The sequence below is a fragment of the Dendrobates tinctorius genome, unplaced genomic scaffold (genome assembly GCF_039654945.1).
Source record: "Dendrobates tinctorius isolate UK_male_01 unplaced genomic scaffold, ASM3965494v1 ptg000202l, whole genome shotgun sequence".
Classification (NCBI taxonomy): Eukaryota; Metazoa; Chordata; class Amphibia; order Anura; family Dendrobatidae; genus Dendrobates; species Dendrobates tinctorius.
In genome coordinates, this window is record NW_027361869.1 from 1184166 (window position 1) to 1256254 (window position 72089).

The following is a 72089-nucleotide window of genomic DNA, read 5'->3' on the forward strand; positions in this document are numbered from 1 at the left end:
GTACAGCGCTAACCACTGAGCCACCGTACAGCACTAACCACTGAGCCACCATACAGCACTAACCACTGAGCCACCATACAGCACTAACCACTGAGCCACCGTACAGCGCTAACCACTGAGCCACCGTACAGCACTAACCCCTGAGCCACCGTACAGCGCTAACCACTGAGCCACCGTACAGCGCTAACCACTGAGCCACCATACAGCACTAACCCCTGAGCCACCATACAGCGCTAACCACTGAGCCACCATACAGCGCTAACCACTGAGCCACCATACAGCACTAACCACTGAGTCACCATACAGCGCTAACCACTGAGCCACCATACAGCGCTAACCACTGAGCCACCATACAGCACTAACCACTGAGCCACCATACAGCACTAACCACTGAGCCACCATACAGCACTAACCACTGAGTCACCATACAGCGCTAACCACTGAGCCACCATACAGCGCTAACCACTGAGCCACCGTACAGAACTAACCACTGAGCCACCGTACAGCACTAACCACTGAGTCACCGCACAGCGCTAAACACTGAGCCACCATACAGCGCTAACCACTGAGCCACCGTACAGAACTAACCACTGAGCCACCGTACAGCACTAACCACTGAGCCACCGTACAGCACTAACCACTGAGCCACCGTACAGCACTAACCACTGAGCCACCATACAGCACTAACCACTGAGTCACCATACAGCGCTAACCACTGAGCCACCATACAGCGCTAACCACTGAGCCACCATACAGCGCTAACCACTGAGCCACCATACAGCGCTAACCACTGAGCCACCATACAGCACTAACCACTGAGCCACCATACAGCACTAACCCCTGAGCCACCATACAGCGCTAACCACTGAGCCACCATACAGCGCTAACCACTGAGCCACCATACAGCGCTAACCACTGAGCCACCATACAGCGCTAACCACTGAGTCACCATACAGCGCTAACCACTGAGCCACCATACAGCTCTAACCACTGAGCCACCATACAGCGCTAACCACTGAGCCACCATACAGCGCTAACCACTGAGCCACCATACAGCGCTAACCACTGAGCCACCGTACAGCGCTAACCACTGAGCCACCGTACAGCACTAACCACTGAGCCACCATACAGCGCTAACCACTGAGCCACCATACAGCGCTAACCACTGAGCCACCATACAGCGCTAACCACTGAGCCACCATACAGCGCTAACCACTAAGCCACCATACAGCGCTAACCACTGAGTCACCATACAGCGCTAACCCCTGAGTCACCATACAGCGCTAACCCCTGAGTCACCATACAGCGCTAACCACTGAGCCACCATACAGCACTAACCACTGAGCCACCATACAGCACTAACCACTGAGCCACCATACAGCACTAACCACTGAGTCACCATACAGCGCTAACCACTGAGCCACCATACAGCGCTAACCACTGAGCCACCATACAGCGCTAACCACTGAGTCACCATACAGCGCTAACCACTAAGCCACCATACAGCGCTAACCACTGAGTCACCATACAGCGCTAACCACTGAGTCACCATACAGCGCTAACCACTGAGTCACCATACAGCGCTAACCACTGAGTCACCATACAGCACTAACCACTGAGCCACCATACAGCACTAACCACTGAGCCACCATACAGCACTAACCACTGAGTCACCATACAGCGCTAACCACTGAGCCACCATACAGCGCTAACCACTGAGCCACCATACAGCGCTAACCACTGAGTCACCATACAGCACTAACCACTAAGCCACCATACAGCACTAACCACTGAGCCACCATGCACTAACCACTGAGCCACCACACAGCACTAACCACTGAGTCACCATACAGCGCTAACCACTGAGCCACCATACAGCGCTAACCACTGAGTCACCATACAGCACTAACCACTAAGCCACCATACAGCACTAACCACTGAGCCACCATACAGCGCTAACCACTGAGTCACCATACAGCGCTAACCCCTGAGCCACCATACAGCGCTAACCACTGAGCCACCATACAGCACTAACCACTGAGCCACCATACAGCGCTAACCCCTGAGCCACCATACAGCGCTAACCACTGAGCCACCATACAGCACTAACCACTGAGCCACCATACAGCGCTAACCCCTGAGCCACCATACAGCGCTAACCACTGAGCCACCATACAGCGCTAACCACTGAGCCACCATACAGCGCTAACCACTGAGCCACCATACAGCACTAACCACTGAGCCACCATACAGCGCTAACCACTGAGCCACCATACAGCGCTAACCACTGAGCCACCATACAGCACTAACCACTGAGCCACCATACAGCGCTAACCACTGAGCCACCATACAGCGCTAACCACTGAGCCACCATACAGCGCTAACCACTGAGTCACCATACAGCGCTAACCACTGAGCCACCATACAGCGCTAACCACTGAGCCACCATACAGCACTAACCACTGAGCCACCATACAGCACTAACCACTGAGCCACCATACAGCACTAACCACTGAGCCACCATACAGCGCTAACCACTGAGTCACACAGCGCTAACCACTGAGCCACCATACAGCACTAACCACTGAGCCACCATACAGCGCTAACCACTGAGCCACCATACAGCGCTAACCACTGAGCCACCGTACAGCGCTAACCACTGAGCCACCATACAGCACTAACCCCTGAGTCACCATACAGCGCTAACCACTGAGCCACCATACAGCGCTAACCACTGAGTCACCATACAGCGCTAACCACTGAGCCACCATACAGCACTAACCACTGAGCCACCATACAGCGCTAACCACTGTCACCATACAGTACTAACCACTGAGTCACCATACAGCGCTAACCACTGTCACCATACAGTACTAACCACTGAGCCACCATACAGCGCTAACCACTGAGCCACCATACAGCGCTAACCACTGAGCCACCATACAGCGCTAACCACTGAGCCACCATACAGCGCTAACCACTGTCACCATACAGTACTAACCACTGAGCCACCATACAGCACTAACCACTGTCACCATACAGCGCTAACCCCTGAGTCACCATACAGCGCTAACCACTGTCACCATACAGCGCTAACCCCTGAGTCACCATACAGCACTAACCACTGAGCCACCATACAGCACTAACCACTGAGCCACCATACAGCGCTAACCACTGAGCCACCATACAGCGCTAACCACTGAGCCACCATACAGCGCTAACCACTGAGCCACCATACAGCACTAACCACTGAGCCACCATACAGCACTAACCACTGAGTCACCATACAGCGCTAACCACTGAGCCACCATACAGCGCTAACCCCTGAGTCACCATACAGCACTAACCACTGAGCCACCATACAGCACTAACCACTGAGCCACCATACAGCGCTAACCACTGAGCCACCATACAGCGCTAACCACTGAGCCACCATACAGCACTAACCACTGAGCCACCATACAGCGCTAACCACTGAGCCACCATACAGCACTAACCACTGAGCCACCATACAGCACTAACCACTGAGCCACCATACAGCACTAACCACTGAGCCACCATACAGCACTAACCACTGAGCCACCATACAGCGCTAACCACTGAGCCACCATACAGCGCTAACCACTGAGCCACCATACAGCACTAACCACTGAGCCACCGTACAGCGCTAACCACTGAGCCACCATACAGCGCTAACCACTGTCACCATACAGCACTAACCACTGAGTCACCATACAGCGCTAACCACTGAGCCACCGTACAGCGCTAACCACTGAGCCACCATACAGCGCTAACCACTGTCACCATACAGCACTAACCACTGAGCCACCATACAGCGCTAACCACTGAGTCACCATACAGCGCTAACCACTGAGCCACCGTGCCCCCCATTAACGTCTATGGTAAGCGAGGAGTGTGTGACGGGCTACAGAGAATATTGGAAATATTTGACACCATAGAAAATCGTTGGATGTAACATTGGCCCAAGAGCGGGAATCCGGCGTCAGTGAAGTCGGTGAAAGGTGAAGACTGGATCTGGAGTCTTTACATAAACTTGATGGATTTGTCAATAAAGGAGTAAAAACTTATGAAATGTTGATAATCGTACGTCAGTAACAACAGAAACCTACAAGATCGAAAATCACCGAAGCAGCAAACGGTGCGAAGACCAAAGTTTGTCTCAGTCTCGAAAGTTTTGGCCAAAGGGATAAATATGTAGAAGTAGGCTCCATGCCCTCCGAATGGGAAGGAGAAAGAATACACTTCACACAAAGGTGCTAAGAGATACTGCGGAGGAAAAAACCCACGGGCCTGACATGGGACGTAGCGGCACGTCAATGGCAGCACGACAACATCAGTGCGCCACCAGATCCGAGCATGGCTTCTGCTTTATTCAGATATGCCAATACGCTTTGCCCTCCAGTTTTCAGAGCTGACATGAAGATGAACTCGGCCATTACGGAGCAGATATTGGGAGTGATCTGGAGGGTTATCGTGTACTTTCAGCCAAGGAAAAGTAGAAGAAAACATTTTATTTTATGATTTTTTATTAATAATTATGTTCGGTGTTGTGGCCTTCTGCTTCCAGCAGGTGTCACCCTTTTCGTTTTTAAAAGCAGATTTGCTCCTATTACCCAGCATTAGCTGAATAGAGAGGGCTGACGCCTGGAGAAAAGGTCACACAAGATGGCGGCGCAGGCTGTGCTGAGGAGCGCGGCTCCCGCCCGGCTCCTGTCAGGTGCGTGTGTTAGTTTCCCGCCCAAATCGACCGCCACTTTCCTAGCGCTCTCGGGCCGCTCTGGTGGCGCCAATATTACCTCAGCCCCTCAATCCCCGCGGTTTTGCGCGCTATAAGCGGCTAAATCGCTCAAGTGACTCTCTCCTCACCTCTGTCATTACAGGGTACGCTGCTCCGCCATGGAGAAGTGCTTGATAGATGTCAGTGATACTAGTGTTCATGTCTGGCAGCCATTACTGTGTAGTGTGTGGTGACTCTGGTAACAAACATGGCCGCTGGATAAAAATACATGAATATTTCTGTCATTTCCGCCAATATCCCCATTTCTTTAACTTTTTTCTGTCAGCAGAGCCTCACAGGGCCTGTCTTATATTTCTGTGTGTGACGAGTTGTCGTTTTTAATGACGCCGTTCACGGTCCCATGTACTGAAATACGTGAAAAACATTTCCAAGTGAGGTGAAATAAGTGCAATGCCACCATTTATTTTTGGGTTTTGATATGACATTTATTGTTTTGTTTTGTTTTTTTTCCTGGTCTGTATGATTACAGCGACACCAATCATTTTGGTATCATTTTGACAACTTTTAAAAACTTTACAAAAAAAAAATAGAAAAAATTTAGCTTTGTGTCGCCATTTTCGGAGACCTGATTTCTTTTTGAGGGGCTGTTTTCTTGAGTAGCAAGCTGCACTTATCTATATAACTTTGGGGTACATGATGTTTTGATCATTTTTTGCCACTTTTGACAGGACTGAGAATTGTGAGAGGAGGAAAAAACACATTCGGACATAATTTTTTTTTTTGTTTAAGCATTTACCCTACATGTTAGGGCAGTTTCACACGTCCTGATATTTCCGATACCGGAAAAAACGGTACCAGAGATGTCCGTGTGTAAATTTGTGACATTCGTGTGGCATCTGTGTGCTGTCCGTGTATTGAAAAAATTTGTTTCAATGTTAACCCTATGACTTTTAAAAACGCACACGGACGCCATCTGTGTGCGGTGCTTGTTTACACAGACCCATTGATTTGTATAGGTCCATGTGATCCGTGCTGTTGCACACGGTCCGTGAAAACACGCTGATATGTGCATAGACCCATTCATTAGAATGTGTCTACGTGTGTCAGTGTCTCCGGTACGTGAGAAAACTGTCACTACACTTACCGGAAACACTGACGTGTGAAACTGCCCTTAATTTTTGTTTACATCCATCTGCTTAGCTTCTGGATCTCATGCCAAATATTTTAATTTTAAATTATTGGGGAAAAGGATGATTCAAATTCTCTCTCTCTCTCTCTCTCTATATATATATATATATATATATATATATATATATACATACATACACACAGTGGGGAAAAAAAGTATTTAGTCAGTCAGCAATAGTGCAAGTTCCACCACTTAAAAAGATGAGAGGCGTCTGTAATTTACATCATAGGTAGACCTCAACTATGGGAGACAAACTGAGAAAAAAAAAAATCCAGAAAATCACATTGTCTGGTTTTTTTTTTTTCATTTTATTTGCATATTATGGTGGAAAATAAGTATTTGGTCAGAAACAAGCAATCAAGATTTCTGGCTCTCACAGACCTGTAACTTCTTCTTTAAGAGTCTCCTCTTTCCTCCACTCATTACCTGTAGTAATGGCACCTGTTTAAACTTGTTATCAGTATAAAAAGACACCTGTGAACACCCTCAAACAGTCTGACTCCAAACTCCACTATGGTGAAGACCAAAGAGCTGTCAAAGGACACCAGAAACAAAATTGTAGCCCTGCACCAGGCTGGGAAGACTGAATCTGCAATAGCCAACCAGCTTGGAGTGAAGAAATCAACTGTGGGAGCAATAATTAGAAAATGGAAGACATACAAGACCACTGATAATCTCCCTCGATCTGGTGCTCCACGCAAAATCCCACCCCGTGGGGTCAGAATGATCACAAGAACGGTGAGCAAAAATCCCAGAACCACGCGGGGGGACCTAGTGAATGAACTGCAGAGAGCTGGGACCAATGTAACAAGGCCTACCATAAGTAACACACTACGCCACCATGGACTCAGATCCTGCAGTGCCAGACGTGTCCCACTGCTTAAGCCTGTACATGTCCGGGCCCGTCTGAAGTTTGCTAGAGAGCATTTGGATGATCCAGAGGAGTTTTGGGAGAATGTCCTATGGTCTGATGAAACCAAACTGGAACTGTTTGGTAGAAGCACAACTTGTCGTGTTTGGAGGAAAAAGAATACTGAGTTGCATCCATCAAACACCATACCTACTGTAAAGCATGGTGGTGGAAACATCATGCTTTGGGGCTGTTTCTCTGCAAAGGGGCCAGGACGACTGATCCGGGTACATGAAAGAATGAATGGGGCCATGTATCGTGAGATTTTGAGTGCAAACCTCCTTCCATCAGCAAGGGCATTGAAGATGAAACGTGGCTGGGTCTTTCAACATGACAATGATCCAAAGCACACCGCCAGGGCAACGAAGGAGTGGCTTCGTAAGAAGCATTTCAAGGTCCTGGAGTGGCCTAGCCAGTCTCCAGATCTCAACCCTATCGAAAACCTTTGGAGGGAGTTGAAAGTCCGTGTTGCCAAGCGAAAAGCCAAAAACATCACTGCTCTAGAGGAGATCTGCATGGAGGAATGGGCCAACATACCAACAACAGTGTGTGGCAACCTTGTGAAGACTTACAGAAAACGTTTGACCTCTGTCATTGCCAACAAAGGATATATCACAAAGTATTGAGATGAAATTTTGTTTCTGACCAAATACTTATTTTCCACCATAATATGCAAATAAAATGAAAAAAAAAAACAGACAATGTGATTTTCTGGATTTTTTTTCCCTCAGTTTGTCTCCAATAGTTGAGGTCTACCTATGATGTAAATTACAGACGCCTCTCATCTTTTTAAGTGGTGGAACTTGCACTATTGCTGACTGACTAAATACTTTTTTTCCCCACTGTGTGTGTGTGTGTGTATATGTGTATATATATATATATATATATATATATGTGTATATGTGTGTATATATATATATATATATATATATATAATTTATTTTTTTTCCACTCACCTAAGGGACTTTGACCCGTGCTCTTTTGATTGCTTGTGCTATATTCTGCAGTATACAGTGAATTTACACATCCACAGGCCAGGCTGGACTTTACGAGGAGATCAAAGATGGCGGTGTCGACAGTATATAGTGAATTTCCACATCCGCAGAACTGGCTTTAGGATGAGATCAAAGATGGTGGTGTCGACACAGCCTTCACTAGTCTCCTGGCTGTTTTTGTAGCTCGTTAGCGCTCCGTGATTTTGTTGAACACGCAGGCAAACCATTTATATGCCGATGTCCGAGGTGGACAGCAGCATCTAAACAGTGACACCTGCAGTGATTAGGGACAGCTCCGATCGCTGCTGTTCAGAGGCAAAAAAATACAAAGTGAAAGTTTCCACAGTCAGTGATGGTTTGGGGAGCCATGTCATCTGCTGGTGTAGGTCCACTGTGTTTTATCAAGACCAAAGTCAGCGCAGCCGTCTACCAGGACATTTTAGAGCACTTCATGCTTCCCTGTGCTGACAAGCTGTTTGGAGATGGAAATGTCATTCTCCAGCCGGACTTGGCCCCTGTCCACACTGCCAAAAGTACCAATACCTGGTTTACAAACAACAGTATCACTGTGCTGGATTGGCAGCAAACTCACCTGACCTTAACCCCATAGAGAATCTATGGAGTATTGTCAAGAGGAAGATGAGAGACACCAGACCCAACAATGCAGACGAGCTGAAGGCTGCTATCAAAGCAACCTGGGCTTCCATAACCCCTCAGCAGTGCCACAGGCTGAACGCCCCCATGCCACGCCGCATTGATAAAACGAGCCCAAACAAGTACTGAGTGCATTTACTGAACATACATTTCAGTAGGCCAACATTTCGGATTTTAAAATCTATCAAGCTGGTGTTATAAAGTATTCTGATTTACTGAGATAATAACTTTTGGGTTTTCATTGGCTGTAAGCCATAATCATCAACATTAGCAGAAATAAACACTTGAAATAGATCACTCTGTGTGTAATGACTATATATGAGTTTCACTTTTTGTATGGAAAAACTGAAATAAACTTATTGATGATATTCTACTTTTGTGAGAAGCACCTGTACATATATACTGTGTGGGTAAACTTACTGAGATAATGACTTTCGGATTTTCATTGCCTGTAAGCCTTAGACTGTGTGCACACGCTGCGGATCCGCAGTGTACAGTAGCATAATATCCTATGCAAAAAAAAAAAACGCTGTGCAGACGCTGCGGAATTTTCCGCGGTTTCAAAGCCACAGAAAGAATTGACATGTCATTTCTTTCTGCGGATTCCGCTGCGGTTTGCCATCTCCTCCATTGTGGACATGCAAAACCGCAGGCTAATCAGCAGGTAAAACCGCAGGTGAATCTGCAGTGTGTGCACATACCCTTAAGGATATACTACGAGAACATACAAAATGTGATTTGTGAAGCATTCACTATGTGAAACATTTCTTTAGGTGATTTCGGAGAGACTTGTCTACAGTAATACAATTGAAGAGATGTTTGATTGCAGTCTTCATTCTACAGGCTCGTTCTACACCCGCAAAGGTGGGCTGGTATCATGGCAACACTACCAGAGCCGGAGACCATTCAGTAATGAGAAGATTTTGGTAGAACTGGATGAATCAACAGGTATGGCTCCCAAATTTACATGAAAATATCCATATTTATTTATTTCAGTCCCATTGCTCCCCCGGTGTATAACGCCTGGCCTGTTGCCCTCCCACAGTATATAATCTCCCACATCTCACCATGCCGTCTGCCTTTAATAACCTGTGGTGTAGAGCTTGCTAATATCAGCGCGGTCCTGTAATTTGAAAGAAGTCCGTCCACGACATTTCTTCCTTCTGAATTTTTTTTCCATAACATGTCAGTTATTGAGAACTGGAAGGAACCGCAGCAACTCTGCCACGAAGTGGAGACCTCTTAATTCTACAGAGCGGAGGGCAGAAAAGTCACCAACTGACCCCGTAACTGAAGAGTCCAGACCTTTTCTTGTATTCGCATCAGCACAAACACTACGGTTTTGCCGAGAGCTTCATGGCCGAGCAGATGCATTCAGAGCTTCATGACTGAGCAGATGCATGCAGCCATACATCACCAAGCACGATGCCGAGCATCAGATGGAGTAGTGTAGAGCTGCCACCACTGGACATTGGAGGAGACATGTTCCGTGCAGTGACTTCTCTATCCGCATCTGATGGAGGAGTCTGGGTTTGGTGATTCCAGGAGAATGTTACCCCCCCCCCCCCCCCCCCCCCCCCCGACTGCATTGTGCCCGCTGTACAGATAGTGGAAAAGGAATAACGGTCCCGTTACACTAAACGTCGCACCAGCGATCCCGACAACTATACGACCTGGTCAGGATCGCTGATGCGTCGCTACATGATCGCTGGTGAGCTGTCAAACAGGCAGATCTCACCAGCGATCAGGACCAACGAGGACGCTGGTATCCAGGGTAAATAGTGGGTAACTAAGCACGCACGTTGCTTAGTTACCCGCTGTTTACCCCTGGATACCAGCGTGCTCACGCTGGGAGCTGGTATCCAGGGTAAACAGCGGGTAACTAAGCGGCGCTCGCGCTTGTTACCCGCGTGTCGCTGGTGCTGATCGCTGGTGAGATCTGCCTGTTTGGCAGCTCACCAGCGATTATGTAGCGACACACCAGCAATCCTGACCAGGTCATATCGTTGTCGGGATCGCTGGTGCGTCGCTATGTGTGACGGGGGCTTTAGTTCCAGTGACATGAAATCTTAATGCTTCAACACAAACATTGTGGATAATTGTAGCCTCCAGCTTTGTGGGACCAGTTAGGTCGTTATAAAAGCTCCTGTAAGTGTCCCTAGCCATTATGTTTTATGCAGCCTATCTAAAGCAGAAAACTGAAACCAAACCCAGATCCTTTGGTTGGGCGTGCATGAGTGTGTGTATGTATATTTTTATTTTTTACATGACATAGTGTTGGTATCCATCAGAATATTATGGGTTGAGCCTTTTATCTATACACATTTTATACTTTGTAAGTAAAGTTACACCTTTTGTAAAATCCATTATAAAATTGCATAAATTGCGATCCCATCACATGCTGTTATCAACATTGCTCATATTGGCAAAAATAAGTAATCTACTTTGCAACAAAAGATTAAAAAACAAAAGTAATTGGTTGCTGCTTGGGTTGATTTGCTTTTTGATCAGAGGTCACAGCTGAAGTCTCAAAGTTTCTGATAAGGAACAGATAATGGAGCTTTGTTTGTCTCTCAGGGGTGGCAGTCATGAAAATGAAGAACCCTCCAGTGAACAGCCTCAGCCTGGACGTCCTGACAGAATTCTCTATAAGTCTGGAGAAATTGGAAATCGACCGTGGCTGCCGGGGGGTTATCCTAACTTCTGTAGGTGCTACAACTTGTACCACAGTACTGTAATGCCTGATGATAAATGCCATTAGGGGGGCTTTCTAGGACTTTAATATATTTAACCTATTTTTTTTATATCTCAGATCGATGGGGTGCTGACTCCCATCAACCCCAATGGCACAGCAGCTTTCTTCCAAAGTTGCAAATCTGGTTGGGCTATAATGTGAAATTGCAATAAATATATGTATATACCAATGGCGCTAAAGCGTACACCCACAGAACACAAAGCAGCAAGTAATAAGACAACACACCACTCAAGTTGTCCCCATAAAATAATAATAATAAATAAACCTGATAGAAACTTGCGCTAATTAAATGTGTCTTGGTTAAATAAAGATATCTTCTGAAGAAATCTATTACCTTTACTGAAGCTAAAAACTGGCGAGGCAGGGAAAAAGGTCTTCAGAATGCAGGGTGGATTTCCAGGTCCTTTCCCAATAATACTCCCCGACACAGGTATAGAAAGTTACTGGAGCTAAAGGATGCTACCTCCTAGCATGCCGCCGTCCCGGCCGGTGACTGGCGCGCAGCTGGAGGTGTATATCGGCAGGCTGTAAGAGTACCAGCCGCCGCTTGCAAAAGCAGGCCTGCAAGGTCCGAAAAAGCTGAAGGACCTTGCGTGACGTCACAGTCACGTGATAGATCACGTGACAGGCAAGAAAGCCCTATGGGGCGCTGATGGGGCCAGAAAGCAATGGCAAATCCTACGCGTTGCAGAATTCATGATTCCTTCTTCAGGGATGGCCCCCTAGAGCAAGAGGAACCCTTATATAGCCTCCAGTATATAGCAATGGAGCATTATACTATGCATTAAAAGCAAATAGCTCAATCTCGCTATTTAAACCGTTTGGGATCAGAGTATTCAATTCAAATATCCATTTACTTTCCACCCTGGACATCTGATGGATAAAATTACCTTTCCTGATACTTCTTTTAACTATTTGAATCCCAGTCACTTTAGTGTCCCTTAGGGAGCTCCCATGATGTGTAAGATAATGATTAGAGAGGGGGTGACCTGTGAATTTCTTACAAATATTCCGTAAATGTTCCCCAATTCTGACATTTAAGGGACGTATCGTTCGACCTATATATAATTTATCACATGGACATGTGATACAATATATCACCCCCTTCGTGTCACAGGTGATAAAATCACGAATCTGAATCTCCATGGATTTATTTATAATAGAGAATTGTTTCTTACTGCCTAATTTTCTGCAAGATACACATTTTTTGCAGGGAAAAAAACCTTTTAATTGCTGTTGTGAATGAGAATTGGGGCCTTTTTTAGATATTGAAATAGAAGGGGCTACCAGGTTACCTAAATTATTTGCCCTTCTAAAGACAAACCTAGGGCGGGCTGGTAGAACTTCCCCTATGATTTTATCATTCTTCAAAATACCCCAGTGTTTATTTACAATTTTTCTGAGAATTTGACCATTTGAATTATACTGCGTGATGATAGGAATCTCGTCTGTACTAATATTTTCTTTATTTTTTATTTTATGTCTGAGGAATTGTTCCCTTGGTATATGTCCAATATATTCCCTGGTTGCTAGCAGGGATTGGGTATCATAACCTTTTTGACAAAATTTCTTGATTAGAGTTTCAGCCTCAGTTAAATAGTCTGTGACTTGGAACAATTTCTATGAGCCCGTATGAATTGGCTCTTTGGAATATTAAGAAGCCAACTTGGGAGATGGCAGCTTTCTAGCGAAATATAATTGTTTGAATCAGTGGGTTTGTGAAATACTTGTTTCTGAATGGTGTTGTCCTCAATAAAGATTTTTAAGTCTAAAAAGTTAATCTCCGTGAGACTAGTAGTTGCGGTAAATTTTAAAAAAAATAACAATTTTTATACAATTCATCAATAAATCTGTTAAGAGTAGGCCCACCAGACCAAATAAAAATATCATCTATGAAGCGGTGCCAGAGTACCAGATTCGCGCGCGGCCTGCCCTCGGGAAAGATGGTTTCATGTTCCCACTTGCCAACATACAAATTTGCATAACTGGGCGCGAATCTGGTACCCATAGCGGTCCCCCACTTCTGGGAGTAGTAGTTCGCTCCATAGTAAAAATAGTTGTGGGTGAGTATAAAATAAATACAATCGACAATAAAAGCAATTTGGTCGCTGGGAAAGCTTTTAGCCTCTGACATAAAGAATTCCGCAGATTTGCAACCCTTTTCATGTTCAATAACTGTGTAAAGGGAAGTTATATCTAAAGTCCCTAAGATGAAATGATCTTTCCATTCTATAGTATTTAAAACCTGTAAAACATGAGTAGTGTCCTTCAAATAGGCTGGAAGGGCAGGGACTAATTGCTGTAAATGGTAGTCCACAAACTTAGAAAGATTAGCCGTCAGGCCGCCAATAGCCGATATTATTGGTCGGCCCGGGGGTTTGATCACACTCTTATGTATCTTTGGGATGTAATAAAAATATGGTATCCTAGGGTGAGTGGTGTTGATAAAGGATTTTCTCCTCTTGCAAGTACAGTTAACCATCCTTCTACTTCTAATAACAATCCCAATCAATTACCCCCAGCCCTCAATGAGGGTCCTCTTCTCACAAAAAATAAACCTAAAACTAAACAAAGCCATTTGCCGTTTTTTCAGGTGGGTCCAAAAAAATACGGCAGAGGGGATGTAGGGGCGGGAAATTTACCAAAAAAAAGAATAAACAACAAATACCAGAGGATCAAGCGAGCCATTCAGAACAAAAATTTTTTAATCTTAGTGACTACAGTTTAAAGGATAATGAGAAAAGATTACTGAGTAAAGGCCTCAAATTTGCACCCAGTGTGGGTTTTAACAAGTTCCAGGTGTTTATTGGTATCAAAACTTTTATGAGGAGATTAGCCATAAAAAAATTCTATATGAAAAAAAGAGTGACTTCTAGCGACGTCACGAATCCGTTTGAAATTATAGACCCTTATCAGCATACCGGTCTAAAGAAGAAATCCAATTTCAATCCGATTCAAGAATACTCAGAAGCCTTTGAGGCATTTCAGAATAATGTGATACAGGATATTAGGAGTATATCTGATAAAAGATGCAGAAAATTTAAGTATAATTTATCTAGCAGTGAACGTTCAGCTATTAAACGGCTTCAGACAAATCATGCAATTACACTAAGACCGGCTGACAAAGGGGGCAGCATAGTAATTTTGAACACTTCTGACTATGAGGAAGAGTCTTTGAGGATACTATCGGATTCACGTACCTATGAATTATTGGACAGGGACCCTTCAGAAAGGTACCTTGCAGGAATGCAGGTCCTCATCAAATGTGGTTTCGATAAGGGGTACATAAAGAAAGAGGAATTTGACTTTATCAACACCACTCACCCTAGGATACCATATTTTTATTACATCCCAAAGATACATAAGAGTGTGATCAAACCCCCGGGCCGACCAATAATATCTGCTATTGGCGGCCTGACGGCTAATCTTTCTAAGTTTGTGGACTACCATTTACAGCAATTAGTTCCTGCCCTTCCAGCCTATTTGAAGGACACTACTCATGTTTTACAGGTTTTAAATACTATAGAATGGAAAGATCATTTCATCTTAGGGACTTTAGATATAACTTCCCTTTACACAGTTATTGAACATGAAAAGGGTTGCAAATCTGCGGAATTCTTTATGTCAGAGGCTAAAAGCTTTCCCAGCGACCAAATTGCTTTTATTGTCGATTGTATTTATTTTATACTCACCCACAACTATTTTTACTATGGAGCGAACTACTACTCCCAGAAGTGGGGGACCGCTATGGGTACCAGATTCGCGCCCAGTTATGCAAATTTGTATGTTGGCAAGTGGGAACATGAAACCATCTTTCCCGAGGGCAGGCCGCGCGCGAATCTGGTACTCTGGCACCGCTTCATAGATGATATTTTTATTTGGTCTGGTGGGCCTACTCTTTTAACAGATTTTATTGATGAATTGAATAAAAATTGTTATTTTTTTAAAATTTACCGCAACTACTAGTCTCACGGAGATTAACTTTTTAGACTTAAAAATCTTTATTGAGGACAACACCATTCAGACACAAGTATTTCACAAACCCACTGATTCAAACAATTATATTTTGCTAGAAAGCTGTCATCTCCCAAGTTGGCTTCTTAATATTCCAAAGAGCCAATTCATACGGGCTCATAGAAATTGTTCCAAGTCACAGGACTATTTAACTGAGGCTGAAACTCTAATCAAAAAATTTTGTCAAAAAGGTTATGATACCCAATCCCTGCTAGCAACCAGGGAATATATTGGACATATACCAAGGGAACAATTCCTCAGACATAAAATAAAAAATAAAGAAAATATTAGTATAGACGAGATTCCTATCATCACGCAGTATAATTCAAATAGTCAAATTCTCAGAAAAATTGTAAATAAACACTGGGGTATTTTGAAGAATGATAAAATCATAGGGGAAGTTCTACCAGCCCGCCCTAGGTTTGTCTTTAGAAGGGCAAATAATTTAGGTAACCTGGTAGCCCCTTCTATTTCAATATCTAAAAAAGGCCCCAATTCTCATTCACAACAGCAATTAAAAGGTTTTTTTCCCTGCAAAAAATGTGTATCTTGCAGAAAATTAGGCAGTAAGAAACAATTCTCTATTATAAATAAATCCATGGAGATTCAGATTCGTGATTTTATCACCTGTGACACGAAGGGGGTGATATATTGTATCACATGTCCATGTGATAAATTATATATAGGTCGAACGATACGTCCCTTAAATGTCAGAATTGGGGAACATTTACGGAATATTTGTAAGAAATTCACAGGTCACCCCCTCTCTAATCATTATCTTACACATCATGGGAGCTCCCTAAGGGACAATAAAGTGACTGGGATTCAAATAGTTAAAAGAAGTATCAGGAAAGGTAATTTTATCCATCAGATGTCCAGGGTGGAAAGTAAATGGATATTTGAATTGAATACTCTGATCCCAAACGGTTTAAATAGCGAGATTGAGCTATTTGCTGTTAATGCATAGTATAATGCTCCATTGCTATATACTGGAGGCTATATAAGGGTTCCTCTTGCTCTAGGGGGCCATCCCTGAAGAAGGAATCAGTGAATTCCGCAACACGTAGGATTTGCCATTGCTTTCTGGCCCCATCAGCGCCCCATAGGGCTTTCTTGCCTGTCACGTGATCTATCACGTGACTGTGACGTCACGCAAGGTCCTTCAGCTTTTTCGGACCTTGCAGGCCTGCTTTTGCAAGCGGCGGCTGGTACTCTTACAGCCTGCCGATATACACCTCCAGCTGCGCGCCAGTCACCGGCCGGGACGGCGGCATGCTAGGAGGTAGCATCCTTTAGCTCCAGTAACTTTCTATACCTGTGTCGGGGAGTATTATTGGGAAAGGACCTGGAAATCCACCCTGCATTCTGAAGACCTTTTTCCCTGCCTCGCCAGTTTTTAGCTTCAGTAAAGGTAATAGATTTCTTCAGAAGATATCTTTATTTAACCAAGACACATTTAATTAGCGCAAGTTTCTATCAGGTTTATTTATTTATTATTATTATAATGTGAAATGCCATATCATATTAGTTCTGTGTTTTAAAACAAGGGATAGTTTTTTGGGGCTTTCTGCATTAAAGGAATTTAACTGTTTTGGCTATTATGTATATAATCTTTAACCCCTCCCAGACAATGCACATGTAAATCGGGTGCCGGTGCATAGGACAAGATCAAGAGCTTGGCATTCTCCACACGCAGCTATACAGGCGGCATTTTCCTTTCAGCATCGGTCTTATTACTGCTGCTAATCATTTAAATGCCGCTGTGAGTCTCTGACAGCGGCATTTTAGGCATGTGAACCAAGTGGTTGTACCATTTTGGACACCCATCAGCCTCCCCATTGTGTGATTTGTTAGGTGCCAGGGACCCCATAGCTATCATCTTGGGAGACCATCAATTTAACTATATGCCGTAATACTGTAGTCATCAGACGGTCGCAGGTTCTAGGCCCCTAAGGAACCTGTCAGTAACAGTCTGATCTATCAAAATCTAATATTTGTGTAAACTATGGATGTGAAACAAAAAACACAATTACTGTAAAACTCCAGAATAGCAAATTGTACCTCCCTGAAAATTTTTTATTACGCCTCCCCCCAAGTTTTCCAGTGTATTTTATGGTAAAATTAATGGTGGCGTTCAAACCTACAACTCATCTGGCAAAAAAAGCAATCCCTCATGTTAATTCTTTGACCCAAAAAAATATAAACGTAGCTTTTGGGAGGGAGTGGGGGAAGGAGAGAAAAAGAAGAAACGGGGAAAAAACAAAACAGTAAATCGTTTGGTCAAGAAGGAATTAAAATAATAAGAGATCAAGAAATGTGTTTAAATAAATTGTTGTATAATATATTATCATATTTTTATTTCCAGGCGTTTCCCAAAATCTTCTCTGCTGGGCTGGACATCACAGAGATGTGTGGGAAAAGTGCTGAACACTACGCCGCTTTCTGGAGAGCTGTGCAGGAAATGTGGCTGAAGTTATACGGGTCCAATATGGTGACGATCGCAGCCATCAATGTAAGTGTTTAGGTCCCATTGACATTGGAGGGACTCTCCAGCGCTGCCCACTTCTGCACCAATGACTTCTCATCATCGCATATCTGCTGAAATGCAGGAATTGTGCTTGTCCTATTCATTGCAGAACCCCTTTAGTAAAGTATTCTAGTAATTTTCTCTGGTTACCAGAGTGTATCCATATGAGAAAAAAAAAAACATTATGACCCATTTACAATGCAATCTTGTGTATTATATAAAAATCTCCCTATCAACTTGAAATCAAATGTGCGATGGTGAAAACCTTGCGTATTTTAGAACACGATAATATGATTTCAATATAAGGAACTAAGCCCATCATTTAATTACACAGGGTTCCAGCCCGGCCGGTGGCTGCCTCATGGCAATGTGTTGCGATTACAGAATCATGGCTGACAATCCGAAATTTGCCATTGGCTTGAACGAGACCCAACTTGGCATAGTTGCTCCATTCTGGTAATGTGTGAATTTTTCTGAACTAAATTAATGATATGTTTTTTCTGACCTTGCACAACACTGAGGGGGCGTCTGGAATCTGATCTGTTTCATTGTTCATATAATTACAAGTGCTCTTTGTGTGAACCTTTTTATCGTTGTAAGGAAAATCTAGTTTTGTTCCATGATGTTAACGATATGGACTGAAATATCGTGAATGTGCTATGTGTTTCCAGCCCAGCATATTGTATACATGCTATTTTATAACCTGTAGTCTTCCCTTTCATACGCAGTAAGCTTATAGTCATGCCTGGCGTTTTGCTGCATGTTTTACAGTATTGTCATAATCAATACGATTTCTGAAATCTTATCCACATGCTGCATTTTTTTTTTTTTTTTTCCCGTGGGTATTTTCATCCCTGTTGTGTTTTTTTTTTTTTTTTTGTTTTTTTTTTTGTTTTGTTTTTTTTTGTGTTTTGTTTTTTTTTTTGTTTTTTTTTTCCAAGAAGCAGGAAGTTAATTTGTTTTGTGCTTTTCACCCACTGAGATACATTGGCAAAGATGCTATTAAAACACGTGCATTGTTTGTATAGTTTTTGCTGCCATCACTCTCTGGCTTTTGATGCAGAAACAAAATAAATAAATAAAACTTGTGAACATACTCCAAGTCAGTGAGGCCATTGTAAACAGCAGAAAGGGTACCCTGTATAGATGGAAAGTTCACTACCTGAGGCGTGCATGATGCAAGGTTTTAGATTAATATAGGCACAAACCTTCAGACAGACTCCCTTTACGTTTTTGTGTTGCCTTTGACATGAGCTCTAACAATGTATTCACAACTTCCTATATTTCTCTTAGGTTCAAGGACACCATGACGAACACCATAGGCAATCGTGTAACAGAGCAGTCCCTCCAGCTGGGCCAAATGTATCCAGCCCCCGATGCACTTAAAATTGGCCTTGTGGATAAGCTAGTCCCCGAGGAAAAGGTTCAGAGCACTGCAGCAGCCGCCATGAGCCAGTGGCTTGCTGTTCCAGGTAAGGACTACACATGGCGTATATAACTTCTGACACAACTTGATTAACACATTTTATGATATTACTCTACAATGAAGTCTCTGTGTCATACAAAGGCACTTGCCACTTAATAAGTAATACCTTCGCTCACACCAATCCCAAAACTACAGGTGCTGAGTAGAGTTGGAATTGAATCGATCTGAAGGACCCAGTCCATTCGCCAAATCCGATATACTGTGGTTGATGGACGGGAGCCCTGAGAACAGACTCCTGCCTCCTGGAGTCCACAGCTTCTCTTTTGATTAGTCATCCTGACGCAATGTCACATGTGCGCTACGCTGTAAAGACGATCTTGCGTCAGGCCGGCTAACCAAATGAGGAGCTAAGAATGCCGGGAGGTAGGAAGATGTTTTCCGGACGCTTTCTGGCACTGCAGCGCCTTCGTTCTCAGGTTCATGGTGGTGCAATGATGGGCTATCTCATTCTGCAACGGGACCTTTCTTTTCCCTGTTCATATTTTATATATGTGACCGGCAGTCTTTCACCATGAAATAGTCCATGTGACTTTTTTTTTTTTTTTTCGTTTCTCACACAGATCATGCCCGTCAGATCACCAAATCCATCATGCGCAAACCCACAATCGACAATCTAGTTAAACATCGCGAAGCTGACATTAACAATTTTGTCAGTTTCATCACAAAAGACTCCATCCAGAAGTCTTTGCAGGTCTACATGGACAGACTGAAACAGAAGAAATAACCGCAAGCTGAGCTGATGCTTAGATTTAGTAAGCCATATATATCGAAATGGAAAGGTTTGAGGTCTCCGTTCACTTGTGGTAAGGGTAGTATTTAATGGGGCAGAGTGGTATAATTCTTCTGTCCGCTGGGCCAACATTGTGCGCCTGTTGTATTTTTTTACTGTAACCCTCCAGTAGTCAAGAGGTGCAATTGTTCTAGGTCATCTCAACAGAAGGTTTCTAAAAAAATAAAAAATAGGATGTCAGTCAGGGGTTGGTAAAGATGTTCCTAAAACTCCTAACATCCTTACAGCTTTTCTGCGCGGGTGGTCTTGTGCTGCCTTCTTTACCTGCCACAGTCCAAGAAAGTATCATTTTTAATTCTGCAGCATTGTTTTTGTTCTTTTTCATGTCGTCAATGCACTCTGACCTTTTTTACTAAATAATAAAGAATATTTTGTGATCAGTCAAGTTCTGAGATGTTTTGGTGGTCATTACAATGAAGAAAAATTGGAAATGTCCACATCCATCTTATTTCTGTTTGTTTGAAAGCTACAGATCCATAATGCAACCCACTAAGGGCTCCTTCACAACTTTGTTTTTCGAAAATGAGTTCTGTTGTTTATGATAGTACGAGTACCTGTGATGCACTTATGTATTGCACTGTCATATTCACCACAACCGGAGTGCCCCTTCTTGAAATCCAGATCTATTACTGAATGATCTCAGCATGTTCCTGGATCATAATCACCAATGCTTTTTTGTCTTATACACAAAAGAGATGGTGGTGGTGTGTTTGTTTTTTTTTCTTTCGTGTAAATGAGCTGCTTCATATGTGTCTGGAAAAAGTTGGAGGAAACTTCATAAAGAATAAGGTACATCATGAATGTTTGCTGATTATTCCATCTCTGACACAGCCCATGAATTGAAAGAAGAGACTAAGTTATGTAGGGAACCGAACATTCAACCAGCCTCCTTCATACAGATGACGGACTGATCTGCCAACACATCATAGACTTTCCTGTGTCAAGCTCAGGCCTGGAAATGGAGCTGCTCAAAAACCCGACCCTTATAATGAAAGCTGAAGCTCAGTGCACCTTTGCTATTAAAAGTATATTACTTCTTTACAATTCTTCTTACACCATATAGACAGTTTTGAAAAGTGGACCACGACCTTCAAAAAAACTTTATCTATTGCTTCTTTGGGGGACACAGGACACCATAGGTGAATGCTGCTGACACTGCGCAAAAAAAAAAAAAAACCTAGCTCCTCCAACAGGTTACACTCACAAGCTGGCACCAAGCTAATCTGTCTTAGGCTAGTTTCACACTAGCGTTTGAGCGCAGCGACGGCCTGCGCACGGCCGCTGCTAAGCCCCGCCCCCTGCCGTGCCTCCGCCGGTAGCTCCGCCTACCGGTGCATGACGCTGCATGCGCCCTGCGTCCCCTATCTTTATCACTGGGGGCGCAGGCCGTGCGCAATATGCGTTTGGCGGCGCATGCGTCCTTTTGCCGGTGCAGCCAAACTGCAGCAGGTTGCGTTTGGCGCAGGTCAGCGCACCGTCAAAAAGGCGCATGCGCCGCCAAACGCATATTGCGCACGGCCTGCGCCCCCAGTGATAAAGATAGTGGGCGCATGCAGCGTCATGCGCCGGTAGGCGGAGCTAACGGTGGAGGCGCGGCAGGGGGCGGGGCTTGGCGGCGGCCGTGCGCAGGCCGTCGCTGCGCTCATAAACACTAGTGTGAAACTAGCCTTAGCCTGGTGTCAACAGGAGGCAGACCCTGTGCTCTCGGTCCCTATGTGGAGTGACAGAGTGGCATTTCTACACTGTTTCCCTATCGCGCACACTGTGAAAAACAAAAAAGTGGGAAAAAAATAAAAGTTAAACAAACTTAAGTTAGAAACAGGTGTGCCTCCTACTGACTCTAAGCTATCACTGATTAGCTTGGCTCTAGTTGGTGGGTGTAACCTGCTGAGGAGGAGCTAACTTGTTTTTTTTGCCTAGTGCAAGCAGTTTACACCTGTTTCCTGTGTACGTCAATTAAGATTCCAAGAATGAATCCTCACCATAAAATCTCTATCTTTTTCTGCTTTTGTGGTATTTATGAATGAGGCAAACTATAGCAAGTTGTAATTAGAATTGCAAAACAATTGTTTGGTATGTTTCCTCATGTCACTGTATTCTTAATGGAAACCACAGCTTTGGAAAATGCTTTTATCTCGAAGCAGTCTGCTACCGAGAATTACATGAAGCCTAGCGAGCGTCCCACATCCTCATCTCCTAATTGTCACAGCGCGGCTGGCTTGTCCTTAGATGACTTCAGCTCTCACAGTCTATTGTATTTGAAGCCCTAGACAGGAGTTTCATCCTATGGGATTGCAGTCACGTTTAATTCAGAATTCATTTTGCAATGTAATTGCCCTTTTAAGTGTTTCCCTAGTAACAAGGAACGTCTTTTGTTTTTGGGTTAAAATATATATTACTACATTGTTTCAAAGTACAGAGCAATTCAGTTTATGTAGTTGCAGGCTTCATGAGTTTACTTTTACATTGATTTTTGATTCTGCAATTTGACCTAACATTTACAATTTTACAGAGAGGGATTGTTTGAGACAGACAGTATGAAGCATATTCAGGGGTTGGACAAAATAATGGAAACACCTGGAAACATCAACAAAAGTTAGTTTAATATGGTGTAGGTCCACCTTTTGCGGCGATTACAACCTCAATTCTCCGAGGTATGGATTCATACAAGGGGTGAATTGTTTCCAAAGGAATTTTAGCCCATTCTTCCGTTAAAACACCCTCCAGTTCTTTGAGCGACGATGGAGGCGGAAGTCGACGTCTAACTTGAATCTCTAAAATCGACTATAAATGCTCAATAATGTTGAGGTCTGGGGATTGTGGGGGCCAGATGAGATGCTCAACTTCATTACAATGTTCCTCGTGCCATGCTTTAACGATTCTAGCTCTATGAATTGGTGCATTATCATCCTGAAAGATGGCATTTCCCTCCGGGAACAGTGCTTGAAACATAAGATGCACTTGGTCGCCCAAAATGCCTAAATAATCACGGCTGTAAATTCTTCCATGAAGGAATATCATTGACCCGGCTGATCTCCACGAAATAGCACCCCAGATCATCACAGAACCTCCGCCATGTTTTACTGTTGGAAGAAGGCAGTCTGGATCGAATGCTTCTTTCGGCTGTCTCCAAATGTACACTCGGCCAGAGGTCGGAAATAGGGTAAACGATGATTCGTCTGAGAATATCACGTTTCCACTGCTCAAGGGACCAATTCTGGAGGTTTCTACACCACTCTAAACGCTTGGAAACATTTGTCATTGAGAGCAGCGGTTTTCTAATTGCAGCTCTTCCGTGGAATCCAGATTTGTGCAGCTCCCGACTAACCGTTTTACTGCGCATGCGCTGGTTAACTAGGCCCCGAGACACAGCAAAATTCTTCCAGGGCTTAGTTAACCGGTGCATGTGCAGTAAGGCTTTTCGACTTTGCCCGCAGTTGGGCAAAGCATACTGCGCGAGCCAAGAATGGTTAGCGCACGCGCGAAAGATGTCAGACACTTACTCCTATTCATAAAAAAACTGCGGATGGCGGCCAAGGATGGGGAGGCGGCAAAGATCGGAAACACCGCCCATCGGACCGGACAGACCTCATTTAAATAGCCCGCCAAAAGTAGGTGACAGATTCCTCTTTAATGATTCAGCCTACACATTTAAGAAATGTCGCCAGGTGTTTAGTAATACTGGCGCATGGTAGGAAGGAGAAATGATGGAACCACTCAGTAGATATGGCAGATTTTTATAGGATATGACAGTAGTTAATACATAAGAAATACTGGGAAGATGATATTTACAGGCTGTACATGATTATATACATAGTTACATACATAAATACACGTTATATTCTATACTGTTTATCAAACTTGCTGCATTTTATACACCTATGGATCCATTTGCTTTCCTCAGTGACCTGCTGCCTTCTGAGAACCATCCAGATACCTGATACCCCCGGCCTATTATTTTTTTTTTTTTTTCTTTTTTCTCTCTAGAATTATTTAGCTCTTTGGTCTGTTGCATAAATCCCCAAACTTCCATCCCCCGTAAATACATAGTGTGTAGTGTGTTTTCTGTTATTTTAGTTGGGATGTTTCAAAAATGTAGGCCGTGGCCTTATGGGCTTGATTCAGTATTACATCTGCTTCTTTTTTTCCTGTTTTTCTAAACTGCGTCATTTTTTTAAAGTCTATATGTGATTGCCTGCAGCTTTTTTTTTTTTTTTAATCATCATTCTGCACCAGGTTTGGCGTTCTTCAGCTGTTTTCAGAAAAAATTGATCAAATGCGACTTTTTAAAAAAGTTGCTACGTTTTTGTGCAAATCTACTCCGTTCTCCTCGCTTCTCTCCCCCACCCCCTGATAGTGATTTTAAGTACATCTGTGATTTTTTTTTTTTTTTTTTTTTGCACTAATTTCAACACATTTTAGAGGAATGTGACTTTTTTTTTGCACTAAAAAGTTGCAAAAAAATTGTGTTGCTGCTGTCGAACAGCCAAGAGACATGCAGCCACAGGGACGCGAGCATATTTTTGAGCACGCCAAAGTCACTCGGTTAGCACCCGAGCGTGCTCCAATAACCCCTTAGCTGAGCATGTTTGCTCATCACTAGTAGTGAACTCTGTCATCAATAATCCTACTGTAGACCTAATACTCAGCTTACTAATGACGCCCCTCTCTAAGAAAAAAATAAATCTAATGTGTCCTAAATGCAGAGAGTCAAGTGGGCAGGCTTAGTCTCTGCTGGAGTCATTCAGTCCTAAATATAAAAGTCCGCTCTTGCTGCCTCCACCACAACTGAGGCTACGACTTCTCATGTCATTGCGCGTATGCCAGGGCTGCATAACACCAGAGGGGACCAGGACCTATTCTATAGCACTACGGCACCACTTTTGGGACTGTGCGTATATGTCTGTATATAATTATATTTTATTTATAAGTCTGAAATGTCAATGTCCTAAAACTCTCGTCTAACACGCAGACATTTGCAGTCATGGCAAAAGGAGAAAAAAAAATCAATTGAATCTTCATGGAGGGAGTCGCGTTGTCCTGTTCCGTTAGTTATCAAGGGCTGAGTTTAAGCAGACATCAGTTCCAACTCCACAGGGTAATGGTCACTCACTGCTAAAGCCTGTAAAAAGGTACAGATACATAAAACACTATGGTGTATATTATATGTGGATACATTGCAGTAATATTGGGCTCTGTCCTCCATTATTTTGCATTTCTTTTTATATTAGTTTCTTTTTAATTACCTGCTCTTGGGTCAGTTTATATTTAGCCTGAAAGTTGAAAACTTTGGCCGAGTCTGGCACTATAGCGTTGTGGAGGTCGGCACCGCTGATGACAATTCTGGAAAAAAAAAATGAAATGAACAGAGTTTGGACACATGATTACAGTTACTTGGTGTCATTGATCCAAACTTATCGGAAAAAGTTGGCGACCAATCGGAACTTCACTTTAATTTCTTAGGTCGGTGTCACGTGTACGACGTTCAAAGTCTGATAACGGACCGAGGTTTCTGGGCAGGCCGCGGGTCTCCTAACTCCACTTCTGCATTCAATGCAACGTGTTGCGTTCACATGATAAAAGTACGTGTCGGTCCGTGGAAACGGCTCAGTGAAAGTAAAACATTTCATGAATGGGTCGTGTATATTGTTGGCACAGTCTTCAATAGTATGCCAAAATTGGTGGCAGATGACTTCTCGTTTAAGAGACCCCATCAAGTTTTTCCATCTAATTTTGATACTGCTGTATATGATATTATGTAGTGACTCCGAATCCATAGAAGAGTGGGGCATGGGCTTATCTAGGGGGCACCAACAAGCTTTACTTCCAGGGTACGGTAATTAGGTAATATTGCTGCAAACGCCTGATCTTGGGTAATTATAAAGGTGCTTTATTGCCCCTTCACATCCCATTGATTACGTAGGTTTAATCATCCCGCGTGTCTTTGCACTTACCTGTCGTACGCACAGTTTGAGTTTCCCACGGTGGTGTCGATATCGTCCGCTATGAGCCATGTGAAATCCCCGCTGCTGTACATGCGGATGCTGTCCCAGTCAGATTGCGAGACATAGCTGCAGTCGGCATTGAAATCTCCCAAGAAGATAATGTTCTATAAAATTACAAAGGAATTAAAGGGGAATAATTTTCCTACAAAATCTAAGAAGCTATGATCCCGTGATTAATAGTTGTGTGTAGTGATTCTAGTATAAAAGTTTTTTTAGCTACCATGTGGCCCCCTACCCTTTGGTACTGTTGGGGACCCTCCCTTTCTCTCAGCTGACAGTACAGTCCCTTCTTACTTCCGCATCTTACTAATGATTCTGACATGTACCGCAGAGACTCTGCTCCTGACCTGATCAAATGTGATTTCTATTGGTATCCCTGCATAAAAGATAAATGTGCTGTGATGAGGGTGACTGAGCATGTGCGTCCATCGGCACTGCACTCATCAGAGGCACATGCCCATTGTTACACACTGACCACCATGCAGTCATACTATCTGTTACATGTCATAACTCTTCACAGGAACATTTTTTTTTAAACAGCATATCAAATGAGAAGCATTGACATTTTATCATGATCTATGCAATTATATATTAATATTAAATGGTCAGACAACCCATTTAGCAGTTATCTGACATGACGTAATAGTACGTGAAATAACGGGTCCATGTGTGTGGTGCGGGCTCAGGAGATGAGACCGCACCATGCCAAAAGAGATGCTGACTGTGTTACTTGGCCGGCATATTCCTGTAACGGCAGCGGCCGCAGCTAGCTCTGATTGCTGCTGCTTAACTATTGAAATGCTGCTTTCAGTAACTGTAAGCGTCGTTTATATTGTTGGTTCACCCATGCACTGGCTCCCGTTGGCCCCCACTATCGTGACTGATGGGCTGTCAATTCTTCTGTTTTTGATCCCTGTGCACAAAAATATGGCTCGGCTTCATGGGAGACAGCTATTTTATTTGCTGCAGTAAAACAGGTTCAATTCCTCTAATTAAAACATGAAAAAATAGTTTTTTTAAAACATATAAAAAAGGTAAAAAAATAACAAATTCAAATCATCCCCTTAACCCTTTAATACTAAAGAACAAAAAAAAATGTATACGTGGTATCCTTACAGGCGTACAAGTTCAATCTATCAAAATATAAAATTTATGTGTTGTGTAAAAGTAGAAAGAAAATCTAAATGCCAGGGCTGCGGGTTTTTTATTGGCTGCGCTTCCCTAAAAATATGCAGCAAAAAGCGATTGAAACGTTGCATGTACCCCAAAACAATATCAATATAACCGACAGCCAAAAAAAACAAACCCTCGCTCAGCTTCATTGAAGGCAAAAAAAAATAGTTATGGGTTTCAGAAAATAGCGACACAAACCGAATTTGAAATGGTTATGGCACTTGGAAAAAGGAGAGGAAAGAAATGGAAATGTGCAAAAATAAAAAAAAACTACCCAGTCTGAGAAGGAGTAGACAGGATTTCTTCAATTGAAAAAAAACAAACAAAAAACAATTTAAATCCAGAAACTGCGCCATTGTTGTCCATAGACTGGTATTACAACTCCCATTGCAAAAAAGCATGGCCAAGTTACTTTATTGAAGAAAAGGGTCAGATTTGTATATTCTGCCCTAAACCTTTGTAATGGAGCTGTAGGTATATGGAAATTTGATGCATTTTCAGGATTGAGAGGAAGAAAACGTAAAATCTGCACACAATAGAAATATAAACCTTCACAGTACATCCGCCGTGCCTCTCATATGCAGCACGATACTTACATCACTTTGGCATTTCTCACATGCATCCACATAGACATCATATAACGCATCTATCTCCTGAACCGCAGCTTTAGGTGCAGAGTGCAAAGGAACCAGTACAAAATCCTGGATGACTGGAAATAAAAATAATCAGTGTCAGATTATAGAATAATCTGCCATAATGTATCAACAATCAAAAGTGCTATACCTAGCCAGATCAGATCTCATACTTTGCACTGACGAGGGGCAATACCCCGAAACACGTCTGCAAATTGAGATTCTGATTTGGCTTTCAGCCTAAGTCATATTGCAAGGCTCGTTATAGGGTGGATATTGACTTGTAGAATGGCTATTTCCAACAGGGGGCGCTATAGAGTTCAAGTCCTCTTCCTTTCTGAAGAGACAGTTTACACATATAGTGCTCACTAGTGAGACTTAATCCTTAAAGGGAGTGTACCAAGACTGCAACTTCTCACTTATCCACATGATCGATGATAAGTTGCACATTGCAATCTCACACCAATCTCAAGAACAGGGGTGCATAGATATTGAAATCATGGTACAAATTTGGCATAAAATATTAATATAATGGTCCTATCATTCTGACCTGTCCCGGGAGCATGGAATGTGACCACAAATGGTTCCCTGCTGAAGGTGTCTTCTCCAGTGTACATGTTGTGATCGTGATAATGGTAGCTGTCGTGCACACTCGCTTTGTCATTCCTGCGGGGGTTAAGTTTGGAGAAATACAGGTCAGGTAGGTTTCTCTCCAAGTGAGAGAGCACTTAGTGTACATCCATTTTGACAGATTTCACAATACAACCTGCGTACATTATTATGTAGGTCTTAGCCCTGATGGGATTGGTGTACATACTGGGAAAATCCACATGAGAATGACTGTATAACCCTTTATGAAAGTTTAACACCCTCTCCCCCCACTTAGCCTGATTGACAGCTCCTCAGGGCCACTCCTCTCTGTTGCTGCTGAGATCTCACGCTGCCCAGTACAAGCTGCAGCTGTCAGCCAGACAGGATGAGGCGGCGACTGAATACAATTGGACTCTCACTCTCTGTTATACAGCAATTCTGACATGGATTTTCAAGATAACTACACTGGCCTCATTAGGTCTAAAATATCCATTTAATAATGTGTACAGTTTGTTTTATGAAATCTGGTGACAGAGCCGCTTTAGAGTGGAGACCGGCTACAAAGAATGTCTCTTGCTCTAGGCGACTCGGTATGTTCATACAATAGATAGGTAGCCCATTGTTTCCGATGGGCACTGTGCAAAGTTTAAGGTTTCTGCAAGGGAAACGAACATTTGTAGCCAGATGTCCACACACAACACAGTCGATGTCTGGGGGTCCTAACAGTTTCCCAACAGCTGCATATCCTTTTATTATTTTCTCAACAAGCGACCCACCCTACTACACAGGGATGGTGCTAAGCGCACATTCCCTAATGGCAGGGGTGGGGAATGTTTTTTCTGCCAAGGGCCATTTGGATATTTATACCATCCTTCGGAGGCCGTACAAACTCCGCCCACAAAGTACATCCTGACTCTGGCACTGGTTTCATGACTTAATCTTTTATTGCATGCCCTTCAATGTTCAGTAGTGAACACTGCGTGTGTGTGCTAACAGAGCAAGAAGAAATTAATGAGATTGTGGCAATCAAAATACAGCTCCCTGCCCAAGAATGCGGTCCCTGAGAATCTGCTCGGGGGCCTGATAAAAGGTCATCGAGGGCCGTAAATGGCCCTGGGGCCTGAGGTTCCCCACCCCTGCCTTATGGCTACACGTCATGCCTCCTACAGCAGCCTGCGCAGATAAAGACAGTACCATGGGCATAGTGCCAGTCTCGGCAGACTGTGTCCTCTTCTCATTGTGCTCTGGGCTGTGTGCCAGCTCAAACACTGGGATATGATTGTGTTACATCTACCTATCAGGTCTTTTTTTTTTTTTTACTTAAATCCATATATTGTGGCTAATTTTCGCACTTTGGTTTCATTTTCAAACATTTTCATGGTATGGCTTTTACAAGAATTTTGTCTTCATGCACATTGCTAGCTGCAGAATGAGTTAACTGAGGATACTTCAGTGAGCTAGTTCTGATGGAGACTTTGCCACAATTTTATCTGTCCTTTTCTGAGTTAATTGGTGCTGATTTATGACCGTCGACCACAACAAAGTTGAGCTGAACTTTGATGTGATCATAAATCAGCAGAGAGGAGTTACAACAAAAAAAGACAAAGATTATGTATCTCTTTTATCTGTCTTTTTCTGAGCACAGCTGATAATTTTTCATCATCTACCACATGACAGCTAAGCAGAACAAAATCTTTGTCTTTTTTCTTTTAGCTCCTCAGTGCTGATTTATGATCACTCAGTGTTCTCAATGTTGTTGTGATCAGTGGTCATAGATCAGCACCAATGAGCTCAGGAAAATACTGATAAAACAGTTACAAACTCTCCATCAGAATGGGCTCACTGACAGAACTCAGATAACTCATTCTGCAAACAGTAATGTGCCAAGAAATAGAGGCGGCAAAAGTCAAATATTGCAAAAATACATTGAATTGACATACAATTGCCAATTTTTTTTCTTTCCAAAAATACATTTAAGTAAAAAATGAGTGTCCATTTCTTTTAGAGGGGTTGTCACTTTTTTCAAAATGCTGCCACTTGGGTGATCAGCTGCTGTTCCTCCCATGTCCTGTTTCTGGTAGTAAAAGCAGGAAGCAGCATTTATTGGGGGGGAACCTGTGGCACCAGACATTTCCGCTGCTGGTAAAACGTAGTATTTACATGGCGGCATTTCTGATGAATGGCTGTGCATGTATTACGGTGACAGGTTTTGTGATATACACCAAGCAATTAATGTTTTAGGAATCTTACCTGTAGACAAACAGGTAACGCTCTTTATAACTGTCTCTTCCGAGAGTGTCGCTGACCATATAGGAGTAGATTGGTTCAGACAAATCGCTGAAAATTAATAAAAAGGTTTATGCTTAGTAATAATAATATATTGTATATGATTAGATATTTGTATTTCAGTTCCCCACCATGTTTAGTATTTCTGCTTGCTATAAGTGAATGGAATCATTTTGTTTAAAGCCAGAACCAGTATCCTGGGTTTGATGGCAGGTAGCAGATAAGGATGAATGATCGTTAATTCCATTGTTTGATACAAGTAGATTTTGCATATTGTTGGCAGTAGCATATTCCCGTATATATGGGGCGATTATATGGAGGATTTTTAGACCAAGAATGAACAATCTGATTTGCCAATTAATTAACCGGTGGTCGCTGCCATGTTTAGATGGATCAGTGATTGTCACCAAGTGTTTGTATGATTCCGCTGGTCATTGCCATGTTTAGATGGGTCAATGATTGTCACTAAGTGTTTGTACGATTTGGGTGGTCGCTGCCATGTTTAGACGGGTCAATGATCATTACCAAGTGTTCCTACTATTCCAGTGATCACTGCCATGCTTAGACCGGTCATTGATTGTCACCAAGCGTTCGTAGGATTCCAGTGCTCAATGCCATGAGATGGGTCAATGATTGTCATCAAGCGTTCCTACCATTCCGGTGATCGCTGCCATGTTTAGACGGGTCAATGATTGGGACCAAGCTTTCATACCATTTCAGTGATCACTGCCATGCTTAGACCGGTCATTGATTGTCACCAAGCGTTCGAAGGATTCCAGTGCTCAATGCCATGAGATGGGTAAGTGATTGTCATCAAGCGTTCCTACCATTCCGGTGATCGCTGCCATGTTTAGACGGGTCAATGATTGGGACCAAGCTTTCATACCATTCCTGTCGTTACTGCCATGTTTAGACCGGTCAATGATTGTCACCAAGCATTCCTACGATTCTGATGGTCTCTGCCATGTTTAGACGGATCAATGATTGTCACCAATCGTTCATAGGATTCCAGTGCTCGATACCATGTTTAGACGGATCAATGATCGTTACCATGCATTCGCACGATTCCGGGGGTTGCTGTCATGTTTGGACAGGTAAATGATAGGGACCAAGCCTTCATAGGATTCCAGTGCTTGATGCCATGTTTACACCGGTCAATGATCGTTACCAAGCGTTCATACGATTTTGGTGGTCGCTGCCATGTTTAGATGGATCGTTCATAGGATTCCAGTGCTCGATGCCATGTTTAGACAGGTGTTAGAACCGCTCCCGCTGCCATACTCACCGCTCCTGCTTCTGCCCCGACTCTCTCCTCTGACGCGTCCTGCACGCGCGCCTTCGCTCCCCTTGCTTTCCGACGACCGGCGTCCCGACGTTCTCCTCCACTTCCCTCGGCCGCGCGCACTGTGCCTCTGCGCACGCGCCGGAGGGATAAGCCGCACGCTGCTACCGGCAGCCACCTGTCTGCCGTGACTTGACCCGGACCGGCCCCCCGACCTATCAGAGGCCACCACCAGGTATTTCAGGCCGCCCTCCCTTAGTGGAGGCGCCTGACTATTGAGTTGCCTCTCGGTTGTCTAGGCCGTGCTCCCTGCTGCTTGTTCCTTGCTAGCTGCTCTCTAGTTTATTCCTTGTGTTTTGTGCCCCCTGTTAGTTCCTGTCTCCTCAGTGTTCCTCTGTCCCTCTGGTCCGTTCCTCCTGCCTAACCCCTGTGTCTCCTTCCTTTTCAGTTCGACTCTTCCTGGACCCCCGCCTTCCTCCGTCCTTCTCCTCTTCCGCAGTCTCAGGATCCTGGTCACCCTGGTTCCCCTCTGGACCTTCCTCTGTTCCTCATCACTAGTTCACCCTCCTGAGCCGACCCCTGGTCCTGGCTGCCGTGGCGCTAGAACTTCCCGAGTCTGTTCCCTAACGGTCCCTGTATAGGGGTCGGTCCACTTGGTGAGCTCGCTCGGGGAGAGCTCGGCGCCACGGTCCAGTGGGTCCACTCTCGTCACCTGTGTCCACAGCGTAACAGTATAACAGTATAGTCAGGCCATGGACCCCGCCGGGGCCGCTACCCAAAAGGAGTTGGTTTTCCTTAGGGAGAACCAGACCCGTATTATGTCTTTCATGAAGACCATGGATTCCCGCTTGTCGGCCTTGCAGGCCGCTGATCCTGGTAACGCCTCCCAACTTGCCAGCCTCCAGCAGGAGCTGGTTCAACAACGGGACACCCAATCCCATATTCTTTCGTATATGGCTTCGGTCGACGATCGGCTGCTTTCCCTTCAATCGGCCGCCGGACGCGATTCGTCCCGCAGTTCTGATCCCGGACCCTCTCCGCCTCCCAGGCTTGGTAGACCGCCTCGGTATGGCGGCGACCCCAAGTTGTGCAGGGGCTTCTTGAATCAGTGCAGGTTGCACTTCGAACTCCTGCCCCAACAATACCCCACCGATCGGGCCAAGGTTGCCTTCATTGTCTCCCATTTGGAGGGAGAGGCACTCTCCTGGGTAAATCCCCTGTGGGAGCGGGACGATCTCGTGGTCTCCAATCTCCAGACCTTCACTGACACATTCCGTAGGGTCTTTGACGAGCCCGGACGGTTGGCTTCCGCCACGGAGTCTCTTTTTTTGCCTCTCCCAGGGCGCTCTTACAGTCGGACAATACGCCATCCGGTTCCGTACCTTGGCCTCCGAGGTAGGGTGGAATAACGAGGCTTTGGTTGGGGCCTTCTGGCGTGGCCTCTCAGGCAAAATTAAAGATGAGCTGGCAGGGCGAGACACCCCAACCTCCTTGGAGGATTTAATTTCGTTGGCCACACGCATCGACCTTCGGTTCCAGGAACGCGCTAGAGAGACTGTTAGGGACAGGAGACCGCTGAGACCATCTGCTTCTTTTCACAGGCCGTCCAGCCCACATCCGCCTGGGGCATCCTCCAGTCCGGCGTCTGAGCCAATGCAGGTGGATCGGGTCAAGTTGGCAGAACGGCGCCGTAAGGAGAGAATGATGGAGGGTCTTTGCCTGTATTGCGGCAGCGCGTCCCACTTCTTACGCTTCTGTCCTGAGAGACCGGGAAACTCCTCCACCTAGGGCAGGTAAGAGAGGCCGATCTAGGTGTGTCTCACTCCTCTCACCCCCTTACCCTTTCAGTTCAGTTGGTTTTGGGTCGGAGACGTGGTTCGGAGGTGGCCTATGTGGACTCGGGCGCGGCAGGGAACTTCATTAGGTTGAAGGAGGTAACGAAGTATCAGATTCCTGTGGTCTCCCTGAAGACTCCACGTGTCATCACCTCAGTAGATGGTAGACCCCTACGTGAATCCGTGTTCCTGGTAACAGAGGAGGTGTGTCTGCAAATTGGGGCCTTGCACCAGGAGCGGATCGCTTTCTACGTCCTTCCCAACCTTTCCCATGCTGTGCTGCTTGGTCTTCCGTGGCTTAGGACTCATGAACCTGTCTTGGATTGGCGTTCCGGTGAGGTCCTCCGCTGGGGGCATCCCTGCCAAGAGAAGTGTCTGGGGCCTGTCCGCCCGGCTAACCCTCCACCAGCCTCCTCGGGTCCCGAGGCTCTTCCAGCCGCATACTGGGCTTTCTCTGACGTATTTGACAAGAAGGAGGCAGAGGTTCTTCCTCCGCATCGCCCGTATGACTGCCCTATTGATCTGCGACCCGGGACCACTCCGCCCCGAGGGCGAATTTATCCCTTGTCCCCTGCAGAGACTACGGCCATGTCCGAGTATATTCGTGAGAATTTAGCTCGAGGGTTCATACGGAAATCTTCTTCCCCGGCCGGAGCCGGGTTTTTCTTTGTAAAGAAGAAAGACGGTTCTCTCCGTCCTTGTATTGATTTCCGGGGCCTGAACGACATTACTGTGAAGAACAAATATCCGTTGCCTCTCATTCCTGAACTCTTTGACCGGTTACGGGGAGCCCGCATTTTCTCAAAGTTGGATCTACGTGGGGCTTACAACCTCATCCGCATTCGCCCTGGTGACGAATGGAAGACCGCCTTTAACACCCGGGACGGGCATTACGAATACCTGGTTATGCCCTTCGGTCTCTGCAACACTCCCGCGGTCTTTCAGGAGTTTGTCAATGATATCTTCCGAGACTTGTTGTACTCCTGCGTGGTGGTGTATCTGGACGACATCCTTATTTTTTCCCCGGATCTGGCGTCCCATAGGAGGAGTGTTCGTCTGGTCTTACAACGTCTGCGGGAGAATCGCCTCTACGCGAAGCTTGAGAAGTGTCTCTTTGAGCAGTCTTCCTTGCCTTTCTTGGGCTACATCGTTTCAGATTCTGGGCTGGAGATGGATCCTGAGAAACTGTCGGCTATTCTTCGATGGCCTCGCCCTGTGGGGGTCAAGGCGATTCAAAGGTTCCTCGGCTTCGCCAACTATTACCGTCAATTTGTGCCACATTTTTCGTCCATCATCAAACCCATCTCCAGTCTCACTCGTAAGAGCGTCAACTCTTCGTCCTGGCCTCCGGAGGCTGAAGAGGCCTTTTCCTGCCTGAAGCAAGCCTTCGCGACCGCACCTGTTCTACACCGACCCGAGGCTAATAAGCCATTCATCCTGGAGGTAGACGCCTCTTCCACCGGAGCAGGTGCAGTGCTCTCACAGAGGTCCCCGTCCGGCCGCCTGATTACCTGCGGGTTCTTTTCAAAGGCCTGCTCGCCGGCTGAGTGTAACTACGCCATCGGGGATCGCGAGCTGTTGGCCATAAAGTTGGCGCTCGAGGAGTGGCGTTACCTCCTTGAAGGCTCGGTCCATCCGTTTACCATCTTTACCGACCACAAGAACCTTGCATATCTCCAGTCAGCCCAGAGACTTAACCCTCGGCAGGCCAGATGGTCCCTCTTCTTTGGTCGGTTCGATTTTGAATTGCGTTTCCGTCCCGGGCCAAAGAACATCAAGGCGGACGCATTGTCCCGGTCTCTGCAGCCCTCTGATCTGATGGAGGAACCAACTCACATTATCGATCCCGCTAAGATCATCACTGTGGCCCCGGTGAGACTGATTACTCCTCCTCCCGGCAAGACCTACGTCCCAGATGCTGAAAGAGAAAAGGTACTGCATTGGGGACATTCCTCGAAAGTTTCCGGACATGTCAGAGTCAAGAAGACATTTGAGCTCATCGCTCGTTTTTACTGGTGGCCCTCACTCCGCCAGGATGTGACAGACTTCACGGCCTCCTGTCCCTCTTGCGCCAAGGTCAAGATTCCTAGGCGACCACCCGCCGGCCTTCTGCTTCCTCTCCCGATTCCCTCGGTTCCATGGCAACATATTGGTTTGGATTTCATCACGGATCTGCCTAAGTCTTCCGGATCTACGACTATCCTGGTAGCTGTTGACCGCTTCTCCAAGATGGCCCATTTTGTTCCTCTACCTGCGCTGCCCTCCGCTCCAGAGTTGGCGAAGATTTTTATCCAGCACATCTTCCGCCTCCACGGCTTTCCACAACATATTGTTTCCGATCGAGGGGTACAGTTCACCTCTCAGTTTTGGAGGGCCTTGTGTAAACTTCTAGAGATAAAACTGGACTTTTCATCCGCATACCATCCCCAGTCCAATGGTCAGGTTGAACGCGTTAATCAGGTACTAGCGTCCTACTTACGGCAGTTCTCTAACGCTCATCAGGATAACTGGGTCCATCTACTTCCCTGGGCAGAGTTCTCCTACAATAACCATCCCAGCGAGTCATCAGCCAAGTCTCCATTTTTCGTAGTCTTTGGCATGCACCCTGGTGTTCCTCTACCTTTGTCCGGTTCCTCCGGTGTGCCTGCAGCCGACTCCCTGACCCAAGAGTTCTCTAGGATCTGGTCCGAAACTAAGGAGGCCCTCCAGAGGTCGGGGGAACGCATGAAGAGGCACGCTGACAAAAGACGCTTGGATGCTCCCAACTACCTCCCAGGTCAACAAGTTTGGTTGTCGGCCAAGTACATTAGGCTAAAGCTCCCTTCCTACAAGTTGGGACCGCGCTACATTGGGCCTTTCAAGATTCTCAAACGTCTGAACAACGTATCTTACAAACTGGAGTTGCCTGCGTCGCTTCGGGTTCCCAACTCCTTCCACGTCTCCCTCCTTAAACCGGTTGTCCTGAATCGGTTCCACCCGGCCCCGAACCTTTCTCCTCTTCCTGTTACGTCTGATGACGTCTTCGAGGTAAAAGACATCCTGGCCTCGAGAAAAGTTAGAGGTAAAACCTTTTTTTTGATCGACTGGAAGGGTTTTGGTCCCGAGGAGAGATCCTGGGAGCCGCAGGAGAATATCAATGCTCCTCGCATTCTTAAGAGGTTTTTAGCCAGACGCAGTGGAGGGGAGTGTAAGAGAGGGGGTACTGTTAGCACCGCTCCCGCTGCCATACTCACCGCTCCTGCTTCTGCCCCGACTCTCTCCTCTGACGCGTCCTGCACGCGCGCCTTCGCTCCCCTTGCTTTCCGACGACCGGCGTCCCGACGTTCTCCTCCACTTCCCTCGGCCGCGCGCACTGTGCCTCTGCGCACGCGCCGGAGGGATAAGCCGCACGCTGCTACCGGCAGCCACCTGTCTGCCGTGACTTGACCCGGACCGGCCCCCCGACCTATCAGAGGCCACCACCAGGTATTTCAGGCCGCCCTCCCTTAGTGGAGGCGCCTGACTATTGAGTTGCCTCTCGGTTGTCTAGGCCGTGCTCCCTGCTGCTTGTTCCTTGCTAGCTGCTCTCTAGTTTATTCCTTGTGTTTTGTGCCCCCTGTTAGTTCCTGTCTCCTCAGTGTTCCTCTGTCCCTCTGGTCCGTTCCTCCTGCCTAACCCCTGTGTCTCCTTCCTTTTCAGTTCGCCTCTTCCTGGACCCCCGCCTTCCTCCGTCCTTCTCCTCTTCCGCAGTCTCAGGATCCTGGTCACCCTGGTTCCCCTCTGGACCTTCCTCTGTTCCTCATCACTAGTTCACCCTCCTGAGCCGACCCCTGGTCCTGGCTGCCGTGGCGCTAGAACTTCCCGAGTCTGTTCCCTAACGGTCCCTGTATAGGGGTCGGTCCACTTGGTGAGCTCGCTCGGGGAGAGCTCGGCGCCACGGTCCAGTGGGTCCACTCTCGTCACCTGTGTCCACAGCATAACAGTATAACAACAGGTCAATGAATGTCCTCAATCGTTCATAGGATTCCAGTGCTCGATACCATGTTTAGACGGGTCAATGATTGTTACCATGCATTCACACGATTCCGGGGGTTGCTGTCATGTTTAGACGGGTCAATGATTGTCACCAAGACTTTGTACAATTATCAGCCTGTGTAAGGGGCCTTCACAGCAGATTTTATATTAATATTTGTCCCATTTGGAAGTTTCCGGCCCTACTGCAGCCTCCGCTTTGCTTCCAAGTGGCTCACGTTCAGTAGAACATGAACACCATTGACTTTAGTAGACACTGAACATTTAGAAAAATGAAACGTGTGGGATAAGTTACCATTTAACATTAGTAATGTGTCCTTTTTGGACATGAGACGGGTGATATATCACTCATATGAAGGACTAGTGGTGCAATAAATAGGAGTAAGAGATGGTAAAACATGGCTAACCTATTCAGTTCTGTCATCAGAGTTTTAACTGCGCTGAGGTCGGCGTCCCGAACTTCCTGGATCAGAACTATATCATAGCGCTGCAATATCTGAAATCATAGAAGTTACTGGAGATTAACACCAAGCATAGACACAGGAACAAACACATTTCTTGATCTGCTGAAGCTTGGACACCTGTTTTCACAATAAAGTCTTTCTCCATGAATATAGTTTAGTAAAATGTATCTTGGTTTATATTTTTAATTAATTTTTCAGTGCTAAATCCTCAATTGTATATGTAAAGATTTAGTATAAAGAATTGAAAAGCACTTTACCTTCAGTATAATGGCGCACACTTCGGGGTTATTTATTTTCGAGTCCCCAAAAGCCTGAATGTTAAATGCCCCAATTTTTAATGCCGAGACGGTGCCGGAAGCGACCATGAGTGCAATCACCAAGCGCAGCATCTCTGATGAAAACGAAACACACAATAAACATAAGATATAATGTCATATAAATAGGATGGAAAAAAAAGAAGCAAACCAATGAAATTTATTGTAGAAGTTGGTGTTCGGTGAGGATTGGCAAAAAAACATTCTGTATAGACTTAATTTAAAGAACGATAACTAAATTAACAGCAGGATAAATTGTTGCACAACTCGGGTACCTGTCAGTCTCTCCTGCTCCTACGGACAAGCCCAACGCTGGACATGGCAGTGCTCCTATGATTTGGGTGGGGAGGCAGCATTGGGACCGGACAAAGTATATGTAAAAAAAGTTGCACCTTATGCTGATTGCTACCTGTAGGACACCAATATATGTACATGTAGGAATTGTGCAGGTACTAAGGTACACGATTCCTCAGATACTTTCCCCAGAATACTGGCGTAAACACCTTCAAACGTTGCAAAATTTTTGGGCAACACAAAAATTGCAACTTTTGAGTTTCGCCCAACTCTGTCCAAGTGGAGCTGGGGTTGGGATAGGATGTGACGAATCGCCAGTTTTAATGAATCCAAGTTTAAGTGCTGATAATAAAAATTTATTTTTCTATTAGATTAAGTTTCCAAGATTTTTGAAAAATAGTCAAAGTAGGAAACTTCTTAAAATTCCAAAATAACTAATAATTACCCGTCACTCCAAAGCCCAACGACGATTTTCCGGTAGTTTTGCGAGTGTTTATTAGCTGTCCTTCAGTGATAACGTTTCGACTACTCCTTCAGTTTATCACTGGCGGTCGCTGACCGTGCTTCCACCACCGATGAGATCAGTGATTAGCCTTGTGAGGATAGTCAGAATGGCATCACGGCAGGATAGCTAAGAAAGTCCAATGGGACCACAGGACTGGTTGTGTTGGAGCAGTAGAAGATTTACCGTTTGGTCAGAAATGGCTTTCTGGCAATCCTTCAAATTTCTTGGACAGCCTCTTCAGGGCTAAGGGGGAATGTTTCTCCTTGAGGAGAGTGCCAAGCCTATTAGTCTCCTCATGTCGGCTTGGCACTCTCCGCGGGGAGAAACATTCCCATTTAGACCCTCAGTCAGAGATCTCTCACCTATCCAAGTCAGATATCCTGCCTTGCACTGAGGAGGGGAAACACACCAAAACATGTTTCTGCAAATGGGGTTCTGGTTTGGCTTCTTATCGTAAATCACGTGGCAAAGGTCCTTAAAGGGTCGATATAGTTGATGCCAGAGATCAAGATCTCTTCTTTATGAAGAGGATATTTGCATATTGGACAAACTCTTTAAAGATTTGTTTTAAAATCTATTTTGTTTTAAGGCAGTCGGACAACTGTAAAATTCATGACATTGAGATGTTGCGTTTATGCAGAGTTCAAGACCCTCATCTAGTAGCCAGAGGAGAAAGCAGCAGCATAAAGCATCTCTCGCACTGGTGGACTCGACACAACTGTACATTATATGGACACTCCATAGGATTTAGTAGGAACAGTGTAATGCTTTTTTTTCCCTGCGGAGGCGCTAAAGGGAATATGAACACTTTCTGAGGAGTTGTCATCAAAATAAATGAAATAACGCACCGGAATCATCTCTTACCAGAATTCCTAAGAGCATCACTTTATGTATTGATTGATGTTTGTTTCAATAATGTGATTTCTAACTTCTCTCCCATATAGATATTTAAGTACAGGAAATAATGATACGACTGTTACTGATTCATAATATATTCACCCGGAATTTACATAAGAACATCCTGCACGCTGCAATTATCATAGCCACTCAGCAAATAGGAGCGAGATAAGGCTGAAGCTTGAGATATATATATATATATATATATATATATATATATATATATATATATAATCATGTAATTGATCATTTATTTACGGGGTTCTGATTATATAAAATAAGATTGCAAATTAGTACACGAACAACGAAGAGGAGAGCCAACGACCTGTACATTAGGAGTTGGACTGGAGATACATAAATTAGGAGTAATATAGAAGGATGAGAGAGTACAGGTCACCCATTACTGGGAGTATTACAGGGACATTATCTGCACTAATGTGTAAATTGGGACTATTAGAACTGAATGACAATCAGACATAGACAAATTAGGAATATTATAGGAGGAGGAGTAGCAGAGAAGTAATGGCATGGGCGGAAAGGTTTACAATAATGGAGTAATGAAGCAATAGATATGAAGGGAGGAAATACTAGTAGGCACAGAGGTACTGGAGTTAATTAGGGAAAGTACAGAAAGCTGAAGTGGTAGGGATTGTAGTAATGGTAGCAGTAGTGATGGTAGAAGTAGAGGTAGGGATAGTAGCACTGCTGGTAGTAGTAGTAGTAGTAGTAGTGATGGTAGTAGTAGTAATGGTGGGAATAGTAGTACTGGTAGTACTGATGGCAGTAGTAGTGATGGTAGAAGTAGTGGTAGGAATAGTAGAACTGATGGTAGCAGTAGTAGTGAATGTAGTATCACTAATGGTATAAATAGTAGTACTGATGGTAGTAGCAGTAGTGATTGTATTAGTTAAGGTAGGAATAGTAGTACTGATGGTAGTAGTGGTAACAATGGTAGTATTAGTAGTGGCAGAGGTAGTAGCATTGGTAGGGATGTTACTAGTGATGGTAGTAGTAGTGGTAAGGATAGTAGTGGTGGTAGTAGTGGCAGAACTGGTGATAGTAGTAGAATACAAGAAGTTACTACTGTGGGGAACCTGTGATATCAAAAAATGAGTGAGACGTGCACCAGAAAAATAAAGTATTAGGGAGCTGGAGGAGAATATACCAACCATATAGGATTACACAAGTGTCTCAGACAATACTGTTAAATAAGATCATAACATTGTGAAATTCATCGACACTACCCAGAGGAACTAGAAAGAAGATGAAGTCGGCCAAGTTTTGGGTGGTTGTTATAGTCTATTTTTCCAATTTCAGTTCGTAAAAAGAACATTTTTGTAAAAAATAATTCTGATCTGGAAAAATTAGGTAAAATAGAGGAAGACCCTTAGTGAGATGGAGTGGGGAGGAGACTTAGATTTGGGGCAGGAATTTGTGACCCATGTTGGGTTTGGAAAGAAGTAGAGACTGAAGAAGACAAAGCCCAACTTGGTCTATGGGGCCAATATTAATTAGAGATGTCACAGGATAAGACTGTGGACTTTACCAGTCTTTACAGATCTTTAAGTACTAGAGTAATGGAAGATGAAGCCTTTTTAAGAAGATAGAGGAGGATAGGAGTGGTGGTACCAAAGGATTAGAGGAAAATTGAATACTCACTGGACTGCGTGCTTCAGCTTTCCTGATGTGTCTTCCTGATCCCGGCAGCTGATGATAGCCTTTCTAAGAGATATTATCATTGGAGTTATTAGACAGCAGGTTATATAGTGTATATCCTCCCACACAGACAGGTGAGCCCTGCAACTCCTCCCAAATTTCATTTGTGGTGATAGTAAAGGTAGTGAGTGTCACACCTGCCCAGGAGAGGACTGTGCAAACTCAAGGTCCACAGAGATAAGACCATGTTGTCCATGGGAACATCATGCATATCATGTACTAATGGGATTTATTGCCATAATTAGGGCACCAGCATGTATAATACTAGTCAGCGATTGGTAGGTAAAACCTGCATTGGCTGATGGTAAGAGAAAGACAGCTTCAGAAGAAAGAAATTATGGGACATTATGGAGGCAAAATCAACTTCAAAAATCTCTGTCGCCTCAACAAGCTTTACATTAATCCATAGTACAAACAAAACTTTTCTGAAAAACTACTAGAAATCTGTCTTGCTCAAGACAAAAAGAACTGCCTGCTCACTAATGAATCAGCTTAAAGCGGCCTATTAAGGTCTATGGAGAAGAAAGAGATCTGTTCTTTCTAGTAAGGTCTTTATGTTTTCACCAGAGCTGGATTCACAGCCACACAGCTCAGTGCTGATGTCTAATGTCCCCCATACTGCTGCTTCTGAATGTTTGCTGCATAGAGACAGGAGATCAGGAATCTCTCCGGTACCCACAGCTTATTTTGAACAATTACCTGAAACTGTGATTCACTTTGCAACATATTTCGACCTCCTGGGGGAATAGGGCTTCCTTCCAGTGGGCAGAAAAACTGCAAAAAGCAAGTCATAAAGTTGTCATGGAGTCATAGCCGATGCTGGTCTGGAAAAGGAGGTTCAGCTATTTTAAGTCTCATAATTGATAGTAAAACACAATTCTAATAGTTCATAACTTGAATGTGACTTTTTTTCTTGGTATTGATTAAATATGATTATTTAGCTGCTTTTGGTAGCTTATTTTTACATTTGGTAGAAGTGGTATGGCCATATAGACACTTGTCACCCTCAAAAAATATATACTTTTTGGTGGAGATCTGATGTGCCAGTTATCAGAAACCTAGGGTGGAAACTATATGGGGGGTAAGCAGTTCAAGTGCATTGACACACCCCCAGTGCACTTCCAGACTGATTTGCATGTGACTTCTATGCTTGATTTCTAATGACTGGCACATCGGATTTTGGCAATAAAGGTATCGTTTCTCATCAGCGACAAGCACGTACAAGACTGCATCACTATTTCTACATGTAAGAACCAGCTGACTGGTTCTCTTTAATATAAATAGGTTTAATCATTGTATAATGAAAGGTTTCGGTAACTTTCCATTATGCTTTACCATCACCAGCTCTCGGCTTGGTGTCAGAGGTTAGACACATCCAGAGGCTGCCAATATTACAGACTTAGTTCAACTCCAGCATGCTTTATAGGACTGCTGGAGGGCCAAGAACGCTTCCTCCAAAAGGGGGATGATGATTGATGGGGTCCACTGACTTATAACATACAGTCATGGATGGCCAAAAGTGCTGGCACCCTTGAAATTGTTACAGAAAATGACGTATTTCTCCCAGAAAATTACTGCACTTACACGTTTTGATATACAAATGTTTATTTCCTTTGTGTATATTGGAACAAAATTGGACATAATTTCACACAAAACTCCAAAAATGGGTCGGACAAAATTGTTGGCACCCTCAACTTAATATTTGATTGCACTCCCTTTTGGAATAAATAACTGCAATCAATCACTTCCTATAGCCATCTACAAGCTTCTTACACTTCTCACCTGGTATTTTAGATGACTCTTCTTTTGCAAACTGCTCTCGGTCTCTCATATTTGAAGGCGTCGTCTCCCAACAGCAATTTTAAGATCTCTCCACAGGTGTTCAATGGGATGTAGATCAGGAATCATTGCTTCCACTTCAGAACTCACCAGCGCTTTGTTTCTATCCATTTCTGGGTGCTTCTTAAAGTATGTTTGGAGTCATTGTCCTGCTGGAAGACCCATGACCCAGGACGCAAACCAAGCTAATTTGAGACCCAAAATCCATTGGTAATATTCATATTTAATGATGCATTGTACACAGTCAAGGAACTCAGTTGCAAAAGCAGCAAAACAACACTAAAAGATCTTTGAACCTCCACCATATTTGACTGTAGGTACTGTGTTGTTTTATTTGTGGGCTTCATTCAATTTTTGGTAAACAGCAGAATGATGTGCCTTACCAAAAAGCTCTATCTTGCTCTGTCCACAAGATGCTTTCGCAGAAGGATTTTGGCAAACTGACATACATTTTGGCAAACTGCAGTCTAACTTTTTATGTCTCTGTGTCAGCAGTGGGGTCGTCCTGGGTCTCCTCCTATAGTGTTTCATTTCTTTCAAATGTCGACGGATAGTCCACACTGACACTGATGAACCTGAGCCAGCAGGACAGCGTGAATGTCTTTGGAACTTGATTGGGACTTCTTATCCACCATCCGGACTATCCTGCATTGCAACCTTTCATCAATTTTTCTCTGCCATCCAGGAGATTAGCTACAGTGTCATGGATTGTAAACTTCTTGATTATGTTGCACACCGTGGACAAAGGAACTTCAAGATCTCTGGAGATGGACTCGTAACCTTGAGATTGTTGATATTTTTTGACAATTTTGGGTCTCAAGTCCTCAGACAGTTCTCTTCTCCTCTTTCTGTTCTCTATGCTTAGTGTCGCACACACAGGCACACAATGAAAAGATTGAGTCAACCTCTCACCCTTTTTATCTGGTTTCAGGTGTGATTTTCATATTGCCCACACCTGTTACTTATCACAGGTGACTTTGAACGAGCATCACGTGCTTGAAACAAAGTTGTTTACCCATAATTTTGGAAAGATGCCAACAATTTTATCAGGCACATCTTGGGGGTTTTGGGTGAAATTATGTCCAATTTGCCTTTTTTTTTCCTCTGCTCTGTTTGTGTTGTTCCAATACATACAAAAGGAAATAAACATATGTATAACAAAACGTGTAATTGAAATAATTTTCTGGGAAAAATATTTCACTTTCTGGAAAAATTTCAAGGGTGCCAACACTTTTGGCCATTACTATGACATTTTTAATGTTTTTTTTTTTTTTTTTTTTTTAACAACCCTTTAACCCCTTAGCGACAGAGCCAATTTGCAGCTTAATGACCAGGCCAATTTTTACAATTCTGACCACTGTCCCTTTATGAGGTTATAACTCTGGAACGCTGTAATGGATCCCGCTGATTCTGAGACTGCTTTTTCGTGACATATTGTACTTCATGTTAGTGGTAAAATTTCTTCGATAAGTCTTGTGTTTATTTATGAAAAAAATTTTTTTTTTTTTAAAACTTTAAATTTTTATGCCATTAAATCAGAGAGATGTGTCACAAATTTCTTAATAAATAACATTTCCCACATGTCTACTTTATATCAACACAATTTTGGAAGCAAAATTTTTTTTTGTTAGGAAGTTATAAGGGTTAAAAGTTGACCAGCGATTTCTCATTTTTACAACAAAATTTACAAAACCATTTTTTTTAGGGACCACATCATATTTAAAGTCATTTTGAGGGGTGTACATGACAGAAAATACCCAAAAGTGGCACCATACTAAAAACTAGACCCCTCAAGGTGCTCAAAACCACATTCAAGAAGTTTATTAACCCTTTAAGTGCTTTACAGGAACTAAAGCAATGTGGAAGGAAAAAAATTAACATTTAACTTTTTTTTTGCAAAAAATTTACTTCAGAACCAATTTTTTTTTTTCACAAGTGTTAAAAGAGAAAATCAACCACAAAATTTGTTGTACAATTTCTCCTGAATACGCCGATACCCCATATGTGGGGGGTAAACCCCTTTTTCAGCACACGGCAGAGCTCGCAAGGGATGGAGCACCGTTTGACTTTTTCAACGCAGAATTGGCTGGAATTAAGATCGGATGCCATGTTGCGTTCGGAGAGCCCTTAATGTGCCTAAACAGTGGAAAACTCCAACAAGTGACCCCATTTTGGAAACTAGACTCATTAAGGAACTTATCTAGATGTGTGGTGAGCACTTTGAACCTTCAAGTGCTTCACAGAAGTTTATAACGTAGAGCCGTGAAAATAAGAAATCCATTTTTTTTCCACAAAAATGATCTTTTCGCCCCCAAATCTTTATTTTTACAAGGGTAACAGGAGAAATCATACCCCCACAGTTATTGTGCGATTTGTCCTGAGTACGCTGATATCCCATATGTGGGGGGGGGACCACTGTTTGGGCGCATGAGAGAGCTTGGAAGGGAAGGAGTGCCATTTTGGAATGCAGACTTTGATGGAATGGTCTGCGGGCATCATGTTGCGTTTGCAGAGCCCCTGATGGGCCTAAACAGTGGAAACCCCCCACAAGTGACCCTATTTTGGAAATTAGACCCCCTTAGGAACTTATCTAGATGTGTGGTGAGCACTTTGAACCCCCAAGTGCTTCACAGAAGTTTATAAACGCAGAGCCGTGAAAATAAAAAGTCTTTTTTATTTCCACAAAAGTGATTTTTTTTAGACCCCAATTTTTAGACCCCCAAAGTTGGTAAATAGTGGGAACCCCTCAATTCTTCCTCCAACCCCAACCCCAACACACCCCTAACCCTAATCCCTACCCTAACCCTAATCCCAACCCTAATCCCTAATCCTAATTCTAACCCTAATCCTAGTTCACCCTAACCCTAATTCTAACCCTAGCCCTAACCCTAGCCCAACCCTAACCATAGCCCAACCCTAACCCTAGCCCAACCCTAACTAACCCTAGCCCTAACCCTAGCCCAACCCTAACCCTAGCCCTATCCCTAGCCCTAATGGAAAACTGAAAAAAAAATATTTTCTTTATTTCATTATGTTTGCCTATATAAGGGGGTGATAAACGGGGGGGGGGGGGTTATGTACTATTTTCTTTATTTTGATCACTATGATCGTTTATCATAGTGATCAAAATAATGAATGGAATCTGCCAGCCGGAGCCGGCAGATTCCCGGCGGGCGCACTGCGCAAGCGCCCGCCATTTTCAAAATGGCGGCGCCCATCGGAGGACGCCGGCGGGGCGCAGGAGCACCGGGAGGGGATAGAGGACCACGGAGAGGTACCGGGGGGGGGATCGGGGACCCTATTTCTCTCTCCTCTGATGTGCGATCACATCAGAGGAAAGAGAAATTTAATGCATAATCGCGGCTTCTTTCTTTTTTTGCGTTCGCCGTTATAGGGTTAATAACGGCGATCACAAAAGCGGGGTTGGTAAAAACCGACCGATTCATGTTCTCTGGGGTCTAGGCTACCCCTGGCAGCCAAGACCCCGGAGAAAATCCGACACTGGGGGCGCTATGTACTTTCTCCACAGCGCCGTGAATTAACGACGATGTGGTTTTAGTACACTCAATTACCGCCGTTAAAAGGCGTATCGGAGGTAGTTAAGGGGTTAAATAATTCTTAAATCCCAAGATATAAGGATAGTTGGGAAACAAATAATGAAGGGATAATTATATGGCGTAGTGACTCTTGCAAAATATATGAGTGTATAAAAGCAGAAGGACACATAAACATACGTTATGTCATCAGATGACAGCAACAGAAGCGTAAGGAAAGGGTGGAGGAGAGAGAAGTATGTAGAAACCAGGAGAGGAAAACTGAAAAGTTTTTTAATCAGGCAATGGAGGAATTTTTTTTAATTTTTTTTTTTTTTTAGAGATCCTGCAGCCAAGAAATAGAAATTATATCCGGTATGAGCCACTGGATGTCCTGACCCCTGAGTGGCGATTGGGACTCCAGACAGAGGTGCATAATAACCTAAATTACAATGTTTTCTGTCTTTTTTTAAGCCATATTTTTGTATCTTTTCCATATAGAGATTAAGAAAAAAAACACCATACTTAGAACATACTGTATTTGGACAAGCAAACATAAAAAACACCAAAAGCATAAAAAAATACCAAAATACCAGTGATCCAGCGATCCTTCAGCTTCAGAGCTGCACTTACAGGCTCTGTAGCATAGAGCTTGCAAGTGCTACCCTCGGCCATCACTGAAGTGGCCGGTAACCTAGGCAAAAATCAGTAAACTATAAAATTAAAAAATCCTTCTGATCTTGAGAACGGAGTTAATTTTTAATAAGAGGTAAATTGCAAGGCTGCTGCTTTTACAAGCACTTTGCGATCTTATCCATTTACGAAAACTCAAAATTTTATAATAAGATATTGCAAAAGGCATTTTTCGAAAATAGGGTAATTTTTTGATGGGGGTCTCCTTTGCTTTTGATCATGAGAAATCACAAAAGGGTTAATCACGCTAGTTTATAATGGAAGTTTTCATGGTTTTCAAGCAAGGGCAGGTAAATAAAACCTAGAAAGCCGCTGTATCATTCTGAGACGTATGGGCATGACGCTCGGTACGTCCTGGCACTTATCATACCTGTGAGCGACAGTCATTTATGCACATGACATGATTAGATAATCCCCGGCACATCACAACAAAAATCCTTGGCTATTAATCATTGTTGATGGTGTCGCTCTTCCCATACACCCCTGCCGGCAGCTCTGCAGTTTGGGGCACACCTGTTTAGGACAATGTTCTGGCAGACAGATATTACTAGTATGACAAGTATTACAGCCCTGATGATGGCTGGAATCTGGGAGCATCGTCACTCCGCTGCTCAGTACGCCCAGATATTCAGCGACAACCAATGCTATTACATCACTAGGGATTGTTAAGGGACAATAATCAATACGTCACTTTTATACTCCCCTTACTGTACATATAAATCACTTTTTTCCCTTTTTTTATTTGTATAATCATTGGAGCTCACAATTGGACTGGAATAAAAATTGGCCATTTAATTAAAGTTCAGATATCTTATTTGGCCATTTTTGGAAAGTGAGAGGACAGTAGAGTATCTAGAAAAAAAAAACCATGCAAACATAGTTTTGATCCATAATGGGGTTGGGTTAGAGGCCCAGAATAAAAATAGTGGATTTTCCTGTTGGGTGCGATTGTCTTCCCACGGGCAGTGTGAACACAGTCCAACATCTTGAGGACAAGCTGCCTCCAATGGAACACAAAGGACAGAATTATGATACCATTACTATGCTACAATCAGAGCCAACTTTGTAAACTTTATTATAAAATAAAGAAACCATCTCAACCATACACCGCTCCAGCAGTGCCACCTCGGTGATCTGCACCAGGAGAGGAAGAGGTAACATCGCGTCCATTCAGTCACCAGAAGGCCATGGAGTGTCTGTAAGGTAAGGGGACTCATAGACGGGACGTCATCACTTTTGGGTACCTTGAAGCCCATCAGGGGCCATAGAGTTCAGGTGAATTAATGGCCACTACATAATTGCTTCCTGCCCTGGCGGAGGGAGACCACCAATGTGACATTGCTAGAGTGGTGGACCGTTGAAGTGGTAAGTAGCACTTCTTTCTTTACACCATAGGGATATGTGCGCGTGACAAGTTTTTATTATGGTTTCAAGTTGCTTTTTCAGGCGGATTCCCGGAAGACACCACCTGAAAAAGTAACTCGAAGCCAAAAGCAACATTAACAATGTAAAACCAATTTGTTGTGCACATGTTCAGCCTTTTGCTACGGAAACCATGAAGTGGTTAAGGGACGTAGCATCGTCAATCTCCAAGCGGTTCATGCTTGTTCGCCACTATAGTACATAGTACAGAAAAAAATTGCTCTGGTAAAGAAAGACGCCGGATGAGTCACTTTAGGAAAAAGACCTTTTCGTAAAGTGACATCTCCTAGAAAACCTTTCTTTGTCAAAGTAATGGAAAACTCCTTTGTGCCTCTGAGTGAGTAAAACTTGACCTCCGCAGATGCAACCCATGTGTTAGCTCCATTTTCATGCCTCTCTTGGGTGGTCACCACCAGACCCCCTCACTTTCACGCATAACCCCTACTGGCAACATTACATTTCCCTACTAGATGATGTACCCCAAATTAGGACTCTAAGGCATTATGCTATGACATAAATACAGTCCCAATGTGCTCACCCGTCAGTAGGCTGTTTGTGGACAGGAGCTCCCTCTTTTCACCGGCATTACATCGTACTGAGAAGACAATTTCCAGGTAGTAATTTCAGAAAACGTGACGCCATGGAAATTCCACGCTCTGCTAACAGCAGACAAATCAATAATGGTGATGGATTCAGGAATGTGATGGATTTCTACACTCAATATAATAGTGCATAATATACATGGCTCACAGACAGTAGGATTGCTATGGGGTCAGTATGAGACATTTAGGGCTATGTTACCCCAAATGTTAAATAAGAGCTCCGATACGGAAAAAAGCGAGACATCGAAATTGCGTCACCAAGAAGGAAAAGTCTTGGAATTATTGAAATCACATGATGGGGACTTTATTAATGTTCAAATACTGAAAATGTGGAAACATAATATTCAAATCATCTTGATTTATTTAGTATGCAGTATGAGCCACATGCATAAATCCCGGCACTTACAGCCTCGGCTGCCATCACTGAGGTTATTAATGGTCGTCTGAGGAATGCTTTGGTGTCCTGAAAGCACTTAAAGCACTTGGGCAAATCATCAAGATCCTCCGCTGCTGGCAGCTCCTGCGTAATCACCGACCAATGACGTCCCAGATATGCTCGATGGGAGACAAGTCAGAGTCGCTGCAGTCATGGGAGCACATTATAGGTGGCTACCGTAGCACTAGCAACATGTAGTCTGGCATTGTGGTGTTAGAAAATTGCTCCTGGGACACTTTACAGAAACGGCCGCACCACAGGCTCCATCACCAAATCAATGTAACACTGAGCTGCTAGTGCACCTGGAATAAAGACTAGAGGGGTCCGGCTACTGTACATTATGCCCCTCCAGAATATTAGCCGGATGTTCCCTTAACCTTAGCTCTGTGGATATATGACATTGGGAGAGCTCCTATCTAAAATCCTTGACTAATATCTGAACAAACACTGGTCAGTCTCCTCCTGTTTCCCTTTGTCAAACTTTTGGAGGACAGCAGTTATCGAGAGCTTATAGAGGGTTTCCTGGAGTTAGGTACATTATTTTTTTTGCCAAACGATGTATACTGTACAAATAGTTATCACTATAGACCAGGGGTGGGCAATTAATTTTCCCAACTACTGAGAAACCAACTAATGTGGAGGTCGAACCAATAGGCTGAAATTAATTCTGTCCAATGTTAATATATTATTTATAATTATTAATGATGAGCAGAATTAAGTGTGGTGATACTCCCCATATACAGCTTGAGCCTCTACACCACCCTCCCTTATATACAGTATAAGGCAGCGCACAGCACCCCCTATATACAGTATGAACCCCCACACAGAACCTCCTATATACAGTATGAGCCCCCACACAGCACTCCCTATATACAGTATGAGCCCAACACAGCACACCCTATATACAGTATGAGCCCCCACACAGCACTCCCTATATACAGTATGAGACCCAACACAGCACTCCCTATATACAGTATGAGACCCAACACAGCACTCCCTATATACAGTATGAGCCCAACACAGCACTCCCTATATACAGTATGAGACCCAACACAGCACTCCCTATATACAGTATGAGCCCCCACACAGCACTCCCTATATACAGTATGAGACCCAACACAGCACTCCCTATATACAGTATGAGCCCAACACAGCACACCCTATATACAGTATGAGCCCCCACACAGCACTCCCTATATACAGTATGAGACCCAACACAGCACTCCCTATATACAGTATGAGCCCCACACAGCATCTCCTATATACAGTATGAGCCACCACACAGCACCCCCTATATACAGTATGAGACCCCACACAGCACTCCTTATATACAGTATGAGCCCCACACAGCACCTCCTATATACAGTATGAGACCCAACACAGCACTCCTTATATACAGTATGAGCCCCACACAGCACCTCCTATATACAGTATGAGACCCAACACAGCACTCCCTATATACAGTATGAGCCCCCACACAGCACCTCCTATACAGTATGAGCCCCCACACAGCACCTCCTATATACAGTGTGAGCCTCCACACAGCACTCCCTATATACAGTATGAGCCCCCACACAGCATCTCCTATATACAGTATGAGCCCCCACACAGCACTCCCTATATACAGTGTGAGCCTCCACACAGCACTCCCTATATACAGTATGAGCCCCCACACAGCATCTCCTATATACAGTATGAGCCCCCACACAGCACCTCCTATATACAGTGTGAGCCTCCACACAGCATCTCCTATATACAGTATGAGCCCACACACAGCATCTCCTATATACAGTATGAGCCCCCACACAGCACCTCCTATATACAGTATGAGCCCCCACACAGCACCTCCTATATACAATATGAGACCCAACACAGCACTCCCTATATACAGTATGAGCCCCCACACACAGCACCTCCTATATACAGTATGAGCCCCCACACAGCACCTCCTATGTACAGTATGAGCCCCCACACAGCACCTCCTATATACAGTATGAGCCCCCACACAGCATCTCCTATATACAGTATGAGCCCCCACACAGCACCTCCTATATACAGTATGAGCCCCCAAACAGCATCTCCTATATACAGTATGAGCCCCCACACAGCACCTCCTATATACAGTATGAGCCCCCACACAGCATCTCCTATATACAGTATGAGCCCCACACAGCACCTCCTATATACAGTATGAGCCCCCACACAGCATCTCCTATATACAGTATGAGCCCCCACACAGCACCTCCTATGTACAGTATGAGCCCCCACACAGCACCTCCTATGTACAGTATGAGCCCCCACACAGCACTCCCTATATACAGTATGAGCCCCCACACAGCACTCCCTACATACAGTATGAGCCCCCACACACAGCACCTCCTATATACAGTATGAGCCCCCACACAGCACCTCCTATGTACAGTATGAGCCCCCACACAGCACCTCCTATATACAGTATGAGCCCCCACACAGCATCTCCTATATACAGTATGAGCCCCCACACAGCACCTCCTATATACAGTATGAGCCCCCACACAGCATCTCCTATATACAGTATGAGCCCCCACACAGCACCTCCTATATACAGTATGAGCCCCCACACAGCATCTCCTATATACAGTATGAGCCCCACACAGCACCTCCTATATACAGTATGAGCCCCCACACAGCATCTCCTATATACAGTATGAGCCCCCACACAGCACCTCCTATGTACAGTATGAGCCCCCACACAGCACTCCCTATATACAGTATGAGCCCCCACACAGCACCTCCTATATACAGTATGAGACCCAACACAGCACTCCCTATATACAGTATGAGCCCCCACACAGCACTCCCTATATACAGTATGAGCCCCACACAGCACCTCCTATATACAGTATGAGCCCCCACACAGCACCTCCTATATACAGTATGAGCCCCCACACAGCACCTCCTATATACAGTATGAGCCCCCACACAGCACTCCCTATATACAGTATGAGCCCCCACACAGCCCCTCCTATATACAGTATGAGCCCCCACACAGCACTCCCTATAAACAGTATGAGCCCCCACACAGCACCTCCTATATACAGTATGAGCCCCCACACAGCACTCCCTATATACAGTATGAGCCCCACACAGCACCTCCTATATACAGTATGAGCCCCCACACAGCACTCCCTATATACAGTATGAGCCCCCACACAGCATCTCCTATATACAGTATGAGCCCCCACACAGCACTCCCTATATACAGTATGAGCCCCACACAGCATCTCCTATATACAGTATGAGCCCCCACACAGCACCTCCTATATACAGTATGAGCCCCCACACAGCACTCCCTATATACAGTATGAGCCCCCACACAGCACCTCCTATATACAGTATGAGACCCAACACAGCACTCCCTATATACAGTATGAGCCCCCACACAGCACTCCCTATATACAGTATGAGCCCCACACAGCACCTCCTATATACAGTATGAGCCCCCACACAGCATCTCCTATATACAGTATGAGCCCCCACACAGCACCTCCTATATACAGTATGAGCCCCCACACAGCACTCCCTATATACAGTATGAGCCCCCACACAGCCCCTCCTATATACAGTATGAGCCCCCACACAGCACTCCCTATATACAGTATGAGCCCCCACACAGCACCTCCTATATACAGTATGAGCCCCCACACAGCACCTCCTATATACAGTATGAGCCCCCACACAGCACCTCCTATATACAGTATGAGCCCCCACACAGCACCTCCTATGTACAGTATGAGCCCCCACACAGCACCTCCTATATACAGTATGAGCCCCCACACAGCATCTCCTATATACAGTATGAGCCCCCACACAGCACCTCCTATATACAGTATGAGCCCCCACACAGCATCTCCTATATACAGTATGAGCCCCCACACAGCACCTCCTATATACAGTATGAGCCCCCACACAGCATCTCCTATATACAGTATGAGCCCCACACAGCACCTCCTATATACAGTATGAGCCCCCACACAGCACTCCCTATATACAGTATGAGCCCCCACACAGCACCTCCTATATACAGTATGAGACCCAACACAGCACTCCCTATATACAGTATGAGCCCCCACACAGCACTCCCTATATACAGTATGAGCCCCACACAGCACCTCCTATATACAGTATGAGCCCCCACACAGCACCTCCTATATACAGCATGAGCCCCCACACAGCACCTCCTATATACAGTATGAGCCCCCACACAGCACCTCCTATATACAGTATGAGCCCCCACACAGCACTCCCTATATACAGTATGAGCCCCCACACAGCCCCTCCTATATACAGTATGAGCCCCCACACAGCACTCCCTATATACAGTATGAGCCCCCACACAGCACCTCCTATATACAGTATGAGCCCCCACACAGCATCTCCTATATACAGTATGAGCCCCCACACAGCACTCCCTATATACAGTATGAGCCCCACACAGCACCTCCTATATACAGTATGAGCCCCCACACAGCACTCCCTATATACAGTATGAGCCCCCACACAGCACTCCCTATATACAGTATGAGCCCCACACAGCATCTCCTATATACAGTATGAGCCCCCACACAGCACCTCCTATATACAGTATGAGTCCCCACACAGCACTCCCTATATACAGTATGAGCCCCCACACAGCACCTCCTATATACAGTATGAGACCCAACACAGCACTCCCTATATACAGTATGAGCCCCCACACAGCACTCCCTATATACAGTATGAGCCCCACACAGCACCTCCTATATACAGTATGAGCCCCCACACAGCACCTCCTATATACAGTATGAGCCCCCACACAGCACCTCCTATATACAGTATGAGCCCCCACACAGCACTCCCTATATACAGTATGAGCCCCCACACAGCCCCTCCTATATACAGTATGAGCCCCCACACAGCACTCCCTATATACAGTATGAGCCCCCACACAGCACCTCCTATATACAGTATGAGCCCCCACACAGCATCTCCTATATACAGTATGAGCCCCCACACAGCACTCCCTATATACAGTATGAGCCCCACACAGCACCTCCTATATACAGTATGAGCCCCCACACAGCACCTCCTATATACAGTATGAGCCCCCACACAGCATCTCCTATATACAGTATGAGCCCCCACACAGCACTCCCTATATACAGTATGAGCCTCCACACAGCATCTCCTATATACAGTATGAGCCCCCACACAGCACCTCCTATATACAGTATGAGCCCCCACACAGCATCTCCTATATACAGTATGAGCCCCCACACAGCACCTCCTATATACAGTATGAGCCCCCACACAGCACCTCCTATATACAGTATGAGCCCCCACACAGCACCTCCTATATACAGTATGAGCCCCCACACAGCATCTCCTATATACAGTATGAGCCCCCACACAGCACCTCCTATATACTGTATGAGCCCCCACACAGCACCTCCTATATACAGTATGAGCCCCCACACAGCATCTCCTATATACAGTATGAGCCCCCACACAGCACTCCCTATATACAGTATGAGCCTCCACACAGCATCTCCTATATACAGTATGAGCCTCCACACAGCACTCCCTATATACAGTATAAGCCTCCTACAGCACTCCCTATATACAGTATGAGCCCCCACACAGCACCCCCTATATACAGTATGAGCCCCCACACAGCACCCCCTATATACAGTATGAGCCCCACACAGCACCTCCTATATACAGTATGAGCCCCCACACAGCACTCCCTATATACAGTATGAGCCCCCACACAGCACTCCCTATATACAGTATGAGTCCTCACACAGTGCCTCCTATATACAGTATGAGCCCCCACACAGCACTCCCTATATAAAGTATGAGCCCCCACACAGCACCTCCTATATACAGTATGAGCCCCCACACACAGCACTCCCTATATACAGTATGAGCCCCCACACAGCACCTCCTATATACAGTATGAGCCCCCACACACAGCACCTCCTATATACAGTATGAGCCCCCACACAGAACTCCCTATATACAGTATGAGCCCCCACACAGCACTCCCTATATACAGTATGAGCCCCCACACAGCACCCCCTATATACAGTATGAGCTCCCACACAGCACCCCCTATATACAGTATGAGCCCCACACAGCACCTCCTATATACTGTATGAGCCCCCACACAGCACCTCCTATATACAGTATGAGCCCCCACACAGCATCTCCTATATACAGTATGAGCCCCCACACAGCACTCCCTATATACAGTATGAGCCTCCACACAGCATCTCCTATATACAGTATGAGCCTCCACACAGCACTCCCTATATACAGTATAAGCCTCCTACAGCACTCCCTATATACAGTATGAGCCCCCACACAGCACCCCCTATATACAGTATGAGCCCCCACACAGCACCCCCTATATACAGTATGAGCCCCACACAGCACCTCCTATATACAGTATGAGCCCCCACACAGCACTCCCTATATACAGTATGAGCCCCCACACAGCACTCCCTATATACAGTATGAGTCCTCACACAGTGCCTCCTATATACAGTATGAGCCCCCACACAGCACTCCCTATATAAAGTATGAGCCCCCACACAGCACCTCCTATATACAGTATGAGCCCCCACACACAGCACTCCCTATATACAGTATGAGCCCCCACACAGCACCTCCTATATACAGTATGAGCCCCCACACACAGCACCTCCTATATACAGTATGAGCCCCCACACAGAACTCCCTATATACAGTATGAGCCCCCACACAGCACTCCCTATATACAGTATGAGCCCCCACACAGCACCCCCTATATACAGTATGAGCTCCCACACAGCACCCCCTATATACAGTATGAGCCCCACACAGCACCTCCTATATACAGTATGAGCCCCCACACAGCACTCCCTATATACAGTATGAGCCCCCACACAGCACTCCCTATATACAGTATGAGTCCTCACACAGCGCCTCCTATATACAGTATGAGCCCCCACACAGCACTCCCTATATACAGTATGAGCCCCCACACAGCACTTCCTATATACAGTATGAGCCCCCACACAGCACTCCCTATATAAAGTATGAGCCCCCACACAGCACCTCCTATATACAGTGTGAGCCCCCACACACAGCACTCCCTATATACAGTATGAGCCCCCACACAGCACCTCCTATATACAGTATGAACCCCCACACAGAACCTCCTATATACAGTATGAGCCCCCACACACAGCACTCCCTATATACAGTATGAGCCCCCACACACAGCACCTCCTATATACAGTATGAGCCCCCACACAGCACTCCCTATATACAGTATGAGCCCCACACACAGCATCTCCTATATACAGTATGAACCCCCACACAGAACCTCCTATATACAGTATGAGCCCCCACACAGCACTCCCTATATACAGTATGAGCCCCCACACAGCACTCCCTATATATAGTATGAGCCCCACACACAGCACTCCCTATATACAGTATGAACCCCCACACAGAACCTCCTATATACAGTATGAGCCCCCACACACAGCACTCCCTATATACAGTATGAGCCCCCACACAGCACCTCCTATATACAGTATGAGCCCCCACACAGCACTCCCTATATACAGTATGAGCCCCCACACAGAACTCCCTATATACAGTATGAGCCCCCACACAGCACTCACTATATACAGTATGAGCCCCACACACAGCACTCCCTATATACAGTATGAGCCCCCACACAGAACTCCCTATATACAGTATGAGCCCCCACACAGCACTCACTATATACAGTATGAGCCCCCACACAGCACCCGCTATGTAATCACATAAATAAAGGAAACAGAAATGCCATAATTGCAGCTTTACAGTCACTGCGCTTCCACCTCCCCCCCCCGAAAAAAAATGCTACAAAAAGCAATCAAAATCTCCCAAAAATAGTATCAATCAAAAATACGGCTCGACACAAAAAAAGCTCCTTCGACAGAAAAATAAAAATAACTACTGATCTCAGAAAATGAAGACAAATCATATTTTTTCTCTACAGGAAAGATGTATATCTTTGTACTGTGTTAGCCAGTAGATAGAAAAATATTCAGAATTGAGAGTCCTCAGTGGTTGTTACCTTTTAATGGCTTACTGAAAAGATGGTAACACATTGCAAGCTTTCGAGACTACTCAGGTCACTTCATCAGGCATAGACTAATACAAAATCTGAAGAGTCACATATTTATACACAACACAGCACAGAAAAAATGCAATAGATGAGACAAGTGACGTGAAGCAGAATTATGATTATGGGAGAGGGAAAAACATAAATATTGGACCAGTTCATAGATAAGAAGTCCGGATGTTTTATTGTCCTCTGATTGGGGTCTCCTAATGTGTTGTGATTCCCCCACGAGGTCTTAGGAGCAAATTCCTTAATTGATGTAAATACAAAACCTGACAACTTGGACAACCACTCCATTCCAGACACAAAAGCATCTAACTGTGTCATCAATCTCTCGGATTATAAACCCAACAAAGTGGAACTGGCCGTGCTTTCTAGAGGACTCTCATTTTGTCCCACTAAGGCCCTAGATAAAACTGAACTCTGCAGTGATATGGAACATTATTTCAGAAGACTGCGCCTGAGGGAATATTTCAATGATACAGAAGATTCAGAAAACACTCAGACCGAAGGAAAAGGGTTCCTAACAACTAGGAAAAGGTCAGACTGGACACCTCCACCTGGACGCAACCCTCATTTGGATAAATATATAGACTCCTTCAGACATTTGATAAAATCCACAATCATAGACACTAACAGGAGACAGGCATCCAACATCAGTGCCCAGGAGAGAAAGGCCATACGGTCTTTAAAAACCAACAAAGAAATCATCATTAAACCTGCTGACAAGGGAGGTGCAATAGTCATGATGAATACGTCAGACTACATGAAGGAAGCAAACAGAGAACTTATGGACACATGCTACTATAGAAAATTGGAGTCGGATCCTACACAGTACTATTACAAGGAACTAAACAAGTTGGTATCTTGTTTGCCTGACCAGTCCATAAGAGGCAATGACCTGATACAAGAGAGTCGAAGAATAGTTACATTCTACATGCTTCCCAAAATCCACAAATCTGGAAATCCTGGAAGACCAATTATTTCATGTGTGGGCACCCTCACTGAGCAGGTATCTGGATGGGTAGAGGGTATTCTTAAACCACTGGTGAAGGATACACCTAGCTACATTCAGGACACAACTGACCTATTGAATAAACTAGCAGCAATAGGTCCTCTACCAGAAGGAACCATCCTGGCCACCATGGATGTGGAATCTTTATACTCTAATATCCCACACCAAGATGGATTAAATGCCTGCAAATTCTTCATGGAAAACACAGGGACTGATGCTGATGCTGTGGTGAAACTTATAAAATTCATCCTCACCCACAATTACTTTGAATTTGACAACAAGATCTATCTACAGGAGACTGGCACAGCTATGGGAAGTAAAATGGCTCCACAGTATGCAAATCTTTTCATGGCCAAGCTTGAAAGCGACTTTTTGTCCTCATGCCCCATCAGGCCCCTAGCCTACTACCGCTTCATTCATGATATTTTAATCATCTGGACGGAGTCTGAGCAACAGCTAAAGATGTTCCACGAACAGTTTAATCAATTTCATCCCACCATCACTTTAACACTCAACTACTCCAGCACTGAGATTAACTTTTTGGACACCATCATTAAGCTAAAAAGCAATGAAATAGAGACATCCCTGTATCAGAAGCCAATCAACTGTCCAACATACCTTAAATGGGACAGTTTCCATCCAAAACACATAAAGAACTCTATTATCTATAGCCAAGCCACCAGATACAATCGTATATGTTCCAACCCCATGGATAGAGACAAACACATTGGTCTCCTCAAAAAGACCTTTTTGAATCAGGGCTACCATCCAAGAACAATTGAAAACCAAATTACACGAGCCACCAGATTGTCAAGGAATCACCTGCTACATTACAAAGCTAAAGAAGAAAATAACCGGGTGCCTCTAGTAGTCACTTACAACCCAAATCTGGAGGTGCTAAGGGGAGCTGCATGGAAATTACAACCTTTACTACAAAAAGATGCCCGATTACAATCCATATTTCCAGACCCCCCTCTGCTGTGTTTTAGGCAGCCCCCAAATCTAAGAAGCATCATTGTCAGAAGCTCCCTGTCCTCTCCTACAGCTGCAGGAACCTTTCCTTGCAACCAGAAAAAATGTAAAACCTGTCCATCTATAATGACCACGGACAAGATAAAAATCCCCAATTCACATCAGGACTACAAGATCCCAGGTACTTTCAGCTGCATCACATCTAATGGGGTGTACTTAATTATTTGTACTAAATGTCCTACAGGGGGTCTGTATGTGGGGGAGACCGGGCAAAAGCTTAGAACAAGGATGAATGCTCATCGTCACACAATAAGAGAAAAAAGAATGGATCTACCTGTGGCAAAACATTTTTGTATGACGGACCATGACATCAGGGATATGAAATTACTGGTATTGAAAGGTAACTTCACATCTCAGAGAGAGAGAAGAGTCTGTGAGTATAAATTTATGACGACCTTTGACACTCTCAATGCTGGAATGAATGTGTCGCATGGATTTATGTCTTTTTACATCAATTAAGGAATTTGCTCCTAAGATCTTGTGGGGGCATCACAACACACTAGGAGACCCCAATCAGAGGACAATAAAACATCCGGACTCCTTATCTATGAACTGGAGCAATATTTATGCTTCTCCCTCTCCCATAATCATAGCTCTGCTTCACGTCACTTGTCTCATCTATTGCATTTTTTTCTGTGCTGTATTGTGAATAAATATGTGATTCTTCAGATGTTGTATTAGTCAATGCCTGATGAAGAGACCTGAGTAGTCTCGAAAGCTTGCAATGTATTACCATCTTTTCAGTTAGCCATTAAAAGGGATCAACCACTGAGGACTCTCAATTCTGAATATTTTTTCTCAACAAACTTCTGATTTTTTTTCGTTAACCTTTAAAATAATAATAAAAAAAGCTGTTCCAAATTTGGTATCTTTGAATCCTGTCACCAGGTTACTTTTTTTCCTTCACTGAATGAAGTAAAAAACGAAACCCCCAAAACACAATGGAGGAATTACATTCTTTTTCACCATTTCATCCCATTTAGCATTTTTGTTCTCATTTTCCAGTATATCTCATGGTAAAATGAATGGTGTCATTGAAAACTACAACTTGTCCTGAGAAAATAGACCAAAAGAAACGCTCCATGTTAAATTTTGGCTTTTGGAGGGGAGGTGGGAAGGAACAAAAAAAGGAAAGTGCAAAAATGAAAAAAAATGTTCAGTCCTGAAAAGGTTAAAGGGGTGGTCCGGCCTTAGGCTTCAAGTCTGCACTGACTTTATGTGACTACAGACTTGTAAATACTCGCATGCTATGAGGATCCTGTAGCGCTGTGAGTAGACGGTCATGTGAGCGCAAGTATGTGAAAGCATACTTCCAGCCACATTACGACTAGACGTGTCCGCTCTCTCCATACTCTTGCATAGGGCTCATACTCACTTGTGAGAGACTTGCACGATTCTCGGGCGAGTCTCTCGCATGAAAACCTGGCACTGCCGCCGGCACTGGGACCGGAGCGTGCGGATACATGTATTTCTATGCAGCCGCACGATCCGGTCCCAGATACGTCTAGTCGGCATGTGATTACGTGTATGCAAATCAAATTCTTGGGGTCACGTGCCTGCCGCTGGAGAATCCCGACCGCCATGCTGAGTGACTGCAGACTTCTACCCTAAGGCTGGACAACCCCTTTAGTACATTACTATATAATACGATTTTTGGGGCGAAATCAGCTCTAAAATTCCAGATTGTCAAGCAGGACTTTGGAAAAGCTGGGTGACCACCGCTGAGGGTCCATATTGTCCACCACCCAGCTTTCCCAGACACTGATAGAACACTATAATGTTTGAACAGCAGTTTTTTGTTTTACAATTGGATAAAAGAGGACACAGCCTGGATGTATATTCACTTTAACTGAGATTCTGAAGAATTAAAATCTATAATCTGATCTGAAACCTAATCGTTGTATAAATCAAAGCACAGAGCCTGCTCTCGTAGTGTACGCTTTAAATAAAGTTGTCTTTGAATTGAAAAAAAAAAAAAAGCCGTCTATCCAAGGCCTGGCCGAACCGAGGCTTGGTTGTAACCACGCCCATCCGCAGCTACGGAAGCCGAGAGAGAGACGGATTGAGACTTTTCGGCGCCCGTGGTTCCTGTAAAGCGAAGGAAGCGGTAGTTGGAAGAGCGAGGTCAGAGGCGAGAGTTGACTGAAGGCAGCAGGGCAGGTCAATAATACAGATATATGTGTGTGCCGAGGGGGGCGCCATAGCTCCAGCTGACAGCAGCCATGTAGTGCACCAGCTGCAGTTTCAGTACCTCTGCTTGCTGGCAGTAATATGTGATGTCACAGTGTTCAGTATTATTGATATAAGAGGGGACACATAGGTAGTTGTGAGCTACAACTATTATTGTGCTGCCTGATGGGGTATGCTGGGACTTGTAGTACTGTAGCTGATGCACGTGTTAATGGCTAAAGTATCTGTTTTCTTCCCACAGGAGCGCGATGAGCGACATCCGCCATTCTCTCCTGCGGCGGGATGCCCTTAGCGCAGCCAAGGAGGTCCTTTACCACCTGGATATCTATTTTAGCAGCCAGCTCCAGAGCGCCCCCGTGCCCATGGTGGAGAAGGGACCCATCGATTTACTTGAAGAGTTCATCTTCCAAGTTCCCAAGGATCGAGGATCCCACAAGGTTTCTGTCTGCTCGTTACATTGTGTCACTCTGCAGGAAGTTCGGGTTCTGTGCCCCTGATGTCTGGGAATCCGCCCATCAGTGGGAATAGTGTCATCAAGGTTATATTAGGGAAATGATCACAGTAGTTGGGTTTTGCAGAAATTCCTGCTGCTCGTAACTCTTTGTGTAGTCCGCACCTGGTTTCCTCAAACCTCATTCAGATGAAAGGCAAAGTGGCAAAAATCTCTGCAGCCTATTTTGCTTCCAGCTTTGCTCTTGTCTGTCTTCTGCTATTGCAGATCTCTTCCATTAAAGGGGTGTCCTGTGAACAAAGTACATCTTAGAAGAATAATAAGTTTCCCAATTGGATGTGTTAAAAAATGTTCCTGTGCTGGGATAATCTTATAAATGTGCCCCTGCTGTGTACTGTGTAATGGCTGTGTCTGACCGTACAGGTACACGGTCTGATCATACACGCAGCTCCTGGTCAGGGGAGGAAGCATAAGCCACTTAAGATAAGGGAGCATACAGATGACACTGTACAAGCTCACAGTTGCTTCTTACTGTGAGGTAACACATTTGCCTGCCTGTTTTATCACAGGAGTGTTTCTGCTGAGTCTCCAGCCTTCTGAGCTAATCGTATATCAAGTCAATGACTTACAAGCTCCGATGGCCACTGGTCTGATCACTTCACAGCTCCTGGCCATGTTTTATTTTTTTAATATATATTATAATTTTATTTCCAAACAGTAAGCACTAAGTTATTTCCTATTCATAAGGTAGTAAAATTAAAGGGGTATGTTAAGAACGTGAGGGTATAGTAAGGGGTGCCAATTAAAAAAAAAAAAAAGAAGAAAAAAAAAGTAGATGAAGGAATATAATCCAAAAATAGCTTGTTTTGGGGCTAAACTTTCCACACCAATCACTGTTTAGTGTGTGTGATTTTTTTATTTTTTTTTTTAAACAAAGGGGCCGGAGTGCCCCAAATTGTGTTGGTTTATTCAGGTGGCAGAAAGAAAGGTGTTTCAGGGGCGAATTGACCCCTACATCAGGAACGCATACCAAATATTGATTGGTGTGCTTGCATACAGGGACCAGTTTGCCCCCGTAATAAGATGTTTTTTGCCACCTGAAAAACATAACGCGTTTTAGGGGCTCTCCGGCCACTTCATCTGAAAAGCACACCAAGCATTAATTAGTCCACTTGCTTGATAAACGAGACAGGTAAGCCCTGAAGCCAGTTGTTTTCTCCCACCCAAATAAGCTATTTTTGATTTATATTCCTTCATCTACTTTCTTCATCTGCCCCCCTTACCATACCCTCATTTTTAATCTACTGCTTACGTTTTACTATGGCAGAACCCACATGGGCTATCCTAGAGGGAGAGGTGGCTGCCAATTATCGCTTTGGTTTTTGAAAGGATTTGATAACTTTTTTTTAGAGAGAGTTTTCTCTTATGTTGTTGCAACATTATCGAAATGAGCATTGTTTCTCTATGAAGCACTTTTTTCTACTGATCGCTGGGTGTCCGACCACTGAGACCTCTAGTGATTCGGAGAAAAGTGTTCTCATCTTGAATGGAGCAGTGGTGCACATTTTTTTACCTTTGCTCCATTCATTTTCTGTTGGACGTGGCCCAGTGACATGTTCAGTTTTTCCCCAACGATCAGTAAAGCTTCCCCTATTATACGGATAGGGAATAATTTGTTAATTTGCACGCTGTGAAAATCTTGCAAGTAAAGCTCCTTTCCATCATTATTAGGCACCAAACCACCTCGTCTCCTCACTGACAGGTAGCTCAGTCAGTAAGTGTCCCAAAAATAGTGTAATCTGGGGATAGACAACTAAAGTACCAGGACCCATTTGGAATATTTGATAGTGGCCAGTTCCCCACCGCCCATATTACTGTTCTATATTGTGCATAAAGGAAATGTATGGACCCTCATAAGTGATACGTAATTTTGATCCGATTTTTCTCCTTTCAGCGATTGACGGCCACGCAAGAGCTGCAGCTGCTGGAGATTCTTTGCAACTACTTCCAAGACCAAACCAAGGAGGCCGTCCGCCAGGTCATCTTCTCCTCGCTATTCAGCCCACAGGGAAATAAGGCAGATGAGCAGCGTATGGTGCTCCTGGGGAAGCTGACTTCCATGGCTGTGGCGATATGCAGGTTGCCAGTGCTGGAATGTGCTGCATCGTGGCTCCAGGTACAAAGTCATTTGCGATCAAATGCTCACTGTGTTTAACCTCTATTGCTGTCAGTGAATACAGAATCCTATTTTTTACTTTGCATGTTGTCTTACACTTCTGTTGTGTCCTCTGATGCAGCGCACTCCTGCCGTGTACTGTGTACGTTTGGCCAAGGCCCTGGTTGGTGACTACTGCGGCTTAGTTCCTGGCTCTGTGCAGACCCTGAAGCAAATCTTTAATGTGAGCCCACGCTTTTGCTGCCAGTTCATCACTTCGGTTGCAGCATTGTATGATATGTCCTCAGGTAAGAGATTGTATCCTATATGGGTGAAGGCATCATAGATGAACTTTTGCTAAAACAATTTTTTCTTTTCCCCAGAAGAACTGATTCCTCCTCATGACCTCCTGGAAATGATCGTTTCTTGGATTTTTGAGGATCCCCGTCTCATTTTGATCACTTTCCTTAACACTCCTATTACGGCCAACTTGCCTATTGGTTACTTGGACTTCTCCCCATTGATGGGTCTGGTGAGGTGGTGTGTGATAGCCCCTCTGGCTTACAGACGCAAACAAAAGGCCGCTGGTGGTGGTCCTATTGGGGTAGATCAGAACCTATATTCCAAGCTACATTTGAGTGTCCTGCAAGGTCTCATGATCCTCCAGACTCACCTGACAGAGAAAAGCCTGTATGGGCGTTTAGCACTGATCATATTTGAGCAGCTCGTGCCTCTGGTGGAGGAACTGGGACAACTTTGCGAAGAGCTTAACCCGTTGAATGCCGAGCAAGAGATGGAATTGGCATTGGATCGGCTGGCGCAAGCGTTACAAGTCTCGATGGCTACCGGAGCGTTACTTTGTACTCGGGGTAAATTTTATAATAGATAAATCCAGGACTAATGGGTTACGTGGAAGAGGGTCACATTGTAATCAGCGGTGCCACTTCTTGAGTTGATGCTTACGGTGCAGGAGAACTGCAGCGCAGCTTCAGTCACATGAATTTTCCCTGTACAGCACAATGAACGGGCTCCAGCACTGAAATGTCGTCATCTTCAGGTTTGCTGAAGGTCTTAGAGATTGGATCTGCACTAGAGTTGGGCAAAAAGTGACACAGGATCCTGGTCCAGCAGATACTTTTGTAGTCAGTGGCCAACCGGACCAGAGAACTGTGAACCACTTCCTACCTGCAGTTTCCTGGTCGCCTTTTCTGAATAGTAGGACCTACCAATCAGGGCACGAGCCAGGGATGCCACAGGTTGTAGGAGGTTCACAGTGCCTTAATCTGATGGACAGTGACTAACGACGTGGCAGCTAGATCAGGAACCTGCAAATCGTTTTCGCTCAACTCGACTTCCCATTGATCACATATCCTAGGGATATGCTGTCACTTTATGAGATGGCAAAACAGAGAAGCTTCAGTGACCCAGTGCACATCCTACAGGCTTAAATGTATGACCGCAAACTTTAACAGTTTATTACTTTTGTTTCCCTTGCAGATGACCTGAGAACCCTCTGCGCACGACTCCCCCATAACAAGTGAGTCCCCACTGTGTCCTTTTACAACTGTGGACTGATGTTTTAGACTAATAGAAAAATTAACTCCTGTCACCTAACTTCATCATTAAAATAGTTTGTTTAGTCCACTCTTGGTGTGTATATACATAATGTACACTGCTCAAAAAAACGAAAGAGAACGCTAAAATCTCACATCCTAGATATCGCTGAATAAAATATTCCAGTTGCAAATCTTTATTCATTATAAGGTGGAATGCGTTGAGACCAATAAAACATAACAATGATCAATGTAAATCACAATATCCCATGGAGGTCTGAATTTGGAATAATACTCAAAATCAAAGTGGAAAATCAAATTACAGGCTGATCCAACTTCAGTGGAAATGCTTCAAGACAAGGAAATTATGCTTAGTAGTGTGTGTAGTCTCCACGTGCCTGTATGGGCTCCGTACAAAGCCCGGGCATGGTCCTGAGGAGGCGGTAAATGTTCTCCTGAGGGATCTCCTCCCAGATCTGGATCAAAGCATCAGTCAACTCCAGGACAGTCTGTGCTACAGCATGGCGTTGGTGGATGGAAGGAGACATGACATCTTGGATGTGCTCGATTTGATTCAGACTTTCTTGCCACAGATCGCATTGATGTGCCATCCTGGATGAGCTGCACTACCTGAGCAACTTCTGTGGGTTGTAGACACCGCCTCATGCTACTGTACCTCTAAGGGCAATGATAACATGCAAAAGTGGCCAAAACAGCCAAAAAGGATGAGAACAAAGAAATGGTCTGTGGTCAGCCCCTGCAGAACCTATCATTTCTGCCTGTTGTCTGTACCATTTGCACAACAGCAGAAGAAACTGATTCACTATCAGTGTTTCTTCATAACTGGACAGGTGGATTTCACAGAAGTGTGGCTGACTTGGAGTTACATTGTGTTGTTTAAGTGTTCCCTTGATTTTTTTTTTGAGCAGTATATACATATATATTAGGGGTTCCAGCTATCGGAAGTCCTACTCTGGGTGGGAAATAGACAGGAGCGGGCCACATACTTGTGTAAGTATGTATATTCTGTGTTGTTAAGTGTCCACAATTTATTTTTTTACTTAAATGCTAGCATTCCAATCTAAAAAAAAACTTTGAATAATAATAATTTTTGCAATTGGGTTTCATTAAACATTTTGCGCTGTTTGCATTCTATAACCTCTTTGTTGCACTGTCTATTGCTGGCTGCAGAATGAGTTAACTGGGTATTCGTTAGTGAGCTCACTATGACGGTCTGACAGGTAGTTTGTTATACTTTTATCTGCCTTTTTTTTTCTGAGCTCTTCTTAGACCACATTAAAGCAGGAAACAAACAAAAGCAAAACAGTGCAAAATTTTAAATGTAACCGAATCGCAGAAAAAAATTCTCAAAATGTAGCCAACTCTTATTTAACCCCATTTTCTTTCTGCATATTCTTTTTTCTCTTACAGCTTAATGCAGTTGGTGGTGTCCGGTCCTGTGCAGCCGCCCGCTCATCCGACTCTGACCCCCGCGTTCTATCCTCACATCCATACGCCACCTCTGGGTTACCCCACACTCCCTGTTCATGCAGCATTACCAGCACATACAGCATTGCCTGCTCATGCTGCTCTTCCGGCACACACAGCCCTACCTGCGCATACTGCTTTACCCACTCATGCAGCGCTACCTACACATCCTGCAATGCCCGCCCATGCAGCGCTGCCAACACTCCCAGGACATCCTGTGCAGACGTTCATGCCTGGCATGACCTTTCCTTTTCGACCTATGCGTTGATTACCTCGATAATATTGCCAGAGATGGACTCATAGCCACAGAGGATGGACGTACACGGAAAGTCTTCAGGGACGTTTCGACTTTTGATATTGCAGGACAACAGGATGGCATCACATATAGGCTACAGTGGGCCGGGGACGGACAAGTTTCCACCATTGGATCACAGTCTCCCTCTCTGGACTGTAATAAAAGTCAATATCATTCACATTTTGGATGTAGGTGGGGAAAAAAAAGACAATTCTCTTAAAGGGGTTATCCCCCATCTGTGAGCTAGGAGAAAGTTACTGATTGCTCTGGATCTGATCTGACCACCTCCTCTCTATTCATTGTCTATAGCAATGCTGGAGAGAGTGGAGCGCAGCCTCCCATAGTGAGCCCAGGGTTCCGGAGTTCTAAGTAAGTTATCCTCTACCCTATAGATTTTTGGTAATTTTACCTTTTGTGGTCATGTTGGAGCTGGATTGAGAAAGAGCACAGTGGCCATTGGGTTGGAATTTTTTTTTTTTATTATGTATATATAAAATATATATATAGTAAAGAAATAAAATGCTAATTCTCAGACCCCGCTGAGCAGATCGTCCGCGCTGCAGCATAAGGCTGGTTCTGCATCTGTGTAATAAGACTTGCCTTTGAACGTGTCTTGCGCTCCCTAGATTAGGGGTCTTTTATGGGTGTCAAAGGGGCGGTCTAACCTTAGACATTTATTATAGATGCATGTCTCATCTCCAGAAGAAAGGACCCACGACCCCCGTCCTGCCTGACCAGGTGGACAATGACTGCGCATGTGTAAAGCTGTCGTCATTCACTTTTACAGGAGTTAGTATGAAAGCAGACAAGTGCGTCCACACACACGGCCCCTTGCCCTTCATTCTCTGCCTAGGTGCACAGGATTTGGGGGGGGGATTCACATACAGAACTTTCCCGGAGTTCTTGTATCTTGATATCGGTTGCTCCCTAATCTGAAATGTTAGCTCCTTGTTGCATCGCACGTGCGCTCTTCAGCTCCGCTAATAGTAACACTCCCAGCATGCTGTAGTCGTGCCTGGTGGGAGTCGTACTGAAGAGATGCAAGTATAAGACCACTGTGCTATATTGAGTGGGCGTCCTCCTGCCTCCCACTTTAGGGTTATGAAATATCTCTGCCTAAAGGGAAAAATTAGCTCTTGGAATCGTTCAGCTGCCTCATCAATCTATATAGCAAGTCCCTTTATATGCCACCACTTCATAAGTGATGGGAGTCTGACCTCTGGGACCCCCACCGATCCTGAGAATTAGGAGGCTGTGGGGCGTCTTCAGTGCTTCCACCATTCACTTACACGGCACGAGGCTACTGTGCAGGTGACACATTGATGGCCCCATCACTCAGAGGTCTGATCTGCTGGAGCAGGAAGGGATGATGTTCCACTGACAGATGACCAGGTGTATGGGACGGACTGCAGTTACCCCCACTGGTCACTCAGAATAGTAGAAGTGTACTCGGCAGGCGGGAGCGCCCTTATACAGGAGCAGAACCGTGCACTTCTGACAATTCTCTTCTGCTATCCGTAAGGGAGTCTCTGGACCCGGCCCTCACCGATCTGGAGAACTTTTCAACACCTAACACATTGAAAAAAAAAACCATGTTAGTGTTGTCACACTTTAAGAGACTCAACTTGTTTTTTTGGGAGACTAACCATTTATCATCTATCCATAGGTTAGGGGATAACTTGCTGATTGCTGGGGGTGCGATCGTTAGGGACCCCAGAGATCGGAGCTCTGTTGTCCCATACTGCATACAGCATCATGCATACTCAGCCTCCATTCATTGTCTATGGGACTGCCAGAAATAATGGAGCACCGTCCCATAGACAATGCATGGTGCAGACACTAAGCACGCGCACCGCCACTACATTTGGGATGGGGGTAACAGGGCTCTGATCTCTGGGACCCCAGCGATCAGCAAGTCACCCCCTATCCTATGGATTAGCTCAAACTGCCAGCATAAGCGAAGCACACAGCCTTGTAGGGGATATCGCTCGTATGAAAATGACACTTTTTGAAATCTAATTCTGCTGGAACTAAGGTGGGATCAGATCTCGCCCCTCTCACTGGTGATTGACAGCTCTGGAGAGAAAGCCAGTAGGCAGAATAGGGCTGATCTTGGCCACGCCCAGGGGGCACTGGTAACTTCATTAACATATGGAATTTAAACTTCAGTTTCTGCAGAATGGAGGCAGCAATAAGAATCCAGGAGCCATTGTTTCAGGGGCGCTGTACCCCTACACGGCTGCGCACTTCGCTTGTACCATCAGTTTGGCCCCACACATTCCCTTTAAGTGATTAAAGGGTCTTTACTCGATGCCAGAGGGGCTGATGGCGTCTTTCACTGGCGGACCCCACAAGCTCCCACGTCAGGCTGCATCAGGAGAGTCCGGACGTCATTATACGTCGCTGACGGATCCACCAAGCGTTATCGCAGCCTCAGTAATAAATATGGACGGAACAAAAGTGGATCTTGCTCTCCTCTCCCACAGGGGCCATTTATTATATTATTTAAACCATTATGCAGTTCACACGGTGCGTTTGCAGTTTCCACAGAGGACACAGACACGGGAGTGAGAACGTGCGACCGTCCGTGTATCAGACACAGTGTGATTGTGCCGCGCCTGCGCGCAGAGAGCTCGGACTCGAGGCCTTTGTTGCTATGGAGATCGCCGCGCACACGCCCGCACCCTGCGCGCAGCAGGCGGACTGCCGGGAACGCGCGTGCCAGCGAGCCGGAGAGGAAGATCCCGCGCCTTCCTGTTCCTGTGCTGCTGCTGACAGCAAAACAACCGGAGGGGACAGCAGCAGCAGCGACGTCACCGCACCGGAAGTACCGGGAGGAAGGAGGCATCAGCGCGGAGGACACGCGGGTAATGCAGGAGTGTGTGTGAGCCGGAGGCAGGCGGAGGGATACACTGTGAGAGCAGATCCTGGGGCTGCAGGATACACCTGCATGTAGGTCAGGCTCCAGCACTGCCAGCTCTATAAAGGGGTCCTCCTGCGGTAAAGGGATCTAATTACTCAGCCAACCAAGACCCTTTTAGTTGGTATTTTTGCACCTTTAATTCCCTGCAGGACCCCTTTAATTGAGTTGTATGTGTGTATATATATATATCCCAACA

At 44.8% G+C, this 72089-nt stretch overlaps 4 protein-coding genes across 11 annotated transcripts in view; 3 read left to right on the plus strand and 1 right to left on the minus strand.

Annotated features, from left to right (window-relative positions):
• Window positions 1-4581: 4581 nt before the first annotated feature.
• ECI1 (enoyl-CoA delta isomerase 1) lies at window positions 4582-20464 on the plus strand. Its single transcript, XM_073553549.1, has 7 exons — window positions 4582-4738; window positions 9351-9455; window positions 11085-11212; window positions 17642-17788; window positions 18138-18259; window positions 19097-19275; window positions 19850-20464. The coding sequence occupies exons 1-7, from the start codon at window positions 4687-4689 to the stop codon at window positions 20011-20013; spliced, it is 897 nt and encodes a 298-aa protein (XP_073409650.1). The 5' UTR covers window positions 4582-4686; the 3' UTR covers window positions 20014-20464.
• A 3336-nt stretch (window positions 20465-23800) lies between these two features.
• On the minus strand, window positions 23801-42179 carry LOC141057047 (deoxyribonuclease-1-like). Its single transcript, XM_073553550.1, has 9 exons — window positions 42028-42179; window positions 38616-38749; window positions 38302-38390; window positions 30731-30817; window positions 28440-28555; window positions 27854-27966; window positions 26034-26188; window positions 25326-25422; window positions 23801-25201 (listed from the first exon to the last, which is right to left on the minus strand). The coding sequence occupies exons 2-9, from the start codon at window positions 38745-38747 to the stop codon at window positions 25148-25150; spliced, it is 843 nt and encodes a 280-aa protein (XP_073409651.1). The 5' UTR covers window positions 38748-38749; window positions 42028-42179; the 3' UTR covers window positions 23801-25147.
• Window positions 42180-62813: 20634 nt separating this feature from the next.
• On the plus strand, window positions 62814-71169 carry INTS15 (integrator complex subunit 15). 4 transcript variants are annotated; one of them, XM_073553553.1, is made up of 7 exons: window positions 62814-62998; window positions 63270-63465; window positions 65434-65655; window positions 65777-65942; window positions 66021-66503; window positions 67132-67171; window positions 68619-71169. In XM_073553553.1, exons 2-7 carry the CDS (start codon window positions 63277-63279, stop codon window positions 68941-68943), a joined length of 1425 nt encoding a protein of 474 aa, XP_073409654.1. In that variant the 5' UTR covers window positions 62814-62998; window positions 63270-63276; the 3' UTR covers window positions 68944-71169. The 4 variants fall into 4 exon arrangements, with proteins under 4 accessions (XP_073409654.1, XP_073409652.1, XP_073409655.1 ...); XM_073553551.1 differs by having other exon boundaries at window positions 62815-62998; window positions 66018-66503; XM_073553554.1 differs by having other exon boundaries at window positions 62830-62962; window positions 66018-66503.
• Window positions 71170-71665: 496 nt separating this feature from the next.
• The window catches only part of NAA60 (N-alpha-acetyltransferase 60, NatF catalytic subunit), a 9516-nt gene continuing 9092 nt past the window's right edge, over window positions 71666-72089 (plus strand). Inside the window, exon 1 of one of the 5 annotated variants that reach the window (XM_073553556.1) lies at window positions 71666-71837. The gene's annotated coding sequence lies outside the window, so the exon portion shown is untranslated. The other 4 variants (XM_073553559.1, XM_073553560.1, XM_073553557.1 and 1 more) reach the window with 4 other exon arrangements.

What these genes read in the sequence shown, in the direction of transcription:
- ECI1 (XM_073553549.1), top strand. Translation starts at nt 4,687, where the DNA reads ATGGCGGCGCAGGCTGTGCTGAGGAGCGCGGCTCCCGCCCGGCTCCTG. An exon ending in TGACGATCGCAGCCATCAAT is followed by an intron (nt 17,789 to 18,137) that starts GTAAGTGTTTAG and finishes TTAATTACACAG; the next exon opens with GGTTCCAGCCCGGCCGGTGG. An exon ending in CCAGTGGCTTGCTGTTCCAG is followed by an intron (nt 19,276 to 19,849) that starts GTAAGGACTACA and finishes TTTCTCACACAG; the next exon opens with ATCATGCCCGTCAGATCACC.
- LOC141057047 (XM_073553550.1), bottom strand. Translation starts at nt 38,747, where the DNA reads ATGCTGCGCTTGGTGATTGCACTCATGGTCGCTTCCGGCACCGTCTCG. An exon ending in GTGAGAAATGCCAAAGTGAT is followed by an intron (nt 26,189 to 27,853) that starts GTAAGTATCGTG and finishes GTAATTTTATAG; the next exon opens with AACATTATCTTCTTGGGAGA. An exon ending in ATAAACTGACCCAAGAGCAG is followed by an intron (nt 25,202 to 25,325) that starts GTAATTAAAAAG and finishes ACCTTTTTACAG; the next exon opens with GCTTTAGCAGTGAGTGACCA.
- INTS15 (XM_073553551.1), top strand. Translation starts at nt 63,277, where the DNA reads ATGAGCGACATCCGCCATTCTCTCCTGCGGCGGGATGCCCTTAGCGCA. An exon ending in AGGATCGAGGATCCCACAAG is followed by an intron (nt 63,466 to 65,433) that starts GTTTCTGTCTGC and finishes TTCTCCTTTCAG; the next exon opens with CGATTGACGGCCACGCAAGA. An exon ending in GCACGACTCCCCCATAACAA is followed by an intron (nt 67,172 to 68,618) that starts GTGAGTCCCCAC and finishes TTTCTCTTACAG; the next exon opens with CTTAATGCAGTTGGTGGTGT.